At 42.4% G+C, this 72,089-nt stretch overlaps 1 long non-coding RNA gene and 1 pseudogene across 1 annotated transcript; one reads left to right on the forward strand and one right to left on the reverse strand.

Annotated features, from left to right (window-relative positions):
- The first annotated feature begins 24,558 nt into the window (after positions 1 to 24,558).
- On the forward strand, positions 24,559 to 24,626 carry LOC149122710 (U6 spliceosomal RNA; annotated as a pseudogene).
- A 5,240-nt stretch (positions 24,627 to 29,866) lies between these two features.
- On the reverse strand, positions 29,867 to 50,930 carry LOC149122711 (uncharacterized). The gene is made up of 3 exons (XR_016219367.1): positions 49,925 to 50,930; positions 49,308 to 49,440; positions 29,867 to 30,037 (listed from the first exon to the last, which is right to left on the reverse strand). It is a non-coding gene; the product is annotated as an uncharacterized LOC149122711 (long non-coding RNA).
- Positions 50,931 to 72,089: the final 21,159 nt, after the last annotated feature.

Below are 72,089 nucleotides of genomic sequence, written 5' to 3' on the forward strand. Positions count from 1 at the left end.
GCAAAACCGACTCAGACCCAGAAAACATTTAGGAAATTGCTACTCAAGAAACAACAAATCGGCTGAGGCACCCAAAACAATGACAGCAAGCCAGAATTGGAGCAAGCCAACAGCTGTGCCCTGATTGAAAAAGAACCATCCTCTTGTGCCCTGAACTCAATATGCCAGCCTCAAAACCAAAGCTCACATCAGAAAATTCATTACAAACCATGATAAATAAGGGAAATGTGAAAAAGCCAAAGAAATGCAAGAGTCCTTTGTGATATTTGAAAGGATTTAGACACAAAGAAACTTGCTGTTTCCAGATTCATCCCCCCCTTCCACAGACTGACTTTGGAATTCTGATTGAATTCACATCAAAATCGCTCTCACACTCCATTTGAAGGGAATTAGAATCTGTCACCTCAGCAGAAGCGTTCCATGTCATTTTCCAAAACACAGAATCTCATCTTTGTTGTGTTGCCTATGGATTTCTAATCCTGAAAGGGCAATGAGCTGTGTTTTCTTTTTTTCTATCATAATGGCTACTCTGTCCAAAATCTTGCTTGTATTGCATCAGAATACAAAATTTGGGAAGGAAGAAGGCAAAACCAACTCAGACCCAGAAATCCTTTAGGAAATTGCCACACAAGAAACCACAAATCAGCTGAGGCACCCAAAACAATGACAGCAAGCCAGAATTGGAGCAAGCCAACAGCTGTGCCCTGATTGAAAAAGAAACTTCCTCTTGTGCCCTGAACTCCATATTGCAGCCTCAAAACCAAAGCTGACATCAGAAAATTCATTACAAACCATGATAAATAAGAAAAAAGAGAAAAAAGCCAAAAAAATGCAAGAATCCATAATGATATAGGGCTTGATTTAGTCGCTAGGAAACCGGCTGTTCCCGGATTCATCCACCCCTCCAGCTGACTGCCTGTGGAATTCTGACTGAATTAACCTGAAAATCGCAGTGAAACTCAGTTTGGAGGCAATTAATATCTGTCACCTCAGCCAAAGTGTTCCATTTTATTTTCATAAACACAAAAACTCACCTAGGTCATGTTACCTGTAGATTTCTAAGCTTCAAACGCCTATTTGTTGTGTTTTTTATTTCATAATGGCTATTCTGTACAAACTCTTCTTTGCATTGCATCAGAATACAAAATTTGGGAAAGAAGAAGGCAAAGCCAACTCAGACCCTGAAAACATTTGGGAAATTGCCACACAAGAAACCACAAATCGGCTGAGGCACTCAAAACAATGACAGCAAGCCAGAAGTGAAGCAAGCCAACAGCTGTGCCCTGATTGAAAAAGAACCATCCTCTTGTGCCCTGAACTCAATATGCCAGCCTCAAAACCAAAGCTCACATCAGAAAATTCATTACAAACCATGATAAATAAGGGAAATGTGAAAAAGCCAAAGAAATGCAAGAGTCCTTTGTGATATTTGAAAGGATTTAGACACAAAGAAACTGGCTGTTTCCAGATTCATCCCCCCCTTCCACAGACTGACTTTGGAAGTCTGATTGAATTCACCTCAAAATCGCTCTCACACTCCATTTGGAGGGAATTAGAATCTGTCACCTCAGCAGAAGCGTTCCATGTCATTTTCCAAATCACAGAATCTCATCTTGGTTGTGTTGCCTATGGATTTCTAATCCTGAAAGGGCAATTTGCTGTGTTTTCTTTTTTTCTTTCATAATGGCTACTCTGTCCAAAATCTTGCTTGTATTGCATCAGAATACAAAATTTGGGAAGGAAGAAGGCAAAACCAACTCAGACCCAGAAAACATTTAGGAAATTGCCACACAAGAAACCACAAATCAGCTGAGGCACCCAAAACCATGACAGCAAGCCAGAATTGGAGCAAGACAACAGCTGTGCCCTGATTGAAAAAGAACCTTCCTCTTGTGCCCTGAACTCCATATTGCAGCCTCAAAACCAAAGCTGACATCAGAAAATTCATTACAAACCATGATAAATAAGAAAAAAGAGAAAAAAGCCAAAAAAATGCAAGAATCCATAATGATATAGGGCTTGATTTAGTCGCTAGGAAACCGGCTGTTCCCGGATTCATCCACCCCTCCAGCTGACTGCCTGTGGAATTCTGACTGAATTAACCTGAAAATCGCAGTGAAACTCAGTTTGGAGGCAATTAATATCTGTCACCTCAGCCAAAGTGTTCCATTTTATTTTCATAAACACAAAAACTCACCTAGGTCATGTTACCTGTAGATTTCTAAGCTTCAAACGCCTATTTGTTGTGTTTTTTATTTCATAATGGCTATTCTGTACAAACTCTTCTTTGCATTGCATCAGAATACAAAATTTGGGAAGGAAGAAGGCAAAGCCAACTCAGACCCTGAAAACATTTGGGAAATTGCCACACAAGAAACCACAAATCGGCTGAGGCACTCAAAACAATGACAGCAAGCCAGAAGTGGAGCAAGCCAACAGCTGTGCCCTGATTGAAAAAGAACCATCCTCTTGTGCCCTGAACTCAATATGCCAGCCTCAAAACCAAAGCTCACATCAGAAAATTCATTACAAACCATGATAAATAAGGGAAATGTGAAAAAGCCAAAGAAATGCAAGAGTCCTTTGTGATATTTGAAAGGATTTAGACACAAAGAAACTGGCTGTTTCCAGATTCATCCCCCCCTTCCACAGACTGACTTTGGAATTCTGATTGAATTCACCTCAAAATCGCTCTCACACTCCATTTGGAGGGAATTAGAATCTGTCACCTCAGCAGAAGCGTTCCATGTCATTTTCCAAATCACAGAATCTCATCTTGGTCGTGTTGCCTATGGATTTCTAATCCTGAAAGGGCAATTTGCTGTGTTTTCTTTTTTTCTTTCATAATGGCTACTCTGTCCAAAATCTTGCTTGTATTGCATCAGAATACAAAATTTGGGAAGGAAGAAGGCAAAACCAACTCAGACCCAGAAAACATTTAGGAAATTGCCACACAAGAAACCACAAATCAGCTGAGGCACCCAAAACAATGACAGCAAGCCAGAATTGGAGCAAGCCAACAGCTGTGCCCTGATTGAAAAAGAACCATCCTCTTGTGCCCTGAACTCCATATTGCAGCCTCAAAACCAAAGCTGACATCAGAAAATTCATTACAAACCATGATAAATAAGAAAAAAGAGAAAAAAGCCAAAGAAATGCAAGAATCCATAATGATATTGGGTTTGATTTAGCTGCAAGGAAACCGGCTGTTCCCAGATTCATCCAGCACTAAAGCTGACTGCCTGTGGAATTCTGACTGAATTAACCTGACAATCGCAGTGAAACTCAAGAAACCAAATTTCAGCTGAGGCACCCAAAACAAAGACAATAGCCAGAATTGGAGCAAGCCAACAGCTGTGCCCTGTTTGAAAAAGACCATTCCTCCGGTGCCCTGAACTCTATATTGCAGCCTCAAAACCAAAGCTCACATCAGAAAATTCATTACAAACCCTGATAAATAAGGGAAATGTGAAAAAGCCAAAGAAATGCAAGAGTCCTTTGTGATATTTGGCTGGATTTAGACACAAAGAAACTGGCTGTTTCCAGATTCATCCCCCCCTTCCACAGACTGACTTTGGAAGTCTGATTGAATTCACCTCAAAATCGCACTCACACTCATTTTGGAGGGAATTAGAATCTGTCCCCTCAGAAGAAGCGTTCTATGTCATTTTCCAAAACACAGAAACTCATCTTGGTCGTGTTGCCTGTAGATTTCTAATCCTGAAAGGGCAATGCGCTGTGTTTTTTTTTTTTTTTCTTTCATAATGGCTACTCTCCAAAATCTTGCTTGTATTGCATCAGAATACAAAATTTGGGAATAAGAAGGCAAAACCGACTCAGACCCAGAAAACATTTAGGAAATTGCTACTCAAGAAACCACAAATCGGCTGAGGCACCCAAAACAATGACAGCAAGCGAGAATTGGAGCAAGCCAACAGCTGTGCCCTGATTGAAAAAGAAACTTCCTCTTGTGCCCTGAACTCAATATGCCAGCCTCAAAACCAAAGCTCACATCAGAAAATTCATTACAAACCATGATAAATAAGAAAAAAGAGAAAAAAGCCAAAAAAATGCAAGAATCCATAATGATATAGGGCTTGATTTAGTCGCTAGGAAACCGGCTGTTCCCGGATTCATCCACCCCTCCAGCTGACTGCCTGTGGAATTCTGACTGAATTAACCTGAAAATCGCAGTGAAACTCAGTTTGGAGGCAATTAATATCTGTCACCTCAGCCAAAGGGTTCCATTTTATTTTCATAAACACAAAAACTCACCTTGGTCATGTTACCTGTAGATTTCTAAGCTTCAAACGCCTATTTGTTGTGTTTTTTATTTCATAATGGCTATTCTGTACAAACTCTTCTTTGCATTGCATCAGAATACAAAATTTGGGAAGGAAGAAGGCAAAGCCAACTCAGACCCTGAAAACATTTGGGAAATTGCCACACAAGAAACCACAAATCGGCTGAGGCACTCAAAACAATGACAGCAAGCCAGAAGTGGAGCAAGCCAACAGCTGTGCCCTGATTGAAAAAGAACCATCCTCTTGTGCCCTGAACTCAATATGCCAGCCTCAAAACCAAAGCTCACATCAGAAAATTCATTACAAACCATGATAAATAAGAAAAAAGAGAAAAAAGCCAAAGAAATGCAAGAATCCATAATGATATTGGGTTTGATTTAGCTGCAAGGAAACCGGCTGTTCCCAGATTCATCCAGCACTAAAGCTGACTGCCTGTGGAATTCTGACTGAATTAACCTGACAATCGCAGTGAAACTCAAGAAACCAAATTTCAGCTGAGGCACCCAAAACAAAGACAATAGCCAGAATTGGAGCAAGCCAACAGCTGTGCCCTGTTTGAAAAAGACCATTCCTCCGGTGCCCTGAACTCTATATTGCAGCCTCAAAACCAAAGCTCACATCAGAAAATTCATTACAAACCCTGATAAATAAGGGAAATGTGAAAAAGCCAAAGAAATGCAAGAGTCCTTTGTGATATTTGGCTGGATTTAGACACAAAGAAACTGGCTGTTTCCAGATTCATCCCCCCCTTCCACAGACTGACTTTGGAAGTCTGATTGAATTCACCTCAAAATCGCACTCACACTCATTTTGGAGGGAATTAGAATCTGTCCCCTCAGAAGAAGCGTTCTATGTCATTTTCCAAAACACAGAAACTCATCTTGGTCGTGTTGCCTGTAGATTTCTAATCCTGAAAGGGCAATGCGCTGTGTTTTTTTTTTTTTTTCTTTCATAATGGCTACTCTCCAAAATCTTGCTTGTATTGCATCAGAATACAAAATTTGGGAATAAGAAGGCAAAACCGACTCAGACCCAGAAAACATTTAGGAAATTGCTACTCAAGAAACCACAAATCGGCTGAGGCACCCAAAACAATGACAGCAAGCGAGAATTGGAGCAAGCCAACAGCTGTGCCCTGATTGAAAAAGAAACTTCCTCTTGTGCCCTGAACTCAATATGCCAGCCTCAAAACCAAAGCTCACATCAGAAAATTCATTACAAACCATGATAAATAAGAAAAAAGAGAAAAAAGCCAAAAAATGCAAGAATCCATAATGATATAGGGCTTGATTTAGTCGCTAGGAAACCGGCTGTTCCCGGATTCATCCACCCCTCCAGCTGACTGCCTGTGGAATTCTGACTGAATTAACCTGAAAATCGCAGTGAAACTCAGTTTGGAGGCAATTAATATCTGTCACCTCAGCCAAAGGGTTCCATTTTATTTTCATAAACACAAAAACTCACCTTGGTCATGTTACCTGTAGATTTCTAAGCTTCAAACGCCTATTTGTTGTGTTTTTTATTTCATAATGGCTACTCTGCCCAAAGTCTTGTTTGTGGTGCATCAGAATACAAAATTTGGGAAGGAAGAAGGCAAAGCCAACTCAGACCCTGAAAACATTTGGGAAATTGCCACACAAGAAACCACAAATCGGCTGAGGCACTCAAAACAATGACAGCAAGCCAGAAGTGGAGCAAGCCAACAGCTGTGCCCTGATTGAAAAAGAACCATCCTCTTGTGCCCTGAACTCAATATGCCAGCCTCAAAACCAAAGCTCACATCAGAAAATTCATTACAAACCATGATAAATAAGAAAAAAGAGAAAAAAGCCAAAGAAATGCAAGAATCCATAATGATATTGGGTTTGATTTAGCTGCAAGGAAACCGGCTGTTCCCAGATTCATCCAGCACTAAAGCTGACTGCCTGTGGAATTCTGACTGAATTAACCTGACAATCGCAGTGAAACTCAAGAAACCAAATTTCAGCTGAGGCACCCAAAACAAAGACAATAGCCAGAATTGGAGCAAGCCAACAGCTGTGCCCTGTTTGAAAAAGACCATTCCTCCGGTGCCCTGAACTCTATATTGCAGCCTCAAAACCAAAGCTCACATCAGAAAATTCATTACAAACCCTGATAAATAAGGGAAATGTGAAAAAGCCAAAGAAATGCAAGAGTCCTTTGTGATATTTGGCTGGATTTAGACACAAAGAAACTGGCTGTTTCCAGATTCATCCCCCCCTTCCACAGACTGACTTTGGAAGTCTGATTGAATTCACCTCAAAATCGCACTCACACTCATTTTGGAGGGAATTAGAATCTGTCCCCTCAGAAGAAGCGTTCTATGTCATTTTCCAAAACACAGAAACTCATCTTGGTCGTGTTGCCTGTAGATTTCTAATCCTGAAAGGGCAATGCGCTGTGTTTTTTTTTTTTTTTCTTTCATAATGGCTACTCTCCAAAATCTTGCTTGTATTGCATCAGAATACAAAATTTGGGAATAAGAAGGCAAAACCGACTCAGACCCAGAAAACATTTAGGAAATTGCTACTCAAGAAACCACAAATCGGCTGAGGCACCCAAAACAATGACAGCAAGCGAGAATTGGAGCAAGCCAACAGCTGTGCCCTGATTGAAAAAGAAACTTCCTCTTGTGCCCTGAACTCAATATGCCAGCCTCAAAACCAAAGCTCACATCAGAAAATTCATTACAAACCATGATAAATAAGAAAAAAGAGAAAAAAGCCAAAAAATGCAAGAATCCATAATGATATAGGGCTTGATTTAGTCGCTAGGAAACCGGCTGTTCCCGGATTCATCCACCCCTCCAGCTGACTGCCTGTGGAATTCTGACTGAATTAACCTGAAAATCGCAGTGAAACTCAGTTTGGAGGCAATTAATATCTGTCACCTCAGCCAAAGTGTTCCATTTTATTTTCATAAACACAAAAACTCACCTTGGTCATGTTACCTGTAGATTTCTAAGCTTCAAACGCCTATTTGTTGTGTTTTTTATTTCATAATGGCTACTCTGCCCAAAGTCTTGTTTGTGGTGCATCAGAATACAAAATTTGGGAAGGAAGAAGGCAAAGCCAACTCAGACCCTGAAAACATTTGGGAAATTGCCACACAAGAAACCACAAATCGGCTGAGGCACTCAAAACAATGACAGCAAGCCAGAAGTGGAGCAAGCCAACAGCTGTGCCCTGATTGAAAAAGAACCATCCTCTTGTGCCCTGAACTCAATATGCCAGCCTCAAAACCAAAGCTCACATCAGAAAATTCATTACAAACCATGATAAATAAGAAAAAAGAGAAAAAAGCCAAAGAAATGCAAGAATCCATAATGATATTGGGTTTGATTTAGCTGCAAGGAAACCGGCTGTTCCCAGATTCATCCAGCACTAAAGCTGACTGCCTGTGGAATTCTGACTGAATTAACCTGACAATCGCAGTGAAACTCAAGAAACCAAATTTCAGCTGAGGCACCCAAAACAAAGACAATAGCCAGAATTGGAGCAAGCCAACAGCTGTGCCCTGTTTGAAAAAGACCATTCCTCCGGTGCCCTGAACTCTATATTGCAGCCTCAAAACCAAAGCTCACATCAGAAAATTCATTACAAACCCTGATAAATAAGGGAAATGTGAAAAAGCCAAAGAAATGCAAGAGTCCTTTGTGATATTTGGCTGGATTTAGACACAAAGAAACTGGCTGTTTCCAGATTCATCCCCCCCTTCCACAGACTGACTTTGGAAGTCTGATTGAATTCACCTCAAAATCGCACTCACACTCATTTTGGAGGGAATTAGAATCTGTCCCCTCAGAAGAAGCGTTCTATGTCATTTTCCAAAACACAGAAACTCATCTTGGTCGTGTTGCCTGTAGATTTCTAATCCTGAAAGGGCAATGCGCTGTGTTTTTTTTTTTTTTTTTTCTTTCATAATGGCTACTCTCCAAAATCTTGCTTGTATTGCATCAGAATACAAAATTTGGGAATAAGAAGGCAAAACCGACTCAGACCCAGAAAACATTTAGGAAATTGCTACTCAAGAAACCACAAATCGGCTGAGGCACCCAAAACAATGACAGCAAGCCAGAATTGGAGCAAGCCAACAGCTGTGCCCTGATTGAAAAAGAAACTTCCTCTTGTGCCCTGAACTCCATATTGCAGCCTCAAAACCAAAGCTGACATCAGAAAATTCATTACAAACCATGATAAATAAGAAAAAAGAGAAAAAAGCCAAAAAAATGCAAGAATCCATAATGATATAGGGCTTGATTTAGTCGCTAGGAAACCGGCTGTTCCCGGATTCATCCACCCCTCCAGCTGACTGCCTGTGGAATTCTGACTGAATTAACCTGAAAATCGCAGTGAAACTCAGTTTGGAGGCAATTAATATCTGTCACCTCAGCCAAAGTGTTCCATTTTATTTTCATAAACACAAAAACTCACCTAGGTCATGTTACCTGTAGATTTCTAAGCTTCAAACGCCTATTTGTTGTGTTTTTTATTTCATAATGGCTATTCTGTACAAACTCTTCTTTGCATTGCATCAGAATACAAAATTTGGGAAGGAAGAAGGCAAAGCCAACTCAGACCCTGAAAACATTTGGGAAATTGCCACACAAGAAACCACAAATCGGCTGAGGCACTCAAAACAATGACAGCAAGCCAGAAGTGGAGCAAGCCAACAGCTGTGCCCTGATTGAAAAAGAACCATCCTCTTGTGCCCTGAACTCAATATGCCAGCCTCAAAACCAAAGCTCACATCAGAAAATTCATTACAAACCATGATAAATAAGAAAAAAGAGAAAAAAGCCAAAGAAATGCAAGAATCCATAATGATATTGGGTTTGATTTAGCTGCAAGGAAACCGGCTGTTCCCAGATTCATCCAGCACTAAAGCTGACTGCCTGTGGAATTCTGACTGAATTAACCTGACAATCGCAGTGAAACTCAAGAAACCAAATTTCAGCTGAGGCACCCAAAACAAAGACAATAGCCAGAATTGGAGCAAGCCAACAGCTGTGCCCTGTTTGAAAAAGACCATTCCTCCGGTGCCCTGAACTCTATATTGCAGCCTCAAAACCAAAGCTCACATCAGAAAATTCATTACAAACCCTGATAAATAAGGGAAATGTGAAAAAGCCAAAGAAATGCAAGAGTCCTTTGTGATATTTGGCTGGATTTAGACACAAAGAAACTGGCTGTTTCCAGATTCATCCCCCCCTTCCACAGACTGACTTTGGAAGTCTGATTGAATTCACCTCAAAATCGCACTCACACTCATTTTGGAGGGAATTAGAATCTGTCCCCTCAGAAGAAGCGTTCTATGTCATTTTCCAAAACACAGAAACTCATCTTGGTCGTGTTGCCTGTAGATTTCTAATCCTGAAAGGGCAATGCGCTGTGTTTTTTTTTTTTTTTTCTTTCATAATGGCTACTCTCCAAAATCTTGCTTGTATTGCATCAGAATACAAAATTTGGGAATAAGAAGGCAAAACCGACTCAGACCCAGAAAACATTTAGGAAATTGCTACTCAAGAAACCACAAATCGGCTGAGGCACCCAAAACAATGACAGCAAGCCAGAATTGGAGCAAGCCAACAGCTGTGCCCTGATTGAAAAAGAAACTTCCTCTTGTGCCCTGAACTCAATATGCCAGCCTCAAAACCAAAGCTCACATCAGAAAATTCATTACAAACCATGATAAATAAGAAAAAAGAGAAAAAAGCCAAAAAATGCAAGAATCCATAATGATATAGGGCTTGATTTAGTCGCTAGGAAACCGGCTGTTCCCGGATTCATCCACCCCTCCAGCTGACTGCCTGTGGAATTCTGACTGAATTAACCTGAAAATCGCAGTGAAACTCAGTTTGGAGGCAATTAATATCTGTCACCTCAGCCAAAGGGTTCCATTTTATTTTCATAAACACAAAAACTCACCTTGGTCATGTTACCTGTAGATTTCTAAGCTTCAAACGCCTATTTGTTGTGTTTTTTATTTCATAATGGCTATTCTGTACAAACTCTTCTTTGCATTGCATCAGAATACAAAATTTGGGAAGGAAGAAGGCAAAGCCAACTCAGACCCTGAAAACATTTGGGAAATTGCCACACAAGAAACCACAAATCGGCTGAGGCACTCAAAACAATGACAGCAAGCCAGAAGTGGAGCAAGCCAACAGCTGTGCCCTGATTGAAAAAGAACCATCCTCTTGTGCCCTGAACTCAATATGCCAGCCTCAAAACCAAAGCTCACATCAGAAAATTCATTACAAACCATGATAAATAAGAAAAAAGAGAAAAAAGCCAAAGAAATGCAAGAATCCATAATGATATTGGGTTTGATTTAGCTGCAAGGAAACCGGCTGTTCCCAGATTCATCCACCACTAAAGCTGACTGCCTGTGGAATTCTGACTGAATTAACCTGACAATCGCAGTGAAACTCAAGAAACCAAATTTCAGCTGAGGCACCCAAAACAAAGACAATAGCCAGAATTGGAGCAAGCCAACAGCTGTGCCCTGTTTGAAAAAGACCATTCCTCCGGTGCCCTGAACTCTATATTGCAGCCTCAAAACCAAAGCTCACATCAGAAAATTCATTACAAACCCTGATAAATAAGGGAAATGTGAAAAAGCCAAAGAAATGCAAGAGTCCTTTGTGATATTTGGCTGGATTTAGACACAAAGAAACTGGCTGTTTCCAGATTCATCCCCCCCTTCCACAGACTGACTTTGGAAGTCTGATTGAATTCACCTCAAAATCGCACTCACACTCATTTTGGAGGGAATTAGAATCTGTCCCCTCAGAAGAAGCGTTCTATGTCATTTTCCAAAACACAGAAACTCATCTTGGTCGTGTTGCCTGTAGATTTCTAATCCTGAAAGGGCAATGCGCTGTGTTTTTTTTTTTTTTTTCTTTCATAATGGCTACTCTCCAAAATCTTGCTTGTATTGCATCAGAATACAAAATTTGGGAATAAGAAGGCAAAACCGACTCAGACCCAGAAAACATTTAGGAAATTGCTACTCAAGAAACCACAAATCGGCTGAGGCACCCAAAACAATGACAGCAAGCCAGAATTGGAGCAAGCCAACAGCTGTGCCCTGATTGAAAAAGAAACTTCCTCTTGTGCCCTGAACGCAATATGCCAGCCTCAAAACCAAAGCTCACATCAGAAAATTCATTACAAACCATGATAAATAAGAAAAAAGAGAAAAAAGCCAAAAAATGCAAGAATCCATAATGATATAGGGCTTGATTTAGTCGCTAGGAAACCGGCTGTTCCCGGATTCATCCACCCCTCCAACTGACTGCCTGTGGAATTCTGACTGAATTAACCTGAAAATCGCAGTGAAACTCAGTTTGGAGGCAATTAATATCTGTCACCTCAGCCAAAGGGTTCCATTTTATTTTCATAAACACAAAAACTCACCTTGGTCATGTTACCTGTAGATTTCTAAGCTTCAAACGCCTATTTGTTGTGTTTTTTATTTCATAATGGCTACTCTGCCCAAAGTCTTGTTTGCGGTGCATCAGAATACAAAATTTGGGAAGGAAGAAGGCAAAGCCAACTCAGACCCTGAAAACATTTGGGAAATTGCCACACAAGAAACCACAAATCGGCTGAGGCACTCAAAACAATGACAGCAAGCCAGAAGTGGAGCAAGCCAACAGCTGTGCCCTGATTGAAAAAGAACCATCCTCTTGTGCCCTGAACTCAATATGCCAGCCTCAAAACCAAAGCTCACATCAGAAAATTCATTACAAACCATGATAAATAAGAAAAAAGAGAAAAAAGCCAAAAAATGCAAGAATCCATAATGATATTGGGTTTGATTTAGTCGCTAGGAAACCGGCTGTTCCCGGATTCATCCACCCCTCCAGCTGACTGCCTGTGGAATTCTGACTGAATTAACCTGAAAATCGCAGTGAAACTCAGTTTGGAGGCAATTAATATCTGTCACCTCAGCCAAAGGGTTCCATTTTATTTTCATAAACACAAAAACTCACCTTGGTCATGTTACCTGTAGATTTCTAAGCTTCAAACGCCTATTTGTTGTGTTTTTTATTTCATAATGGCTACTCTGCCCAAAGTCTTGTTTGCGGTGCATCAGAATACAAAATTTGGGAAGGAAGAAGGCAAAGCCAACTCAGACCCTGAAAACATTTGGGAAATTGCCACACAAGAAACCACAAATCGGCTGAGGCACTCAAAACAATGACAGCAAGCCAGAAGTGGAGCAAGCCAACAGCTGTGCCCTGATTGAAAAAGAACCATCCTCTTGTGCCCTGAACTCAATATGCCAGCCTCAAAACCAAAGCTCACATCAGAAAATTCATTACAAACCATGATAAATAAGAAAAAAGAGAAAAAAGCCAAAGAAATGCAAGAATCCATAATGATATTGGGTTTGATTTAGCTGCAAGGAAACCGGCTGTTCCCAGATTCATCCAGCACTAAAGCTGACTGCCTGTGGAATTCTGACTGAATTAACCTGACAATCGCAGTGAAACTCAAGAAACCAAATTTCAGCTGAGGCACCCAAAACAAAGACAATAGCCAGAATTGGAGCAAGCCAACAGCTGTGCCCTGTTTGAAAAAGACCATTCCTCCGGTGCCCTGAACTCTATATTGCAGCCTCAAAACCAAAGCTCACATCAGAAAATTCATTACAAACCCTGATAAATAAGGGAAATGTGAAAAAGCCAAAGAAATGCAAGAGTCCTTTGTGATATTTGGCTGGATTTAGACACAAAGAAACTGGCTGTTTCCAGATTCATCCCCCCCTTCCACAGACTGACTTTGGAAGTCTGATTGAATTCACCTCAAAATCGCACTCACACTCATTTTGGAGGGAATTAGAATCTGTCCCCTCAGAAGAAGCGTTCTATGTCATTTTCCAAAACACAGAAACTCATCTTGGTCGTGTTGCCTGTAGATTTCTAATCCTGAAAGGGCAATGCGCTGTGTTTTTTTTTTTTTCTTTCATAATGGCTACTCTCCAAAATCTTGCTTGTATTGCATCAGAATACAAAATTTGGGAATAAGAAGGCAAAACCGACTCAGACCCAGAAAACATTTAGGAAATTGCTACTCAAGAAACCACAAATCGGCTGAGGCACCCAAAACAATGACAGCAAGCCAGAATTGGAGCAAGCCAACAGCTGTGCCCTGATTGAAAAAGAACCTTCCTCTTGTGCCCTGAACGCAATATGCCAGCCTCAAAACCAAAGCTCACATCAGAAAATTCATTACAAACCATGATAAATAAGAAAAAAGAGAAAAAAGCCAAAAAATGCAAGAATCCATAATGATATAGGGCTTGATTTAGTCGCTAGGAAACCGGCTGTTCCCGGATTCATCCACCCCTCCAGCTGACTGCCTGTGGAATTCTGACTGAATTAACCTGAAAATCGCAGTGAAACTCAGTTTGGAGGCAATTAATATCTGTCACCTCAGCCAAAGGGTTCCATTTTATTTTCATAAACACAAAAACTCACCTTGGTCATGTTACCTGTAGATTTCTAAGCTTCAAACGCCTATTTGTTGTGTTTTTTATTTCATAATGGCTACTCTGCCCAAAGTCTTGTTTGTGGTGCATCAGAATACAAAATTTGGGAAGGTAGAAGGCAAAGCCAACTCAGACCCTGAAAACATTTGGGAAATTGCCACACAAGAAACCACAAATCGGCTGAGGCACTCAAAACAATGACAGGAAGCCAGAAGTGGAGCAAGCCAACAGCTCTGCCCTGATTGAAAAAGAACCATCCTCTTGTGCCCTGAACTCAATATGCCAGCCTCAAAACCAAAGCTCACATCAGAAAATTCATAACAAACCATGAAAAAAAGAAAAATGGGAAAAAAGCCAAGAAATGCAGGAGTTCTTAGTGATATTGGGCTTGATTTAGTGGCAAGGAAACAGGCTGTTCTGAGATTCATCCACCCCTCCATCTGACTGCCTGTGGAATTCTGACTGAATTAACCTGAAAATCGCAGTGAAACTCAGTTTGGAGGCAATTAATATCTGTCACCTCAGCCAAATTGTTCCATTTTATTTTCCAAAACACAAGAAATCACCTTGGTCATGTTACCTGTAGATTTCTAAGCTTCAAACGCCTATTTGTTGTGTTTTTTATTTCATAATGGCTATTCTGTACAAACTCTTGTTTGTATTGCGTCAGAATACAAAATTTGGGAAGGAAGAAGGCAACGCCAACACAGACTCAGAAAACATTTAGGAAATTGCCACACAAGAAACCACAAATCAGCTGAGGCACCCAAAACAATGACAGCAAGCCAGAATTGGAGCAAGCCAACAGCTGTACCCTGTTTGAAAAAGACCATTCCTCCAGTGCCCTGAACTCCATATTGCAGCCTCAAAACCAAAGCTCACATCAGAAAATTCATTACAAACCATGATAAATAAGGGAAATGTGAAAAAGCCAAGGAAATGCAAGACTCCTTTGTGATATTTGGCAGGATTTAGACACAAGGAAACTGGCTCTTTCCAGATTCATCCCCCCCTTCCACAGACTGACTTTGGAATTCTGATTGAATTCACCTCAAAATCGCACTCGCACTCAATATGGAGAGAATTAGAATCTGTCACCTCAGCAGAAGCGTTCCATGTTTTTTTAAAAACACAGAAAATCATCTTGGTTATGTTGCCTATAGATTTCTAATCCTGAAACGGCAATTTGCTGTGTTTTTTTTTTTCTTTCATAATGGCTACTCTGTCCAAAGTCTTGCTTGTATTGCATCAGAATACAAAATTTGGGAATAAGGAGCAAAACCAACTCAGACCCAGAAATCATTTTAGAAATTGCTGCTCAAGAAACCAAAAGTCAGCTGAAGCACCCAAAACAATGAGAGCAAGCCAGAATTGGAGCATGCCAACAGCTGTGCCCTGATTGAAAAAGAAGCTTCCTCTTGTGCCCTGAACTCAATATGCCAGCCTCAAAACCAAAGCTCACATCAGAAAATTCATTACAAACCATGATAAATAAGAAAAAAGAGAAAAAAGCCAAAAAAAATACAAGAATCCATAATGATATTGGGCTTGATTTACTTGCAAGGAAACCAGCTGTTCCCGGATTCATCCACCCCTCCAGCTGACTGCCTGTGGAATTCTGACTGAATTAACCTGACAATCGCAGTGAAACTCAGTTTGGAGGCAATTAATATCTGTCACCTCTGCCAAAGTGTTCCACTGTATTTTCCAAAACACAAAAACTCACCTTGGTCATGTTACCTATAGATTTCTAAGCTTCAAACGCCTATTTGTTGTGTTTTTTATTTCATAATGGCTACTCTGTCCAAACTCTTCTTTGCATTGCATCAGAATACAAAATTGGGAAGGAAGAAGGCAAAGCCAACTCAGACCTAGAAAACATTTAGGAAATTGCCACACAAGAAACCACAAATCAGCTGAGGCACCCAAAAAAATGACAGCAAGCCAGAATTGGAGCATGCCAACAGCTGTGCCCTGATTGAAAAAGAACCTTCCTCTTGTGCCCTGAACTCAATATGCCAGCCTCAAAACCAAAGCTCACATCAGAAAATTCATTACAAACCATGATGAATAAGAAAAAAAGAGAAAAAAGCCAAAAAAATACAAGAATCCATAATGATACTGGGCTTGATTTACTTGCAAGGAAACCAGCTGTTCCCGGATTCATCCACCCCTCCAGCTGACTGCCTGTGGAAATCTGACTGAATTAACCTGAAAATCGCAGTGAAACTCAAGAAACCAAATTTCAGCTGAGGCACCCAAAACAATGACAGCAAGCCAGATTTGGAGCAAGCCAACAGCTGTGCCCTGTTTGAAAAAGACCATTCCTCCGGTGCCCTGAACTCTATATTGCAGCCTCAAAACCAAAGCTCACATCAGAAAATTCATTGCAAACCATGATAAATAAGGGAAATGTGAAAAAGCCAAAGAAATGCAAGAGTCCTTTTTGATATTTGGCTGGATTTAGACACAAGGAAACTGGCTGTTTCCAGATTCATCCCCCCCCCTTCCACAGACTGACTTTGGAATTCTGATTGAATTCACCTCAAATTCGCTCTCACACTCAATTTGGAGGGAATTAGAATCTGTCCCCTCAGCAGAAGCTTTCCATGCCATTTTCCAAAACACAGAAACTCATCTTGGTCGTGTTGCCTATAGATTTCTAATCCTGAAAGGGCAATTTGCTGTGTTTTTTTTTTTTCTTTCATAATGGCTACTCTGTCCAAAATCTTGCTTGTATTGCATCAGAATACAAAATTTGGGAATAAGAAGGCAAAACCGACTCAGACCCAGAAAACATTTAGGAAATTGCCGCTCAAGAAACCACAAATCGGCTGAGGCACCCAAAACAATGACAGCAAGCGAGAATTGGAGCAAGCCAACAGCTGTGCCCTGATTGAAAAAGAAGCTTTCTCTTGTGCCCTGAACTCAATATGCCAGCCTCAAAACCAAAGCTCACATCAGAAAATTCATTACAAACCATGATAAATAAGAAAAAAGAGAAAAAAGCCAAAAAAAATACAAGAATCCATAATGATATAGGGCTTGATTTAGTCGCTAGGAAACCGGCTGTTCCCAGATTCATCCACCCCTCCAGCTGACTGCCTGTGGAATTCTGACGGAATTAACCTGAAAATCGCAGTGAAACTCAGTTTGGAGGCAATTAATATCTGTCACCTCTGCCAAAGTGTTCCACTGTATTTTCCAAAACACAAAAACTCACCTCAGTCATGTTACCGATAGATTTATAAGCTTCAAATGCCTATTTGCTCTGTTTTTTATTTCATAATGGCTACTCTGTCCAAACTCTTCTTTGCATTGCATCAGAATACAAAATTGGGAAGTAAGAAGGAAAAACCAACTCAGACCCAGAAAACATTTAGGAAATTGCCACACAAGAAACCACAAATCAGCTGAGGCACCCAAAACCATGACAGCAAGCCAGAATTTGAGCAAGCCAACAGCTGTGCCCTGATTGAAAAAGTACCTTCCTCTTGTGCCCTGAACTCAATATGCCAGCCTCAAAACCAAAGCTCACATCAGAAAATTCATTACAAACCATGATAAATAAGAAAAAAAGAGAAAAAAGCCAAAGAAATGCAAGAATCCATAATGATATTGGGCTTGATTTAGTTGCAAGGAAACTGGCTGTTCCGAGATTCATCCACCCCTCCAGCTGACTGCCTGTGGAAATCTGACTGAATTAACCTGAAAATCGCAGTGAAACTCAAGAAACCAAATTTCAGCTGAGGCACCCAAAACAATGACAGCAAGCCAGAATTGGAGCAAGCCAACAGCTGTGCCCTGTTTGAAAAAGACCATTCCTCCGGTGCCCTGAACTGCATATTGCAGCCACAAAACCAAAGCTCAAATCAGAAAATTCATTACAAACCATGATAAATAAGGGAAATGTGAAAAAGCCAAAGAAATGCAAGAGTCCTTTTTGATATTTGGCTGGATTTAGACACAAGGAAACTGGCTGGTACCAGATTCATCCCCCCCCCTTCCACAGACTGACTTTGGAATTCTGATTGAATTCACCTCAAAATCGCTCTCACACTCAATTTGGAGGGAATTAGAATCTGTCCCCTCAGCAGAAGCTTTCCATGCCATTTTCCAAAACACAGAAACTCATCTTGGTCGTGTTGCGTATAGATTTCTAATCCTGAAAGGGCAATTTGCTGCGTTTTTTTTTTTTTCTTTCATAATGGCTACTCTGTCCAAAATCTTGCTTGTATTGCATCAGAATACAAAATTTGGGAATAAGAAGGCAAAACCGACTGAGACCCAGAAATCATTTAGGAAATTGCCACTCAAGAAACCAAAAGTTACTGAGGCACCCAAAACAATGACCAAAGCCAGAATTGGAGCACGCCAACAGCTGTGCCATGTTTCAAAAAGACCATTCCTCCGGTGCCCTGAACTCTATATTGCAGCCTCTAAACCAAAGCTCACATCAGAAAATTCATTACAAACCATGAAAAAAAGAAAAATGAGAAAAAAGCCAAAGAAATGCAAGAGTCCTTTGTGATATTTGGCTGGATTTAGACACAAGGAAACCAGCTGTTTCCGGATTCATCCACCCCTGCTAGCTGACTGGCTGTGGAATTCTGATTGAATTCACCTGAAAATCGCACTCACTCTCGATTTGGAGGAAATTAATATCTGCCCCTCAGTGGAAGGGTTCTATGTCATTTTCCAAAACCCAAAAACTCATCTTGGTCATGTTGCCTATGATTTCTAATCATCAAAACCCAGTATGTTCTGTTTTTCAATTTCATAATGGATCCTCGTTCTAAACCCTTGTTTGTATTGCATCAGAATACACAATTTGAAAAGGAAAAAGGCAAAACCAACTCAGACCAACAAAACATTTAGGAAAAAGTTGCTCAAAACGAAAAATTGGCTGAGGCACCCAAAGCAATGATAGAAAGCCAGAATTGGAGAGAGCCAACAGCTGTGCCCTAATTGAAAAAGACCATTCCTCTGGTTCGCTGAACTCCTTAAGCCAGCCTGAAAACCACAACCCACATCAGAAAATTTATTACAAACCATGATAAATAAGAAAATGTGAAAAATGCAAAAAAGAAAAAGAAATGTAAGAGTCCTTTGTGATATGGCGCTTGTTTTAGTACAAGGAAACCAACTGTTTCTGGATTCATCCACCCCTCCTAGCTGACTGACTGTGGAATTCTGATTGTATTCACCTGAAAAGAGAGAACATTTATAAGTATATTGGGACTGTGGAAACTGTCATTTACCAATCACATGTTAGACTGAATCATAGACCAAATATAGGGAAGAAATCCTATGCATGTAAACTTTGTGGGAAGTCATTCAGTATTAAATTCTGCCATACCCTCCATCACAGCACTCATATTGTGGAAAACCCTCATGTGTGTAATTATTGTGTGGAAACCACTCACCAGAAGTCAGATCTCATTAGACATCAGAGAATTCACACAGGGTTGAAATCTTACAAATGTAATGACTGTGGGAAGTTCTTTGGCCAGAAGAAACACCTCATAAATCATCAGAGAATTCACACAGGTGAGAAACCTTATGAATGCAATGACTGTGGAAAATCCTTTGGCCAGAAGGCAAACCTCATAAATCATCAGAGAATTCACAGAGGGGAGAAACCTTATGAATGCAATCATTGTGGAAAAGCCTTTGCTGAGAAATCAAAGCTCACAAAGCATCAGACAATTTGTACTGGGGGAAACCTTATGAGTGCAATGACTGTGGAAAAACCTTTGCTGAGAAGTCAAACCTCAGAAAGTATCAGAGCCTTCACACCATGGAGAAAGCTTATAAATGAAATGACTGTGGAAAAGCCTTTGGTCCCATCCTTGCATACCAAGGATAAATCCCACTTGGTCTGGGTGGATGATCTTTCTGATGCATTGTTGGATTCAATTGGCCAGAATTCTGTTGCAGATCTTTGCATGTATGTTCATCAGGGAAGTTGGTCTATAATTACTTTCTTTGTTGCACTTTTTTCAGGTTTAGGAATGAAGGTGATGTTGGCTTCATAGAAAGAATTTGGGAGAATCGCCTCTCTCTCAATTGTTTTGAATAACTTGAGAAGAATTGCAGTTAGTGCTTTAAATGTCTGTTAGAATTCAGCAGTGAAGCCTTCCAGTTTTGGGGTTTTCTTGCTAGTGATGGTCTTTATTACTGGTATCATTTCCATCTGGTTATGTGTGTGTTTACGTTTTCTATATCTTTGTTGCTCAATTTAGGTAGGTTTTATGGATGGAAGGATGGTGGAAAGCCTCTTTGCTGTACTTCATAACTCATAAGATATCAGAGTATCCACACAGGGAATTTTCTACTTGACCTTTTTGTGCAAGTTATATCTCATGAAATATTAGAGAATTCACCAAGGGGAGAAATGCATGAATGTAATACATGTGAATAGCCTTTGTGGTGCAAATCAGACCTCATCAAACATAAAAGAATTCTCATGGGGAGCAATTTTATGAATGTAATGACTCAGAGCCTTTTACCATAATTCAGCCCTCATTGTACATCATCAAATTCATATAGGGAAAAACTCCTTTGAAAGTAAAATCCCTTTAATTAGAAGCCATACCTCATACGACAACAGGGAATTCACGTGGGAGAGAAACCTTATGGGTGTAATGAGTGTTGGAAAGCTCTGCCCAAATCTCTCCTTATATCAGAATGCACAACATATATATCTAATGAATGAAATAAATGTGAGAAAGTCATTTCACATAGGTAATGCCTCATAATCCATCATGGAATTTGAACAAGGGAGAGACCTTAACAATATAATGAATGTGGAAGAGCTTTTCTCCAAAATTCATGTAAGTATTGTGACAAAACCTTTTGCTGGAAATCACATCCTATCCAACAGAGACTCATGTAAAGGAGAAAGCTTATAAATATTATTAGAGTCAGAAGTCAATGGTACATCAGAGAATTGACACAGGTGGTTTCTTAGGCATATACTGATTGTGCAAAAACATTTTCTTTATTTCAGGCTTGTATAGATACAGAATTCACAAAAGGTGGTACTCTTTGCATGCTGTAAATACGATAAAACCTTTAGCCAGAAATTAGACGTCAACAGACTTCAGAGAATTCATAAGGAACAAAAGTCTATGCAATGAATTTGGAAAATGTATTTCTGCTATAAATCAGTCTTCAATTCCCATGAATAGACTCACAAATGAGAAAACATGCATGCACAGAAAAGTTTTGTACCATAAATTATCTCTAGATGGTAAACTAATATATCACACAAAAGAAAAATCATGAGTGTAATGGAATTGGGAAACCCTTTGCTATAAGGCAGATTTCCAGAAAGCTTAGCAAGATTACAGAAAAGTCTCTGAAAATGTAACATGTCTGAAAGATTTGTTGGCATCACAAACTGGAGGATAGCTCAAGTGCATGTGTTTTTGTGCCTGGCATCCAAATTGATATCTCTTTTTCTTTGATGAATTCCATGTTTATTTACTTAGCAGATTTAGAGACAAAGGATTCCTGTCCATTGATTTACTACTATATGCCCACAATTGCCATGGTAAGGTCTATGGCAAAAACTGAGTGCTGGGGGCTGTGAATCTGATTCATCACTGATAACATTGAAGACATTGGTTCCTGGTTCTTATGCTGCTATGCATGGAAATGTTTCTCTAATTTCATTTTCAAATAGTTCATTGTTAATATAAAGAAATGCTTCTAATTTTTAAAATTTCATTGAAATAATTTGTGCTTAATGTGTCCTAGTCATGCATTATTACAGGGTGTAGTGCAATATTTGCACACATTTATGCAGTAAAAAGTGATCAAGCTAAGCAACTACAGTTTTATTAAGTTTTTAAAGAGTTATTTATTTGAAAGACAGAGTTACAGAGAGAAGTAGCAGCAGAGAGAGAGAGAGGTCTTCCTCTGCTGGTTCACTCCCCAGATGGCCACAATGGCTGGAGCTCTGCCAATCTGATTCCAGGAACCAGGAGCTTCTTCCAGATCTCCCACTTGGGTGCAGGGACCCAAGGACTTGGGCCATCTTCTACTGCTTTCCCAGGCCATAGCAGAGAGTTGGATCAGAAGAGGAGCAGCCAGGACTAGAACTGGTACCCACATGGGATGCTGGTGCTTCAGGCCAGGGTGTTAGCCCACTGTGCCACAATGCTGGCCCCCAAGCAACTACAGTTTCTAATTCTTCTCCATGATTTGAGACTACCAGCTCCTCTCCTTCAGTTCTTTACACAGAACCTAATATGGTTGAATGTAGTCATCTCATTATATTATGGAACACCAGAAGTTCTTTCTGCCTCTTTGATTTTTGATACCTATTATCCAATCCCCCTCTATCCCTAGCTGCTTCCCTTCTCAGCCTCTAGTAATCACAGTTCTGTGTTCAGATCCATTATTTTCTTTCACTTCCACATGTTACAAGGACCAGGTGACATTTGTGTTCCTGCTTCTGGCTTATTTCAATTAATTTAATAGTTGCCCTGTCCATTGTTTTTCACTGATGGACAGCTAGATTGGTTTCAAATCCTGGCTGCAGTGAACTGTGTTATAGTGGCTGTGTTATGGGAAAATTGCTGTATCTTTGATATGCTCTCCTCCTTTCCTTCTAATAAAATTTCCTTATTCTATATAGCCAAGAGCAAGATAACTCTCACATGGTAGGTCAATTTTTATCTTAGTTTAATTTTTGTTATTTATTTGAAAGAGTTACAATAGAGGTAGAGACACAGAGAGGTCCTCCATTAGCTGGTTCACTCTACAGATGACTACAAAGGCCAGAGTTATGCCATTCTGAAACCTGGAGACAGGAGCTTCCTCTGGGTCTCCCACATGGGTGCATGGGCCCAAGGACTTGGGCCATCTTCTACTGCTATCTCAGGAGATAGCAGAGAGCTGTATTGGAAGAAGAGCAGCTGGAACTAGAACTGGCACCCAAATGGGATGCTGGCCCTTCAGGCCAGGGTTTTAACTCACTGCACAATAGTGCCGGCCCCAATTTTTATCCTTTTTAAGGAATGACCATACTGTTCTGCATAACATCTGTACTAACTTGTGTTTTCACCCACCGTATATGACGCTTTTCTTTTCCCATGTGCTCTCTAGCATTTGTTATTTTTTATCAGTTTGGCATAAAAATGATATAGTATTGTTCATGTTTTTGTGTATTTTGAAATCAGTTAATTTGTTTATTAAATCTTTATTATTTGAAAGGTGGATTTAGAGAGAGAGGGAAAGACATAGATAGCTTTCATCTGCTGGCTCACACCCCAGAGAGTTTCAACAGTTGAGCCTGGGGCATGCTGGAGTCAGGAGCTTCATCCAAGTCTCCCACATGAGTGACAAGGACCCAAGTCCTTCGTCCATCTTCTGCTGGTTTCCCAGGTGTTTAGCAGTGAGCTAAATTGGAAGTGGAGATTCCTAAACTCAAAGTGGAACTCAGATGTTATGCTGGCCTCACAGATTGCAGCTTTCCCCACTTGGCCACAATGCCAGCCCCTCTATCAATTTAATTCCTCAAAAATAGCTCAGTAATGTTGGCATCTATCTCATTTTGTTTTTCTCTGTTATTATTCAACTTATTGATGTCTTATTTTTGTTCACATTATTCCTCTCAATTGCTCTACCTGAGGTGAGTAGGGCTGCTGTGTTGCTTAAATGAAGTGTATGCTTTAGATTACTCATTTAATGAGTGCATGTCATTCACATAGCACTTCACTGAAGTTCTACTATGTCCCAAATCCTCTTCTAGGCACAGAATTTAGACCATTTTTCTCTTAGGCCCAGATCTTGCCTTTAACATACTACTTGGAATTTAGTAGCTCATGAAATCTGCAGACTGCATAAATGAATGAATATCTTAAGGGCTGTGCTTTTGTGGAGGAACTTCATAGGAGACTGAAGGAATAAAATAAATCAAAAGTATCCACAGTATATAGAATGTATACTATTTTACAAGTCACAGAGAAGAGGAAGAAGAAGGAAAGTAGTAAGACTAGAAAGTTTGTAGCAAGACTAACAGGCGCTGGTCAAGAACTTAATAAGCACATTAGGAAAGCAGTAAGGTTTCTTTTTTTTTTTGAGGAAAAGTTTTTATTTCTAGTGATGAAATTGGCTACAGAACATTATGAAAGTTTAAAATTACAAAGAGAAATTGTCTATAATTAATAGATTCAAAATTTGACAATCAGTGAATATCATTATTAGTCATTACCAACAACAGTTATTGATTTGAAAGGCAGAGTGACAGGAAGAGGGAACCACTGTTTCACTCCCCAGACACTTGCAATAGCCAAAGCTTGACCAAGCCAAAACCAGGAACTGGGAATTCATTCTGGATGTCCCATTTGGGTGCAGGGGCCCAAGCACTTCTGCCATCCTCTGTCTCCTCCCAGGGTGCACACTAGCAGAAACTTGCCTCAAAGCAGAGAAGCTACCACTCAAGCCAGGCATTTGTATATGGGATGTGGGTGTGTGGTGGTGATAGCAAGCCCTCATAGATAAAAAAAAAAAGAAGACAAAGTTATTTCTATGCCAAGGAAATTACTCTGTAGTCTTTCTCTTATAAACTACGTATTGCTGAACCTAGATAATTTTTCCTTTATTTAACAATGACATGAAAATGTCAGTTGAGTTGGCTTTCCTGAAGACCTTGTTTCTTGAATATTAGTGGCTAGCTGAGATAAATTCTTTTCATCTCTTTCTCGCTTCGGCAGCACATGTGCTCGCTTCGGCAGCACATATACTAAAATTGGAACGATACAGAGAAGATTAGCATGCCCCTGCGCAGTAAGGTTTCTTTACCTCCCTGTAGACTCTGCTCTCCAGAGGTGAACAGGGTCCTCTAAACCCACTTGCTGCACACACAAACACCTGAGTGTTGTATTCTCCCACAGGTGTTGGAGACTGATATGGTGTTCTGATTTATATTTACATAATGGCTAGTGACATCGGGCATATTCACATGTTTTGACCATTTACATTTCTTCTGAGAAATGTCTATTCAGATGTTTCTTCACTGTATTTTTTGGAGTTTTTCCAATTCATGTAAATGTTCTGGAAATCTGTAAACATTCAGAGTTTTAATTTTTCCTGCCATCTGTTCATTGTATCTACACTCTGATGTTTACTTTGTTGTGAAGAAGTATCTTAGTTGGATATACTCAAATGTCTCTGTTTTTATTTTTGTGACTATTGCTATTGGAATCTTACCGAAAAGCTATTGTGTGTTGACAATATTTAGAGTTCCCCTATGTTTACTTGGGTTTGGGTCTTATGATTACATTTTAATTCACTGTGAGTTCACTTTCACATAGTGTAAGAGATGTTGGAGTCTCTTTTCAGGCTTCTACATATGGATAATCAAGTTCCTCTGCACCACTTGTGAAAGAGATTCTTCTTTCTCCAGTTCATTTTAGTTCCTTTGTTAAATATGAGTTGCTGGTAGAAATTTGAGTTTATTTCTATGCTACCAAGTCTTTTCCATTGAACTATGTGTCTGTTATTATATCAGTGCTAACACTTCTTCTTTTTTTTTTTTTTTGCAGTTTATTTATTTGAAAGGCAGAGTTACAGAGAGGTAGAGGCAGAGAGAGAGAGAGGTCTTCCATCCACTGGTTTACTCCCCAAATGGCCACAATGGCCGGAGCTCTGTTGATCTGAATCCAAGTGTCAGGAGCTTCTTCCAGGTCTCTATGCAGGTGCAGGGGCCCAAAGACTTTGGCCATTTTCTACTTTTTTCTCAGGCTATACCAGAGAGGGGTATAAGAAGTGGAGCAGCTGGGAAACATACTGGCACCCATATGAGATGCCGGCACTGCAGACGGTGACTTTACCTGCTTTGTCATAGTGCTGACCCCTGTAATATGTCTTAAAATATGGTGTGATGTCTCCAGCTTTTTTTTGCTTTATAATATTGCTTTAGATGTTAAGCATCTCTCATGTTTCTATGTGAATTTTAGCATCATTTTTTCTAGCTCTGAGAACATCGTTGGTATGTTGATTGGGATTGCATTGAATTTGCAAATTGCTTTTGGTAATATGGATATTTTGGTATTATTCTTCCCATTCACAAACATAAGTTTTCTGTGAGACTGTCAAAAAGCCTTGACAAAAATTGGAATTTATTACACAAAAATTCATCACTTTTTGGGATCATTTAAATCCATAATTTTGCACTAATATTTGATAAATAATTAAAGACTTTGAGCATTTTAGTAGGAGAAATTAAAATATTTATCAATTTATTCAAATATTGTTTAGATGTGATATTCAAATATTGTTTAGAGCCATTGTCTGTATTCCCTCTAAATTAGGATCTTTTTGCTTTTTGCCTGTTAAACTTGTCCCTTGACTCAACAACACTTTTTAATGTAATGTAAACTGAAAATGTCATTTCATAAGCTAAAAAAAATGACAAAGAAGGAAAAAGAAGGGAGGGAGGTTGAGTATATAATTATGTTCTCCGAATTTTTTCTATAAAACATATTGAATCATTTAAAAGCTAATTAAAATTAAACTCAAAATTGGACCATTATGACCAATATTTAAAACAAGTGATTAAAAACTGTAGATGTCTTCAATTTTGATTATCATTCTTCTTTAGAATATCTGAAAGAAATCCGGTGTCTCACTTTAAAATATACCAGTGTGTTAGAATTCAGTATTAAATGACTTTGTTTAAAAGTGTTATTTAATCTATTGCTTTAAGTAGTAATACTATGGCCATTGTAAAACAAAATCCTTATCATTTTTCATAAAACAGAAAGGGCCTTTAAAACATCATCACTAAAAATATTAAGAGACCTAAAATATAACATTCTTAAAACCCAAGTGATACCATTCAAAATTTTCAAATATGCAGGGATAGTTCGTGTCAAGTAACTAAATAATTGTGAAGTGTATATATGGAATAGCTTCTATAAATTCTTTTGGCAAGGGCTGGCACTGTGCCATAGTGGGTGAGGCTGCCACCTGCAGTGCTGGTATTCCATAGGGGCATCAGTTCAAGACCTGGCTGCTCCACTTCCTATCCAGCTCTCTGCTATGGCCTGGGAAAGCATTATAAAATGGTCCAAGTCCTTGGGCCCCTGCACCTGCATAGGAGACCAGGAAGAGGCTCCTGGCTCCTGCCTTCCAGTCAGCACAGCTCCAGCCATGGAGGCCAACTGTGGAGTGAACCAGTGAATGGAAGACCACTCTCTCTGCCTCTCCTTCTCTCTCTGTGTAATTCTGACTTTCAAATAATATAAATAAATCTTCAAAAAATTCTTTTGGCAAATAGATGAAGCTACTTGTTATACATTTCAAATAAATAGCAAACATACTAGAAAAATATATTGAATAAAATTTAAGCAACTCATAGCTATACACAGAAATTTCTCACCATAACAACATAGCAACCACTAAATTTCCAAATTCAATTTTCCACAACTTAGAATCTTTAACTCCAGAAGGAGTACAAAATTGACAGAACAGTGGCCTATGTATCAGGATACCTAATGCTAATACAGAATTATCCCTGCCACAACTTACCTATGTGACCTTGAACAGTTCACTTAACTTCTCTGGGCTTGGCATTTAGCATCCTCATGTGATAAAGGAGGCTTGGATAAGATCAGTTGTACTCTATCTTGAGACTTCAATGATCTCTCAGTTTCCAAACAGGCACCTTAAGGGAAAGTAAACCTTTAGATCAAAGCTTACATTTTTAAATCTAAATATATTTTAAACTGTTTCTACAACTAGTACAAAACAACACATTCAAATGTGTACCATGCCACTTTTCAATATTTGGGAATAATTAATGCATCATTTTAGAGCATTGTCTTGAGGCCAGTGCTGTGGTGTACCTAGTAAAGCCACTGCATGCAGTGGGGGCATCCCATATGGAGGCCGGTTCAAGTCCAGGCTGCTCCACTTTCCATTCAGCTGTCTGCTATAGCCTGGGAGAGCAGTAGGAAGTTGGCCCAAGTCCTTGGGCCCCTGAATCTGCATGGGAGACCCTGAAGAGGTCCTGGCTCCTGGTTTCAGATTGGCATATCTCTGACCTTTTAGGCCATCTGGGGAGTGAACCAGCAGATGGAGGACCTCTCTCTCTCTCTCTCTTCCTCTTGTTCAATATCTGTGTAACTCTGACTTCCAAATAAATAAATAAATAAATCTTTTAAAAAATCAAAAGAATATTGTCTGGCACACAGTGAACCACTAAGTACAAGATATTATTAGTAATATTAGATTGAAATATTGAAATAAACTAGGCAATAAGCCTTAAGATGCAAATTAATACCAAGAAATATAATCTCAAATTTCTGTGTTCAACAAGGTAGTCTCTTTTCACTACTAACTTTATACTAAATAAGATATTTTGATATTTTGTTAAGAGTAAATTTATCGGGGGCCAGCGCCATGGCTCACTTGGTTAATTCTCCACCTGTGGTGCTGGTATCCCTTATGGGCAAAGTGTTCTAGTCCTGGTTGCTCCTCTTTCAGTCCAGCTTTCTGCTATGGCCCGGGAAGGCAGTGGAGGATGGCCCAAGTGCTTGGGCCCTGCACCCGGATGGGAGACCAGGAGAAAGCACCTGACTCCTGGCTTCGGATGGGCACAGCTCCAACTGTGGCAGCCATTTGGGGACTGAACCAATGGAAGGAAGACCTTTTTGATTTCTCACTGTATATAACTCTACCTGTCAAATAAAAAAATTATTAGTTTTTCATAAAAACTGCAGTATTGAAAAAGTTCTAAAATCCCTCTAATTCTAAATGTCTGTGACTGCTAACTCATTAGCACATATTGCATTCTTTACATCTGGGTAATCATGACAATTCACTTTTAAATGATTAACAGATCTGCTGTTATATATAAATACATGCTTTTCCGAAAATCATACAATAAGCAGGCTACATACTTTACTTCAAGTAAAACTGCCATATCCAGTCCTACAATTGTAAATAAGACAGTTTCAATTGTTCAGCATTATCAATTATAAATTCCAATCGTGTAGCAATACTCATAAAAATTTAGGGGGCCGATGCTGTGGAGTAGCAAGTAGAGCTGTGGCTTGCAGTGCTGACATTCCAATTGGGTGCCAGTTCAAGTCCTGGCTACTCAAATTACTATCCATCTTTTTAGGCAAGTAAGACTTACTATCCAGCAGTAGAGGATGACCCAGGCCCTTGGGCTCCTGCACCTGCATAGGAGACCCAAAAGAAGCTGCTGGCTCCTGGCTTTGGATTGGCAGAGCTCCAGCCATTGTGGCCAAATGGGGAGTGAACCAGTGGTTGGAAGACTGCTCTCCCTCTCTCTCTCTCCTTCTCTGTGTAACTCTGACTTTCAAGTAAAATAAATGAATCTTTTTTTTAAAAAGGATGAAATAAAAAGGAAGATGAAGACTACAAAATTGTTTAATTTTTTTAATAAATATAAATTTCCAAAGTACAGCTTTTGGATTACAGTGGCTTCCCCTCCCCAAAACATCCCTCCCACCCATAACCCTCCTATTTCCTGCTTCCTCTCCCATCCCAGAAGATTACAAAATTGTATGAAGGACATTTGTACAGTAAACAAATATACTGATTTCCAATGCAATATTTGAATACTTGAAGCAGGAAGGCTAAGTACTTCTTTGCCAAAATAACATGTTTTGTCCAGTGTAAAACCCATTTGCCATCCCAATACACAAAGGGATTTGGGGCAAGAAGGAAAAAAGAAGTCCACACATGCAGAAATTTTAAGCAAAACAAAATAGAGAATGTATTTAGTTTCATGAAAATCACACAAGAATTAATAGTATTCTACCAATTTGCAACAAATATTTTTACTTTAATGAATGAATGAATTTTCAGTTACATAGCAGAAAACTTCTACCCTCTCCCATAAAACTGAAAAAGAAATTTTTTAAAAGTAAAAACTGATGAAAGAATTCTGCAATATATGTTAATGTTAAGTAGCCCAGCAGAGTTTATTTAGAAATACAAACACACACACAGAAAATAAATACATTAAAATCTTACTGAATAATCCAGTAATAGTTCAGGATCCAATATGTGTGCAAAAGATTCTGGATTTCCCAGTCACTTTGTATAGGAAATGATGTGCTTTGCTATGTAGCATGTACCTGTAGATTCCTGAACACCTCCACTTTGCTTCTTACCCTGAGTCCCAGCAAATACAGGAACACAGCTGTTGAGTCATTCATTTTCTGGATTTGGGAATATCAAAGAATTAATGAGTATAGAAAGTTGTACAGCAAAGACCAAGAATATCCAAGGGAGTTCAGGAAAATCAATTGAACAAGTCAAAATACTATGAATGGATACTGAATGCTCTGTTTTTAATATGTCTTACTTAACTAAAAAGACATGAGGGCTATTGCTCTCTCTCTTAATACAACTAAGGAGAAGATATCACCAATGCTCAAGAAAAATGAATACACAGCAGAGCTAATACAAAATCCCAAAATTCCAAAATAGAAAAACTGGATATGCACTCCTTACACACACCCTGAAGTGACAATGAAGGAGAACAAATCTAAAATTAGAAAAAATTCTTTTTTTAAAGATTTATTTATTTATTTGAAAGTCAGAATTACACAGAGAGAGGCAGAGAAGAGAGAGGGGTCTTCCATCCACTGGTTCACTCCCCAGTTGGCTGCAATGGCCAGAGTTGTGCCAATCCAAAGCCAGGAGCAAGGAGCTTCTTCCAGGTCTCCTACATGGGTGCAGGGGCCAAGGACTTGGGCCATCTTCTACTGCTTTCCCAGGCTTTAGCAGAGATCTGGATCCATATGAGCTGCCAGCACTGCAAGTGGTGGCTCTACCCACTATGCCACACCACTGGCCCTGAAAATTCTTGTCAAATTAAGAACATTTAACCTTTGTTTTAGAGTGCATTATTAAAATATCTAAACTGGGGGAATACATAATTTCTTTCTTTAGAAATCAGAAGAGAAAAAGAACACTTCAAGCCTACTGTGACATCACACAGAAGGAATGGAGAATCATGACCTCAATTAGCCTAGGGACAGAATAAAAGGGAGGGAAATAGGAACAACAGAATTAAGATGAATAAGCTTTGAGAGCTGAGGGAATCTGAATGTAAAGAAAAGGCATGCAGTTAACTGAAACAATAGAGATAAGTCTGAGAGGAAAAAACATTGTTAAGTCATATTAATGGGGCCAGAGCTGTGACTTAGTAAAGTAAAAAAAAAATCTAAAATTTGTTTTTAAATTATATAATTAAAAAGATTAAAAAAAGATGTTCAATCTTAAGTCTCTACAGCATAAGATATACATCAATTTTCCCAGGTTCTATTTGCATTTATTAACAAAGTTTCATGGGTATAATCACTGAAGTGGTTCCAATAAGTCTTTTTATAAAAATTATTTTTTATTTTGACAGGCAGAGTGGACAGTGAGAGAGACAGAGAGAAAGGTCTTCCTTTTTCTGTTGGTTTACCCCCTAGTGACCGCTGCCGCCAGTGTGCTGCGGCTGGCACATGGTGCTGATCCAAAGCCAGGAGCCAAGTACTTCCTCCGGGTCTCCCATGCAGGTACAGGGCTCAAGCACTTTGGCCATCCTCCATTGCACTCCTGGGCCATAGCAGAGAGCTGGACTGGAAGAGGAGCAACTGGGACAGAATCTGGCTCTCCCAGCAGGACTAGAACTTGGTGTGCCTGCACCGCAGGTGGAGGATTAGCTTATTGAGCCATGGCGCCTGCCTCCAATAAGTCTTAACCTGGGATGCAACTAAATTTAACAAGGATACTCAATAGGAATTTTAGAAGAATTCCAAAATATGTATCAGAATAAAAATACTTTACTTGGTAGATCTCTTTTTAACTATACTATTGTCTAAATTTCCAAATGTCAGATGTACTAAAAAAATCCCCAAAGCAGCAGAGTTGGTCCGACATGATGAGGAATAAAATAAAGAAAATGAGAATTCGCAGATCCCAGATTAAAATAACCAAGAAGGCCCAATAACAGAAAACTCAATGTCTTCATACACTAACATTTATTACCTCAGATTTATTTAACAAAAAGGTGATTATTCCAGCTACATCCCATTAGGTAGCCCAATTTTACCTGCTAAATCCATTTAAAAAAAGCACCTCATGATATATTACTAAAATCATATTGTTATATGCCATCCACCATGTCCACTGTACCTTATACCTAATGTTAACAGATTTGATGAAAATCAGTAGATAAATGATGTGTTTTAACCAAGTGTGGGAAATGTCTTTTGTTCAACGTTTTTCCAAAAACCCCTCAGTCTCAGTTAGCCTTCACATTGAAAAGACACTTCTGAGGTTTACTAATCAGTCCAGCTTCTTCGGGCCTCCCTCCAATGAAAGGGGCTAAAATCCATCAAAATAAACTCTAGGCACTGTCCTTGTGCTCCCAGTGACTTTTTCACTCTAGGGGCTCACAAACCTTCTAAATTCTTTAGATCACCTGTGATGTCCATTAGTTCTCAAAGACTATGATGCAAGTAATTTCCCCTCTTGGAACCTTGTTATTAACTGTGCTGTATGAGAAATGAAGTCTCCTACACACCTTGTGCTTACGATTCTCCAAACCATGTTGCCTGCTAGGACTTTGGCCATGAATATAGGACAGCAATACCTGAACATGATTACTGAGATCTCCTTAATAAAGGATAGACTGGGGCCAGCACTGTGGTGCAGTGGTGTAATCCTTTACCTGCAGTGCTGGCACCCCATATGAGCACCAGTTCTAGTCCCCATTTCTCCTTTTCCCATCCAGCTCTCTGCAATAGCCTGGGAAAGCAGTAGAAGCTGTTCCAAGTGCTTTGGTCCCTGCCAAAATGTGGGAGACCTGGAAGCTCCTAGCTCAGATTGGCCCAGCTGCAGACATTGCAGTCATTAGGGGAGTAAATGAGCATATGGAAGACCTTTCTCTCTGTCTCTTCCTCTCACTGTCTGTAAGTACACCTGTCAAATACGTAAATAAATTCTATATATATATATATTTACAATTATTTATATATATATTTATGTATATAAATATATTCATATATAAAATATATTATGCTTTATCATATAATATATTATATAATACAGAATAATTATAAACAGATAATATTATATAATTTACTATAACTATTATATATATTATATATATATATATATATATTATTGAGATGACTTCAATAGCCAGAGTGTGGCCAGGTTGAAGCCAGGAGCTCCTCCTCCAATGTGTGTGGCAGCAACCCAGGCACTTGGACCATCTTTCACTGCTTTTTCAATCCATGGGAAGGAGCTGGATCAGAAATAATTATATATTTATATATAAATAAATTCATATATAATATTTATATATAATTACATATTATATATTTATGATAATTATATGTAATTCTATATTATGTATAGAAATATATAATATATATTATAATATATAAATATATATATGATGGATCAAAATGCGGCATTCTCCATTTGGCAGAAGAGACAGGCTCCAATATCTACTGTCTATGTCAGTATGTCAGTATAATGCAGGAGGTAACCCCTCTACCAAATAAGAAAAGCTATTTCAGTTCAGCTGGACATCATTCTGCTGACTGTTGACCTTATTACTGTTAGTCTGGATGCTTTCATTGGTTGCAATCCAGAGACCCAATTTTCCCATAGATATAAACATCAGCAAACATGAAAATTTGGTAAGAAAAGCTTAAGCTCAGAGTTATGATTAATAACTATTTTAACAAAATTTCTCAGAACCCATCTAATCCAAACCTTGGACAATTGGGAGCTGTTGTACTTAGCCCACCCATAATCAAAATGGATTCTAAATCCTTCAACTGCAAGGAGAGTATCATAGACATTAATGCTCCAAACGGATCCAGTTCCCTGCTAATGTGTCTGGAAAAGCAGCACAGGGTGACTCAAATATTGGGGCTCCTGCACCCATGTGAGAGACCTGGAAGAAGCCCCCGGCTCCTGATATCAGTCTGTCCTAGCCACAGTCATTGCAGCCATTTGAGGAGTGAACAAACCAGGAGGAAGATCCATCTCTCCCACTCTCTCTTTCTAGTGCTGCCTTTCAAATTCATAAATAGACCTTTAAGAAAGTCGATCACTTCAATAAATTTGCCATTGCTCAGTCATGATGACTTTTACTACCTTAAATTCTTTTTCAAAAGATTTATTTATTGGAAAGCCAGAAAGAGGAGCTGGTGGTTGTGGTGCAGTGGACAAAGTTGCTATCTGTTACATTGGCATCCTGTATGTGCACCAGTTCAAGTACCAGCTATTCCATTTCTGATCCAGCTCCTTACCAATGGACTGAAAAAGCAGGGAAAGATGGCCCAAGTGCTGGGATGCTGCCACGCACATCGGAGGAAAAGCTCCTGGCTTCAACCTGGCCACACTCTGGCTATTAAAGTCATCTCAAAAATGAATTAGGTGGTGGAAGATTTCTGTCTCTCCCTCTCTCTGTAACTCTTTCAAATAAGTAATTAAATATTTTAATATGACAAAAAAAAGGCAGAGAGACACAGAGACAAAGAGAGAAGGAAAGAGAAGCAGAGAGATATCCCATCTGCTGGTTCACTTTCTATATGGCTACAACTGTGCAAGACCAGGTTTCAAGTCCCCATTGAGGTTACAGTTCTCCAAATTAGATGACAAGAAGGAAAGAATTTGAGCTATTATCCATTTCTTCCCAGGGATATTAACATGAAACTGATTTGGAAGTGGAGTACCCAAAACTCAGATTAGCACTGCAATATATGATGCGGGCATCTGTTGTGATGGTTAACAAATTGGAAATCCTAGAGGAAAAATCAACAGATTCCTGGACATACACAATATACCAAAATTGAGTCATGAAGACACATAGAAAAGCTAAACAAATCAAAAACCAAGACAGAGAGTGGATGAGTAATAAAGACCCTAACAAGAAAGAAAAGTCCAGGATCAGACAGCCTCACTATTGAATTCTACAAGTCTTTTAAAGAACTAATGCTTCTCAAACTATTCAACACAATTGAAAGAGAGACAATCCTCTCAAACTCCTTCTATTAATCTGACAATGACTCATTCTATCATTTATTTATACATAATGTTGAGAAAATCAGAAGTATTTATTAGGACTTCTGCTAAAATGCACTAGATTTATAATTTTTAAATACATCTTTCCTAGATGTAATGTAGTCCTGTGCTACTTTAGAGTATCAGAAATTTAAAATGTTGGACTGGTGCTGTGGTGGAGCAGGTTAACACCCTGGACTGAAGTGCCAGCATCCCATATGGGGGCTGGTTCAATACTCAGCTGCTCCACTTCTGATCCTGCTCTCTGCTATTGCCTGGCAAAGTAGTAGAAGATGGCCCAAGTCCTTGGGCCCCTGTACCGATCTGGGAGATCTGGAACTAGCTCCTGGCTCCTGGCTTCGGATCAGCAGAGCTCTGGCAGTTGCAATCAATTAGGGAGTGAACATCAGATGGAAGACCTCCCTCTTTCTCTCTGGCTCTCCTCTCTGTCTGTAACTCGACTTGTAAATAAATAAATAAATAAATCTTTAAAACAATTAAGAAATTTAAAAAGGGAAAGATTTTTAAAAGATGTGTTTATTGTGAGGCAGAGTGACAGATATAGAGAGGAAGAGAAAGAGAGGTCTGCTATCCACTGGTTCACCCCTAAATGGCCATAATGACTGGAGCTGGGCCGATCTGAAGCCAGGTGCCAGAAGCCAGGAGTCAGCAGCTTCCTCCAGGTCTCTCACATGGGTGCAGGGGCCCAAGCACTCAGGGCATGTTCCACTGCATTCCTAGGCCATTAGCAAAGAGCTGGATTGGAAGTGCAGGAGCAGGGACTCAAACTGGTGCCCATGTGGGATGCTGGTGCTGCAGGTGGATGCTTAATCTACTATGCCACAGAGTGGGCCCAGGGAAAGGTTTTAGGAAGACATCTTTCATGTAGACTAGGCTGCAATATTGCAAGGTAAGGTTTAGCTTTTATTTCCACACATCAGTATTCATCTTTTAGCAACTATAAATACTGAATATCATACATATAGACATAAATATAGGTAACTGCAGATTTTGTTGTCATTCTTTCTAATTCTCTTTTAATGTCTGCTAATAGGCCATCTTATGGATTATTATATTGATGTTACCTGTACACAACCATCAGGCATTTCCACTGTTGAATGTGTTTATGTGTACAGGTAGTTTTGTTTGTGTGTACATGAATGCACATTTGATGGAGATAGCACTGACAGTAATACTGTGAGAACTCCTAATGCTGATTTCAAACTTTCTATCCTCCGCAGAGATGGCTGTCATTGAAGTAGACCACAGGGCCCCTATGCTGTTGTGGACTGAAATCTGCCTCCCTAAAACTCAAACACTGAAGTGCTAACCACCAACATAACTCTACCTGAAGAAAGTGCTTTTAAGCAGATCAAATGATAGATGTTTCTGTCACATCAGAGAAGGGCTTCTGGAAAAATTGAGCCTATTAGCACCTTGATCTGATATTTTCAAGCTCTACAACTCTGAGAAGTAAAATTCCATGATTTAAATCATATTCTCTGTGGTATTTTCTTAGCAAATTAATATATCCTCATTTCTGCTAGCATTTTCTGCTGTCATCTAGAAGGTCCTTGTGATTAGCAGAGAAATATAGAAAGTAAAAACTATGATTTTAGATTACCAAGTATCTACTAACATAAAAAAGATATCCCAGAAGCAACCTACTACCATCCTCCAGGACCCAGAAAAAAAAAAAAAAAAACAGGAATGAGTCAAGTTGTGGGGCAGTAGAAAAGTGAATAATGAAAGATCACAGCAGAAGTAAATAAGGAAAGGTTTGATGCTGTGGTGTAGTAGGTTAATGCCTTGTCCTGCTGTGCATGCATCCCATATGTTGTTGCTAGAAGACCAGGTTCTCCACTTCCAATCCAGCTCCCTACTAATGCACCTGGGAAATTGGTGGAAGATGGACCATGTTCTTGGGTGCTGGCACCCACATGAGAGACTTGGAAGAAGCATCTGGCCTTTCAAATAAAGAAATCTTAAAAAAATAGAAGCAGTGTTAGCACTGTTGGAAAAACAGACACATAGTTCAATGGAAAAAATAGGCAGCTGAAATAAACTGACTTTTCTACAGCCAACCCCTATTTAATAAAGGAAATAAAACAAACAGGAGAAAGAAGAATCCCTTTAGCAAATGGTTTAAAGGAAAGTGATTATCCATATGTAGAAGCCTGAAAAGATACCCCAACACCTCATACACTATGTAAAAGCAACTCAAGGTAAATTAAAAGTCTAAATATAAAACCAAAACCTTGAGAGCTTGTTTTGAGGTTCTAGCAGGGGAGCGCAGCTACTCATATACCCTTGACCGAAGACCGGTCCTCCTCTAGCGGGGAAGGTCGTCCTCTTCGACCGAGCATGCAGCTTCGGGAGGGACGCACGTGGATTGGTGAGGGAGGAAGGGGACACCCGCCTAGCCAGCCAGATCAGCCGAAGCAACCCTGGCGATCAATGGGGTGACAGATGTCGCAGCCAGATCGCCCTCACATCCTGAGTTCACGCCGGAACTGAGGGAAGGAAGCAATGCCGTCGGATCTGGCCGCTCTGCGGGAGTCTGAGGAACAACTCGCACCAGGTGGCCGCCGTTCTGTTGTCATGGGTAAAGGAGACCCCAACAAGCCGAGGGGCAAAATGTCCTCCTATGCCTTCTTTGTGCAGACGTGCCGGGAAGAGCACAAGAAGAAACACCCTGACTCTTCGATCAATTTCGCAGAATTCTCTAAGAAATGCTCGGAGAGATGGAAGACCATGTCTGCAAAGGAAAAGTCCAAGTTTGTAGATATGGCAAAAAGTGATAAAGCTCTTTATGTCAGGGAGATGAAAAATTACGTTCCTCCCAAGGGTGCTAAGAAGGGAAAGAAAAAGGATCCTAATGCTCCTAAAAGACCACCATCTGCCTTCTTTCTCTTTTGCTCTGAACATTGCCCAGAGATCAAAAGTGAACACCCTGGCCTGTCCATTGGGGACACTGCAAAAAAATTGGGTGAGATGTGGTCTGAACAGTCAGCCAAAGATAAACAACCATATGAACAGAAAGCAGCTAAGCTAAAGGAGAAATATGAAAAGGATATTGCTGCATACCGTGCCAAGGGCAAAAGTGAAGCGGGAAAGAAGGGCCCTGGTAGGCCCACAGGCTCAAAGAAGAAGAATGAACCTGAAGATGAGGAGGAAGAAGAGGAAGAGTAAGAAGATGAAGATGATGAGGAAGAGGATGAAGATGAAGAATAAATGGCTATCCTGTAATGATGAGTGTGGAGTGTGCGTGTGTGCTCAGGCAGTTGTTTTGCTAAGAATGTGAATTCAAGTGCAGCTCAATATTAGCTTCAGTATAAAGAAACTGTACAGATTTTTGTATAGCTGATAAGATTCTTTGTAGAGAAAATACTTTTTTTTAAAAAATGCAGGTTGTAGCTTTTTGAGGGGCTACTACATACAGTTAGATTTTAAAGCTTCTGATGTTGAATGTTCCTAAATATTTAATGGTTTCTTTAATTTCTTGACTTGTGTATGGTAGCACAGCAAAGTTGTAGGAATTAGTATCATTTGTAAATTTGGATTTTTTGTTAGGATGTTGCATTCTGCGTTGTTTTTTTAAAAAAATTTGTAATAAAATTATGTATGTTAAAAAAACCCAAAACCTAAGTAAACATATGAGAAACTGTAAAACATTAGCATAGACAACAGTTTTGGGTCAGATTCCAAAAGCACAAGTAACAAAATAAAATATACAAATTTGAGCATATCAAATTAAGATACATCTTCACAACAAAGTAATCAACAGAGTGAAGATATAATGGACGGAATGGCAGGAAACATTGAAAACTCTGACTATGACAAAAGATTGATAGCCAAAACATACTTATATAGAACTGGAAAAACTCCAAACAAGAAGCAAAATGTACAGTTCAGAAATGGAGAATGATCTGAATAGATGTTTCTCAGAAGAGGAAATCTCAATGGTCAAGACATAGATGAACATGCCCAATATCACTAGCCATTAGGGAAATGTAAATCAAAACCAATAGCAGACTCCATCTGTGGGAGAAGACAATGCTTGGGTTTTCATTTGTGCAACAAGTGGGTTTAGAGGACCCTGTTCACCATTAGAGGGCAGAGTCTACATGGAAGTAAAGAATCCTTAATACTTTCCTAATGGGCTTGTTGAATTCTTGACTAGTGCCTATTACCTTTGCCACACCCTTTCCAGTCTCACTACTTTCCTTCTTCTTCCTCTTCTCTATAGCTTGCAAAAACAGTATATCTTCTATATACGGAGGATACTTTTGTTTTGTTTTATTCCTTCTGTCTCATGATGTTCCTCTAAGAAATCACAACCCTCCAAATATTCATTCATTTATGCAGTCTGCAGTTTTCATGGGCTACTACATGGCAAAGTACTAGGTTAAAGGAAAGGTATAGGTCAGGAACTGAGCAAAGTTCACAATGATGTAGCCATTGGGGAAATGAACCTGATGGAAGACATCTCTCTCTCTCTCTCTCTCTCTCTCTCTCTCTCTGTCTCTCCTTCTCTCTCTGTGTAGCTCTGATTTTCAAATAAATAAATAAATCTTTAAAAACTAACTAAATAAATATACTAATAACCTGGTGGCAACACCTTTCTATCAGAACATGTGAAGCACTCAAACACAGTTTGTCCCAGAAAGTCAGCCATAGTTTTCAAGGGCACATCTTCTACTCCATTTGTGGACATCTCTGTGTGGCGTAAGGGGTACTTATTTCTTCCATTCTTCTTTCTTACCACTCTCACAGTTATAACTTCTATTGATGCTTCCACAGAGCAGTCTTTATGAAATTGTAGAACTAATATCCTCCCATTTCAAAAATGTCATGGGTTTAACCACAGAACCCAAAATAAGACAAGTAACTGGCCTTCTTAATTACACAGTGTGGAATGTAAGATTCTCAGTGGAGCACTGGGTAACTGTAAAGTACTGGGCAGAGAAAAAGATGTTACTTATCTGTATTTATGATGTTGTAATTCTCCACTTTATGCAAACTCAGATTAAAAGGGCTCCAGTTAGTGGGCAACACTGTTGCATAGTGGGTAAAGCTACTGCCTGCAGTGTCAGCATCCTATATGGGTGCCGGTTGGGATCCTGGCTGCTGCACTTCCCATCCAGCTCTCTGCTGTGGCCTGGGAAAACAGTAGAAGATGGCCCAAATCCCTCATCTCCTGCACCCACCTATGAGACCTGGACAAAGCTCCTGGCTTCTGGTTTTGGATCCAAACAGCTCCAGCCATCCATCTCTGCTTCTACCACTCTGTAACTCTGCCTTTCAAATAAATAAATAATTATTTTAAAAACCAGCTTCATCCCAGAAGAAGCTCCTGGCTTCAGACTGGCACAGCTCCAGCTGCTGCTGCCAATTGGGGAGTGAACCATCGGACAGAAGACGTCTCTCTCTCTTTCTCTCTCTCTCCTCTCTCTGTGTAACTCTTTCAAATGAATAAATAAATCTTTAAAAAAGTAGCTCCAGTTATTGACAACACAGTAGACTTGCATTAATTTTAGTTCTCTTCTTATTTTGCAAAGGGATCAGTGGCAGGTAAAAAGAGTTGACAGCCTTGCTAACAGGAGAAGAAATAGCTGAAGACAGAATATGAAAAGCAGCCAAATACATCATCAAAGAAAGAGAAGTGGACCCCATCCAACACAAACCTTTAAAAGTGGATGCTCACAATTAATGAGTGAAACAGCTGCCCACTGAAATCTTATCTAGGGAGGGAAGATGTCCTAAGTTCTGCTTCTGTAAACTCCAGTCATAAAGCTATCCTAATAAATCTGTCCCTGGCATCTCTTTTACAAACATACTGGACCCCCTGACCATTGGAAATGTGGACCTAAGTCATGAAGGCTGCCATTTAAACCCACCAATGCTGTAACAGCTAAGAAACTTGAATTTGATGCTCAGTTCTCAGGAAATCATTCCAGCTGAGCCTAGGGCCATTAATAGAAACTCCTTGGATCCTCCACTGTCTCTGTGCCTGTTTGAAAGAAGGGAGTTTTCCCACCCCAGGTTTCTGGAACAGCTTCAAATTCCACATTGGAAAAATCTGATAATTAATATGAGAGGGATCAATGCACACTTCACACTGCTCCCCACCAGGAAGATGAGGTGCAAGATGAGAGCAGTGGGGCAGATCCTAGTCAAATCCTCCTTCCCACCCCTCTGCTGCCCCAGGCTCCCTGCTGAAGGCCACCCAGCCCCACCCTGCAGGAACCAGCCCAGGAAACATCAAGAGACCTGGCCAGACTGCATTCTGAGACCACCCACAGTGGGAACCCAGCTTATTTAACTGTGGAGAGCCGGAGTCTTTCTGCCTTCCTTCCCTGCGTGTGCATGTTCCCAGAATGCTGCCCCCTCTCTCCTGTAACCACTAAATAAAGCACATTAGGGACAGTTTGGGTGAGGTCCTGCAGGAGAGATTCCAGGCACTGGGAGCCTGGGAAGTGGAGGTGGGAGACAGAACAGCCCGGGTCCCAGTCCTGACCTCGGGGGAAGCTGCCATGATCGATGGCACCCTGGCACCCACCCTTCTCCCACACATGTCCCCGCCCCTTCCTGCATGCCAAACCTGCAGCAGAAAGTCCCTGGAGCAGGTACCCTTTCTTCCGGACATGCGGGGAGCAATTCGGGAGTGGCGGGAAGAGACTCCCTGGTAAGTGGGACCCACAGGTGGAGGATGAAGAGGGAAGACGCAGCAGGAGGCAGGCTTAGGGTGAGCACTTGGAAACTGCCTGGGATCGCACGTGCAGAGCAGGAAATGGAGTAAATGCCAGAGAAGGAGAAGCACAGCCCCCAGGGCTGACCCTGATCAGGGAATGAACTCCCTCTGTTCCAACTCAGGCCCCAGGGAATGGCAGCAGCACACGCATGTGCACAAGCATTCAGAAGGCATAATACATCCAAGCTCCTGGGAACTCTGGGAAATGGAGTACAGGCCGCAGCATCAGTAGAGACACCAGCTGACCCTCCCAAAGGCTGTAGTCAGGGCTGGGTGCCCACAACCAGAGGGCCTTTGCTTTTATTCAGTCCCTCCTTCCTTTCCTTCCCCCCACCAAAATCTCAGGGATCAGTTGCTTTCTTCCTTTCCTGAATCAAATCTGAAAGAGTGACACTCACTGCTGCTAACTGACCCCAAATCCTGGCTCCCTCATAACCTCTGTCTCTTCCAGAAAAATCTTATTTACTACTTTGGCCCTAGAAATCATAAATGACTATGATAGAATGTAGCTTTTAACAGAGGTGTAGAAGGCATGGTTTAATATCCAGTTTTGAGAATACAATTTTCATTTGTGTTTTATTGATGTTTATAGTTCTTTTAAGATTTATTGATTTATTTGGAAGTCAGAGTTACAGAGAAGGAGAGGCAGAGACAGAGAGAGAGAGAGAGGTTTACCATCTGCTGGTTCACTCCCCAATTGGCAGCAGCAGCACAGCACCGGCCCCTTATAGTTCTTTTCAAATCATTTTAAACTGTCTTTTTATTCATCTAGTACAGAGACAGAAGAATGGACACAGAGCTAACATAGCTGCGTATTCAAAGAGACAGGTTAAGGGGTTAAATGCCTTATATCATAGCATTTATACCTTAGATTAATTCTGGGGACAGTATTATCTGGAGTTTACAAAATAGAAACTGAATGGAAAGAGCTTAGAAAAGCATGGTGTTTTTTAATATCATAAAAAAGTCTAAGTTAAAGGCCAATCAAGGGGCCAGCACTGTGGCATAGCATGTAAAGCATTGACATTCCATATGGGTGGAGGTTGAGTCCCGGCTACTCTGCTCTCGATCCAACTCTCTGCTATGGCCAGGGAAAGCGGTGGAAGATGGCCCAAGTCCTTGGGCAGCTGCATCAGTGTGGGAGACCCAGAAGAAGCTCCTGGCTGCTGGCATCAGATCAGTACAGCTCGAGCCATTGTGACCAATTGGTGGGTGAACCAAAAGATGGAAGATGTCTCTCTGTCTCTCTCTCCCCTTCTACTCTGTGTAACTCTGACTTTCAAATAAATAAATAAATCATTTTTAGAGAGCCAATCAACATATAACACTAGCTTAAAAATCTTTCTTTTCTCTTGGGTCTCAGTTTTTAAAATTTGATTTATCAAAAGGAAAAAATGTGAGTGAGATGAAGAGTACCTACAAAAATAATTTACTGTAATTATTTACTGTAATAATTTACTGTAATGATGTACTGTAATTTACTGTAATATTTTACTATAAAGAACCACATAGGATTATAACTTGTCTAGAAAACAAAGGAGATTCAAAGTTGCTATTATTTCATGGTTATTTGTTCTTATTTTTAATATCAAGATAGTATATAAATATTATGCACTCCTAGGTATTTGTGTGTTGTTTGATATGTTTTATTTTTTAATCAGAAATTCAAAGAGATAACTGGGTAACATGGAGTTCTGTGTTTCTGATTACTTCTCTCAATTAGAGATCATGGGATTAGAGTTGGTGCTAGATTAAGAATGCTTCAATCTTTATCCACTGACTTCACACCAGCATTTACTATGTTAAACAATATTCTTTGGGTAGATGGCTCTTTCTTGCCAGACTGTAACCTTCATGGGGTCTAGAAACATATTTGCTTTGACACTAAAACTCAGCATCTTGACAGTCAGTCTTTTAGTTGAATAAATACATGATATACAAAATAAATATTTCTGCCCCTCAAGAACTGCCTAAGAGAGAAGAAAATAGAAATCAATTTGATGACTCTCAGTATTAGGTGAATATATAATTTGTCGTTCTGACATAAGCCTTGTCATAAAAAGGGCATATGAATAATCACACAGAGTTGAAGTGTATGAACACCTAGGGCCAAGTGGATTAAAAGTTCAGCCTAGCTATGTAAGGCATTCCATGTAAATAGGAGAGGAAGGAGGAAGAGGGGAGGGAGTGTAGGTGGGAAGGTGGTTACGGAGGGAAGAATCACCATGCTCATTACTTAGCAGCAAAGAGAGAATCTGTGATCATTTGTTGCTTACGAAAGGGTGATAGGCATTATTTAATTAAAATGCAGGCATCACTGTTCTCCTGTCTCTGAAATAGGAAGTCTATAACTCAGAATTCCTTGCTGTTTCATCAAAAACAATTCAAAACAAAAACCTAATTAAGCATAAGTGGAAGTTGTGCATTAGAAGTCTATTCTAATCTCTAGGAGGTTCAGGGGTTGGAAAATTCATCTAAAATCTTGCTGCCAAATGTCCCACACATTTTCCATGAACACTACCCTTAAGCATAAGCTTTTTTTAAAAAAAGATTTATTTATTTGAAAGTCAGAATTACAGAGAGAGGAGAGGCAGAGAGAGAGAGAGAGAGAGAGAGAGAGAGAGAATCTTCCATCTGCTGGTTTACTCCCCAATTGGATGCAATGGCCAGAGCTGAGCTGATCCAAAGCCAGGAGCTAGGAGCTTCTTCCAGGTCTCCCATGTGGGTTCAGGGGTCCAAGGACATGGGCCATTTTCTACTGCTTTCTCAGGCCACAGCACACCTGGATTGGAAGTGGAGCAGGCTGGACTCCAACCGGTGACCATATGGGATGCTGGCACTGCAGGAGGCAGCCTTACCTGCTATATCACAGCACCAGCCCCCATAAGCCCTATCTTCTGCAGAACCAGCACCCCAGACACCAGCCACCACATAGCATCCCATGGCACATTCAACCCTGGCAATGTTCTGCTGCTCTTGCTCCTCTCCACTTTCACTGGAAGAATCTGCAACTCCTTGTTTTCATGCAAGTAATTCTGATTCAGATGATGCCCCTGACACAATTGGCTGGCAAGTTCCATGGCAGGTGTCCACGGCCTAGCTAAATGCAAAGCTGGAACATTTTAAACTTTTCACTGCCATGGTGAGACACGGACTCCATCTAATGAAGTAGGGGATTTTTCAGGGAGTCTAGAGAATCAAATATGACAAAATGATAAATCTTAACCAAAGAGTGCCATGGTACAGATGAAGAGAACCCAAAATGTATTTTTCTATCTTTTCTTTTCTGAGTTAAGTGCCTAAAAACAAAGCCAATGAGGGTTAAACAGACCCATTCTGAAAATTCCTTAACATCTTCATTTTCATCCAAATTAATATATTACTTGAAGGAAATAAATTTTACATAAATGAAAATGCAGTACCACAGACAAGTGTACAGAACATAGCCCTTCAGTTAGCTTCACACCATCTGGGTCCATTAATGTGTTCTTCCAGAACCCAAGCTGCAGTACAATAGAACCACAGCCTCTGACATTCCTCCTCCACCCTGATGGATCTTGGGTTTTCCTCCCACCTCCCCTCTCCTGTGAATACATCAGTAGCAGGATAAATGGAATCCAAAGATACGATGATGTTATTTAACATGGAATAAACATAGTGTTTTAGTCAGTACAATCCTCAATACTACAATAATAATTCCGAGTTCACTGATTATGAAAGTAAGTATAAGAAATCTATTCCTAAGTAATCATAACATCGAGAGCTGAATGTAGACTTTCAGAGGGAAAGAAACAGAGAATTGTGTAGACATGTGTATCTCTATAATAGAGATTTACCGCTGTACTTTATAGAGAGTACACTATGTTTGTATTTTCTTGTTTTTTTTTTTTTTTTGCAGTCTGGAATAGTTTATTACATCCAGCTTGTCACTTTGGAAATTTTATGATTAGACACTAATATACAACAAATTTTGAATCCTTACAGACAATATAGAGCACCCTAGGCCCTCCCAAGGGCAGAAAACAGACCAAGAGCTCATAGACTAGCTGCAACTGCAAGAAGCAGATGAAGATATCGTCAGAAAGATACATATTCCTGCAGTGTGGCTGCTGAGCAGTTCTGCCCTTATGGATCTCATCTCTGTTTCAGATGGTTAAAGAAAGTTACATGCTTTCTGACATTTCTAAAGATTTCAATAATGAGAATCTAATATATGTTCACTATGCTAAGAGCTTCAGAACAGCCCAAAGATGTGGGCCATCTATTGCTTTCCCAGGCCATAGCAGAGAGCTGGATCAGAAGAGGAGCAGCTGGGACTAGAACCGGAGCCCATATGGGATGCTGGCACTTCAGGCCAGTGCTTTAACCTGCTGTGCCACAGCACTGGCCACAACGTAGTATTTCTAATAGAAGAGATGGTTAAGTCATTAACTCCTCTAAAATACAAGTTAAGTATTAGTTTTGAAACTCTGATTCATTCATGAGAAAAACAAAAGGTTAATTTTCACTCTTTGCTTCTGGGTATGTAAATTTTCTTCTAAGAAATTAATCATGACTTTTACATCTCAGACCCTATTATGAGTAAGTAGAAAATATTGTGGGGTCATACGCTCATTCTATCAAAGGAACATTTCTCCAATTAAAGAAAACATTATGGGCATCCCATATGGGCACTGGTTTGAGTCCTTGCTGCTCCACTTCTGATCTAGCTCCTGGCTATGGCCTGGGAAAGCAGTAGAAAATGGCCCAAGTGCTTGGGCCCATGCACATGCATGGGAGAACTTGAAGCTCTTAGCTCCTGGCTTCAGATCAGCGCAGCTCCAGCCATTGCAACCAGCTGGGGAGTAAACCATCAGATGGAAGACCTCTCTCTCTCTCTCTCTCTGTGTGTGTGTGGGTGGGTGTTTGTAACTCTTTCAAATAAATAAACAAATCTTTAAAAAAAAAAAGCCAGGGGTCAGGGAAATTTCATCCAGGTCTCTCGCTTGGGTGCAAGACTCAAGGATTTCTACCATATTCTACTGCTTTCCCAGTATGTTTTCAGAGACCTGCATCAGAAGTAGAACATGCAATGGTGTCAATAGAGGATGCTAGTGCTGCAGGTGTGGCTATAACCCATTTTGCCACAGTGCTTGCCCCGTAACAATTTTTAATTCCTAGGAATTAACAGGGAAGAAAGAAGTATGGCAGGATACCTTTTTTAAAAAAAATATTTTATTCATTTGAAAAAGATATATGGAGAGGTAGAGAGTGAGCTGATCAGAAGCCAGGAGCCAGGAGCTTGTTCTGGGTCACCAACATGAGCAAAAGGGCCCAAGGACTTGGGCCATCCTCTACTGTTTTCCCAGGTGCATTAGCAGGAGGCTGGACTGGAAGTGGAGCAGCTGGGACTCTACCAGCACTCATATGGGATGCCTGTATTTCAGGCCAGGGCTTTAACCTGATGTGCCACAGTGCTGGCTCCAACAGGTGACCTTTTACTCTCAATAATCTCTTCTTGGTATTGGCAGCAGTTTGTAATTTTTTGTTTATTTGCCTTCTTCTTAATCTATATTTTTAAAAAAATTACAAAAAGTTCCAGCACCCTGAGAACCTCCATCACAAGGGCATACAATCAGATGTTTGTCCAGAAAAGGGTGGTGTAGATGCAAGGTGGAAAATGCAAGGTGAGTTGATTCATCTTTCTCAGGCTGTGGTTTCCATGGGCAACTTTTACAACCAACTGCCTTATTTGTTCCTCTTCCACAGAGTGGAAAACATGTTAAGTCATCCTATTTAGCCAAAAGCCGGTTGCAGCACTTCAATATGTCATCAATCCAGGGCCAGCATTGTGGCACAAAGGAGTAAGTTACCAACTGCAACAGCAGCATGCCTTATGGCACTGCTTTGAGACTCACCTCCTTCACTTCTCGTCCAGCTCTTTGCTTGGGAAAGCAGCAAAGATTGCCCAAGAGTTTGGGTTCCTACACCCACATGGGGGACTGGGACAGAGTTCCAGGGTCCTGGCTTCAGCCTGGCTCAACCCAGCTATTGTGGCCATCTGGAAATGAGCCAGCAGATGAAAGATAGATCTCTCTCTCTCTCTCTCTCTCTTCCTTTTACCTAAATATACATTACATACATAAATGAAGATGCATCAATGTAGCAACTTTTTGAGGAAAAGTCTTCTGATTATTGCAGGTACTGTCTCAATGCATAAAAATATTCAGACACAAAAATTATAAACTGATTTATATTTATATTTCTCAACCACATACTTTTCAGAAAAAATTGTCTGCCACTCAGCATCAGGTATCAGTCTGAAAGCATTCATTAAAAATCAAGTAATTTTACTAAACACAAAAACCTCTAGTATAGGCTGCATATAAACCAGTGGCTTCCATGGGTATACACAGATTGATTTTTGTTAATTTACAGGGATCACTGCACTTCCCTGGCACGGAGCTGTCTGAAGAGTTTAAACACTGATGGGTGTGGCATTATTTCTGATATTTGCTTATTATCCAGAGTGCATTTATTCAATATCTATCATGAACTCCACACTCTATATATAAATCTATTTTAAATATGTTGATATTTAATGGTACTTACACACTTAAAAACTGAGCTAATCCTCCTAACTTCTCTCTGGAATAGCTGTGCCTTTGACATTGCCTTTTTTCACACATATGGAAATGCATAATATGCTTCTGTATGGTACTTCAGAATTTATAAAAGGCTTTTCAGGTAAAATTTACATAACATCATGTGAAGGTGGCCAAAGGACACAGTCTTCTCATTACAGAGGGGAGAGGTATGAAGTGACTCTCCGAACAGTTACTCAGATTCTGTCAATCAGGTTCAGAACCTTCTTAGGTATCAGATACACATCTAGATTTTTTCCCTACTGTCTCTTTGTCAGAATTCCCAGCTTATGAGTGAACTTCAGTCTGAATGAATGCTAATATTCAAGGTTCAAAGTGAAAAAGTTACTGAGGTTTGTATTGGTGAGGAAAGCATGTATCTAAATGTTACTTGTATTTAATAATAAGTATTGAATCATGAAACTGAATATAAGATTATGCAAATTTTTAAGATGAAGAGCATATATTTAAAACCACATTCTTACATTTTGCAAACGTGTTGAAACACCTTACTGGAGCATGTGTTTGGCATAGTGGTAAAGCCTTCCACATCCCAGTCAGAATGCTCAGGGCTCAAGCCCTAGCCCTGCTTCTGCTTCTGGCTTCCTGCTAACAGAACCCTGGGAGGCAGCAGCTGATGGCTCAAGTACTTGAGTCTCTGCCACCTGTGTGGGAGACCCACACTGAGTTCCTGGCTTCAGCCTGACCCAGCTCTGGTTGGTGCAGACATTTGAGGAATGAGCAGTAAATGGAAGGGCTCTCTCTGCCTTGCAAATAAACAAAAATAACTATACAGACCTTTTCTTAAGGTGTCTTGTTCACATCTAAATGATTTCCCTTTTCACAGTAAAATGCCTAACTGTCCTCTTTAGTAACAATGCATGTTTTGCTCTCCATGTCCACTCCTGAGCTCCAAGTACTGGCAGCTCACCCTAGCATGCTGACTGGTTCCAATGTTCAAGTACTCATCTCCCATTCTCTTTTGGTGGGTCTACCGGAAAGAAAGGAGAGTATCTACAGTAGTTAATATCTTACTGTTGCTCTTGCTGTCCACCTGCAGGCCTGAAGGATGACCACCTGAATACACACTGTGAAGTTCTGGACGTAGTTTCCAAACTTCAGTCACTTTGCAGTGGAGGGACTCTGTCCTCGTCAATCACCTGAAAGCCTGCAGGAGTAGGGAGAAGCTGTGTTTGAAGAATTCACAAATACAGTGCATTGAAGCCAACCACTACCACCCCCACCACACCCCTACTTCAGGGTTCTGGCAAATCCCAAACCAGGAGTTTGGGACCAGCAGTGGTTCAGGAGGTGACCTCGACTCCTTACTCTGAACAGCTCCAAAGTGCCTGGTGCACCCAGCGGGAGCTCAGTGCCTCGACCTCCCGCCCTCCTGCCCTTGCCACCAGGACGCCAGGCTTCCAGAGCCTCCAGGAGGCCTGCAGCAGACCCGCAGGTCCAGGCGCACTGGGTTTTGCATCCAGAGCAAACCCAAAATACAGGCCCAGCTCAAGTGTCACCTCCCCACAAAGTCTCTGTATCCTACTCCCTCCCGGAAGGCTGCGGGCCAGCACTCAGAACTGGGAGTCGCGGCATTTGGGGTTCACCCATGCTCCCATGAAGGAAGATGCCCCATGGGAACCCCACTCCACCTGTGGGCAGGGCTAGGGAAGGAGGGCCGAGTCAGCCTCCACCCTAGGACTGCAGCCTGGGAAAGTCCAGGGCCCCAGCGCCCTTGCCGGGCATGGGGTCTCACTAAGTGTGCTCTGAGCCAGGGCCTCAGCCATCAGCAGCTCTCTTGGTTCCAGAATCTGCTGCAGGACAGCTCAGGCTCCGCCCAGCGGGGGAACCTCGGGCCAATCCTTCCTGCCCTGGGGCAGGACCAGTGCTGCCAGACCCGCCCCATGTAGGCTGGCTATAAAGGCGGTGGTCATTGGTGAGCAGCTGGTAGTTGCGGTGTAGGCTGGTGATGTGGGTCGTTTAGCTTCTTGGCTGTTTTGTACCTTGGGGCTAGAATGCAGGTGGAGGCCCCAGAGTCAGGAGGGTCAGGAGAAGAAGAGACAGACCTGGTGAGTGCGACTGCCCACCTCTCCCACCGGCCCTGCTGGCTGAGGCTTGCAGCACGTGCTGAACTTGGGGAAGTAATGAAGGCCAAGTCTCATCAGGAAAACCAAGTGTGCGGTGCTGATTTACTCACTGACACAGCATCTGTGTGGTCTGCATGGGCAGACAGGGGGAAAGGTTTCGTAGGAGGGTGCTGTTGGCACACTGGGCCGCATGCAGCTGCCTGCTATAGGCATCCAGGGCAGCAGAGTCCTGCAGGGTCCCTAGAGTCCTGGCCATGCTGTGCCTTCCATCATCCACCCTCCTGCACTGATGCTGGGGGAAGTGCTTCTGTGGTTGATATCTCATTTGAATCCATGGTCATTTTCTCATGATGGGATGATCTCACACAGTGACAATCATGGGACAAATCACTGTTCTGCAGCATTTTCCTACCAGGAGCATTGCAGGTAGAGAGGGGGCAACGGGTGACCAATGGCACCTCCTGTGCATGGTCTCTGGCCCATCCAGGACCGAAGGTGGAAAGGAAAGGAGAGGAGCCGGCTCAAGGCAGTTCTGCTGTGGGTTCCATCAGGTGCAAAATGTCTCCTGATTGCAGTTAACCTTGCAGGGAAATTGTCTCCTTTTGTGGGCCAGAGACAGCATCTGCTTTATTAGCTGTGCAGTGTATTGATAATTAAAATTTGGGCAGTCCTATCTTTAGTGCTCAGAGCGTAGTTACATTCTGAGGAATTGATGAAACTGCTCAGTACTTCGGGGCTGAGTGTAATATTAGATGGGCAAGCCTGTTGTTGGCTTTTGGTTTATAGCTATTGGGCAACTTTATTTGGTAAAAATGCATTCAGGCTCAGTAGTGTATTCAAGGATAACCACTTAGTGAATTGTCTTTTTTTTTAAGAATAAGAGTATTGAAGACCAGGTTGAGCTACCTATGGCAAAACTCCACCATTCCTGGGAAGGCCACAATTGGCAAGAAAAGCAGGTAGCAAGCTTTCATCAAGTAAGTTGAGATTCCTGTGTTTGCAATCTGAAGAGCTCACTGCTGAGCTGGGAGGGGAACTGCTCTGAGCACAACTCATTAGAGAACTGCTCTTGCAGACCTTCCCCGAAGGAAGCACTGTTGTGGTCAGAAGCATTCCAGGAGCTGCTGGCCAGCAACTGTGAATTAGGCTTGAATTGAATCCATTGCAAGTATCACAAGAGTGCAGAAAGGCTGTGTCCTCAAATCAGCAGCTCACCAGGGAGAATTTGACTTAACCTAGAAGGTCTGTTTATCTCCGCTTATTTCGCAGCATATTCATACCAGGTGGGGAAGATAAATCAGCCTTCAGCTCTGCAATGGCAGTGCTCTTGGTTGAGGCTGAGGATGCTTTTCATTGCATGCAGTGTTTGCAAGAGACTTAGTCCCTGAGGATTTATGCCTCTCCTGTAAATACATTTTTGGCACTAAAACAAACTGAAGTATTTCTGTTTTAGTAGTATGGAACCAACTTAAGTATTTTGCCTACAGGCATCTTTGTCTTTAAAGAGCAAAATCCGCAGGATTACAGGGTTGAGTAAAAACTAGAGAATAGCTAATCCTCGTACTAGAAAAGTACAAGGGATTATTTGATCATTAGCTTCCTCATATTCCTCATGTTTCTTTTTATTTTTCTACCTTCTCTTCCCTACATACAGATGGTCTGGCTGTATTGGAGGCTTTTCTAAAAACTGAATTCTGTGAAGAAAATATAGGCTACTGGCTGGCTTGTGAAAACTTCCAAAAAAGATCCACCCACCCCAGAAGCCATCCTTATATGCAAGAAAAATATATACACTCTTCTTAGAAAAAGGCCCAAAAGAGGTAAGACACAATTCCTCATTTCATCATAAAGAGTACACTCTTGACATCAAGAAGCAACAAAAGAAGTAAAGACATAAGACTAAAGCAAGGGCCAGGGAATCTGAAAAGCTTCCTCTCCTGGTGTCCTGTCTTTCAAATAAGTCTCCCCAGACCTGGCAGGTGGAGCTCATCACACATTACAGCTTCTGATTTTCACTTTCAAAGAGCAGAGCCCCCTTCTCTAACAAAGGATAATGAGTGATCTTTGTCTCAGATGAACATGCTTTCAAACCAAAACTCTTATTATCCAAAATATAAGAGAAGCTATGACTCCCAGCTTTACAACTGCCTCGAAAAGTGTTTATTGCTTGATGGAGAATAACTTTCTGAAGTTGTATTTTTTTGCAAGGCAGAGTTACAGAGAGAAAAAGAGAGGGAAAGACAGAGGTCCATCTGCTGACTCACTCCCTAAATGGCCACAATGGCCAGGGCTGGGCCAGGCTGAAGCCAGCAGCTTCCTCCAGGTCTCCCATGTGGGGGCAGAGGACCAAGTGCTTGGGCCATTCTCTGTTGCTTTACCCAGCAAGGAATAAGGGAAGAAGAAGAGCAGCTGGGAGTCAAACTGGCATCCATGTGGGATGTTAGTGCTGCAGGCAGCAGTGTAACTTGCTATGCCACAACACCAGCCCCCAGAAAGAACTCTTATCCCTGGTCTTTCTTTTGAGTCAGAATGCTCCCAGGACTTGTGTTGAAAACCAGAGATCACCACAGAACCCCATGAGAAGAAAAAGGAGCCCCAGAGTAGAGGACATGTTCTGTTTCCTAAGGCAGAAGTTTTTGACTGCCAGAGACAAACATTCAGTTCAGCCTGGGTGTTTGGGAAACATCCCTCACAACTGTTGATTCCAGTTCAGGTAGTAAATCAGGAAGCTGGTGACTGTCCAGGAGATGCCTGTATCAGAACAGCTTCCACCACCGTGAAGACATAGGCAGGAAATACGTGGTCTGAGTGGGGTGGGTCTCACTGGAAAAGCAGGACTCTGAGATGGAAGATAATGCAATGGAATGCTGTTGTTCTAGACTCACTTAAAATCAATAGGTCTGGGATTCTGTGGCCTTAGCTACATAGCTCTACATCTTTCCTTAAATCCATCCATATTACCACATGGTTTTAATTCTAGGTTTTAAGTCCATACTAATGTAACATGTTTATTATGTAGAATCATCCATTCTATTGTTGTGTATTGCTGAAGCTGAAGTGATGTTTGAATTGTTAAATGGTATATAAAATAGTGAGTGCTCATGTGTAGAAAACCACAGTGGCTGTTCCAGTGCCAAAAACTCTTGAAGGCAGTTAAGCTTTGAAGTGGTCTTTGAATATTTGAATACATTTATTTTGATAACTAATGTCATTGAATACTCAGAGTCCAGGTGTGAGTTGATTTGATTTTGGTAACTGGAAATATGACCAACATAAGATCTTTGTAGTAGAGAAGAAGCATGCATTACTGAATCTGTTCAGGGATCACAAAGTGACCTGAATTGACCAGTTTGGGGTGGAAATCCCTAAGGCGCGACTGGGCCTGGGCCGGGCTGCTGTCGGTGGGGCAGAAGGAGAGGGGAGATGCCTGGGACCTGCGGGCCAAGGCTGCAGGTGTTCCTATTGGCCCCTGGTCACCCGTGGGGCCTCAGCCCCTCTCACAATGGAACCGCACATGCACCTCAGATCGTTTTTACCCCTAATTCCACTTTAAAGAAAAGTTTATCAAGGCTGGCACCATGGTTTGGGGGTGCAACCAGAACTGCAGGGCCTGCATCACAGTTGCTGATTGAAGTCCTTGCCACCCAAATTCCTGTCCCACTCCAGCCAACAGGTGCAGTGGTGATGGACAGGTGCTTGGACCCCACACCACATGGGAGAACTGGAAGGGGGCTCATCGGCCTTCAACCTCACCCAAACATTGGGGAATCAAACCAGCAGATCGAAGACCCCTGTCTCTATGCCTTTCAAATAAATCTCTTAAAATAAATAAAAAAGAAATGCAAAAATAAAAAGAACCAGCTAAATAGAAGTGAACTGTATGGAGACAAACACCAATATTACATTACTCAACTCTCCACTGCTCCAATGAACAAAGAAGACAAATAAGAGGGATATAGGCCTCCCCTTTTTTGTTATGCTTCCCTTGGTTCTAACTAGCATGGGCTTGCAGAAAATGCACAAGGAATCCATTCTCTTCTGTGGTCAATACATGATCTCAGAATTTCCCTTATTCATTTGCCTAACAGATTTTGATTATGTTACTCTAAGGAAAGGGAAGGCAACAAAACTGCCCTTTTCCCCCATTTTAAAAATCTATTATTTATTTGAAAGGCAGAGTTACAGAGAAGTGGTAGAGACAGATCTTCCATCTGCTGGTTCACTTCCCAAATTGGCCTCAGCTGAGCCAATCTAAAGCCAGGTGCTTCTGCCAGGCCTCCCACATGAATGCAGTAGTTCAAGCACTTGGGCCACCTTCTGATGCTTTCCCAGGCACATTAGCAGGGAGCTAGATTGGAAGTGGAGCAGCTGGGAGTTGAATCAGCACCCATATGGGATGCTGGCACAGCAGGCCATGGCTTTACCCACTGTGTTGGTACTGTGTGTGTGTGTGTGTGTGTGTGTATGTATTTTTATTTCAAAGACTCATTTATTTATTTGAAAGTCAAGGTTAGAGAGGGAGAGACATAAGAAAAGAGATCTTTCAACCTCTGGTTCACTCCCCAAATGTCCACAACAGCAGAGGCTCGGCCAAGCCAAAGCCTGGAGGCTGAACAGCAGATAATCTTTAGTTATTAATTTAAAATGAATAGGCTGTAGCTGGTGCTGTGGCATATAAGGTGAAGCCACCACCTGCAGTGCTGGCATCCCCTATGGGCACTGGTTCATATCCCAGCTGCTCTGCTTCTAATCTAGCTCCCTGCTAATGTGCCGGGGAAAGCAGCAGGAGATGGCTCAAATACTTGGGCCCCTGAATCCATGTGGGAGACCTGGAAGAAGCACCTGGCTTTGGATTAGCCCAGCTCCAGCTGCTTGCAGCCATGTGGGGAGTAAAACAGCATACAGAACATCTCTGTCTATTTCTGTGTCTCTCTCTATAATTCTGTCTTTCAAATTAATAAATAAATCTTTAAAAAGGGTTTATTAACATATACTATAATCCAATCCAGGAACAGTAAGAGAAGCATTAAATATTGCTACCTATATTTTTATTTATTTTTTATTTTTTAATTTTTTAAACTTTTATTTAGTAAATATAATTTTCCAAAGTACAGTTTATGGATTACAAAGGCTTCCCCCCCATAACTTCCCTCCCACCAGCACCCCTCCCATTTCCCACTCCCTCTCCCATTCCATTCATATCAAGATTAATTTTCAATTATCTTTATACACAGAAGATCGATTTAGTTTATATTAAGTTAAGATTTCATCAGTTTGCAGCACACAGAACATAAAGTGTAAAATACTGTTTGAGTACTTGTTATAGCATTACTTCACATTGGACAACACATTAAGGACAGAGATCCCACATAAGGAGTAAGCACACAGTTATTCCTGTTGTTGACTTAACAATCTGACACTCTTGTTTATGGCATCAGAAATCTCCCTGGGCTCTAGTCATGAGTTGCCAAGGCTATGGAAGCCTCTTGAGTTCACTGAGTTCGATCTTACTTAGACAAGGTCATAGTCAAAGTGGAAGTTCTCTCCTCCCTTCAGAGAAAGGTACCTCCTTCTTTGATGGCCTGTTCTTTCTACTGGGATCTCACTCACAGAGATCTTTTATTTAGGTCCTTTTTTTTTTCTTTTTTGCCAGAGTGGCTTTCTGCTGCTCCTCTGCACGCGGAGGAGCCACACCGGACCGGATGCTTGTTGTTCCCTTTTTTTACAAGTCCTTTCTATAGTAAAGTAAGAATAAGTAAACAGCAAACTCCCAAAGCAAGAATGAGTAGAGAGAAGTGAGAAAGAACGAAGTAACGAACTTCCCCGCGAACTCTCCAACGCACTCTCCAACCAACCCACACCACCATGCTGTCTCTCTCCTCCTATATAGTCCTCTCCACCAATCCGTGCTCCGCTACCCACATGCCGAGCGCGCCGCTCTCCTCCAATCAGGAGCAGCTCTTGCAGCTTATCAAGTTGGTAAGGGGCAGCTGGGTAGAAGCTGTACGCTCCTCTCCCAGCGCCACATTGTGGGAGAGCAGATGCATAGAATAAGTCTTAATTCCAGTAACAGTATAGTCCGAGTTGCTCCCCACAGATCCCCCTTTCTTTTTATTTTTTTGGCGTTGATACGCGCCTGTGTAAAGTTCAGCGTGATCTTCATGCTTCTGACTGTCTTGTTTGTCGTGCTACTTCAGAGTTCGTTGAAAAATGTCCCATATTCAAGATCCCAGGGATTGGTTATTCATTGTTTTTCTTCCTCAAATAGAGTTTTTTTCTTCTAGCTCTTCTGCTGGTAGGTTTACCAACCGAATTCTTCTCTCAGGGGTCCATATTATTTGTGCCGCACCCTGTGGAAAAAAACAAACGGCGCCTCGTATTCTTCTGAGTAAGGGGAATGGGCCTTTCCATTGGTTGTCCTGTAAATCCTTCCACATTACCCACTGTATTGATTCCTTATCAGCTGATTGAGCATGCATTTCTGCAGGTGTTTTACCGTTCTTTTTCTTGTTCAAAAAATTAATTGTATAAAGAGCTAGGGCCAAGGCATCCTTGTTGGATGTGGCCATTTCCCCTATTCCCCCTTTTTGTTTAATTATTAAATTTTTAAAATATAAGTGAGTGCGTTCTACCACAGCTTGCCCTTGTGGATTGTATGGAATACCGGTAATATGGGAGATTCCGAATTCTTTCAAAAATGCAGCAAAACGAGTTGATGTATACGCTGGGCCGTTATCCGTTTTGATCACATGAGGAACTCCCCAGGCTGCAAAAGCCTGCAAGCAGTGTTGGATTACTTGTTGTACTCCGTCTTTATTCATGGCTGTGGCCATAACTACACCTGAATATGTATCTACAGTGACGTGAACACAGCTTTGTCGCCCAAAAGAGGGGATATGTGTAACGTCCATCTGCCAGATATGTCCTGGTTTAAGGCCATGGGGATTGGCTCCCACAGGAATCTTTGGAACTATGGTAACAACGCACTTTTCACAGGATCTAATAATATCTTCTGCTTGCTTGCGGGGAATATTAAATTTAAAACTTAAAGTGTGGGTGTTAACATGCCATTTAGAGTGATATTCTTTAGCTTGTTCCAAAGCGGTGCATGCAAGCAAGAATCTTGAATAATGATCTGCCATCATGTTTCCTCGAGTAAGTGGGCCAGGTAAATTAGAATGAGCTCTTATGTGGCCTATGTAAATAGCATGCTCTCTTTGATTTAATAACCCCTGATTTTCACTTAAATAAGAATAGACTGAGGAGGATTTAAGAATAAGGCACTGTGTAGCAAGCATCTGAACTGCATTCACCACATATGCACTATCAGACAAAATATTCATGGGTGCACTCTCTCTGCGTAATACTGTTGCGATAATAGCTAATTCTGCATGTTGTGGAGAAGGGGATGCTGTTAAGACAAAATATCGTTGATTGTTAAATATAGCTGCTCCTGTTCCGCCTTTAGCTCCATCCGTAAATATGGTAACTGCCCCTTGAATTGGATCCCTTCGCACCTTCTGCACCCGTTTTATTGAAACCTGTGTGCAGAAGTTAACAAATGGATGGCGAGGGTAGTGATTGTCAATCTCTATTTGTAGAATGAGAACTATGTATGCCCATTGCCAGCATTCCCTTGTAAAGGCTTCTACTGCCTCTTGAGCAAAGGGAACTACACATCGCTTTGGAGTCTTCCCCGCCATTTCTGTCACCTTTTTTTATTGCTGTTAATATCAAATCAGCCACCGCTATGCCTTGGGTGTATAGTACACGCGGTGCATGTGAATGTGGGTATACAAACAACAAGGGTCCTCCTTGCCAAATGACTGCGAAGGGATACAGCTGTTCCATAAAAATTAATATTTCTAGGGCTTGTTGTGGATCACATCTTTCCATCTGCATTGCTTTAATTTGTTTTTCGATTTTCTGTAACGCCAAGTGGGCTTCTTTTGTCAATCTACGAGGGGAATCAAGCTGGGCATCTCCTTCTAAAATATTGAATAATGGCATCATATCTTCGGTGGTTAATTTACAATAGGGCCTCAACCAATTTAAATTGCCACATAATTTTTGGAAGTCATTAAGGGTCTGCAACCCATCTATTGCAATTTCAAATTCTAATGGGGTCACCTTTTCAGAAGTTACTTAAAGCCCTAAGTACTGTACTACTTCCCCTTTTTGTATCTTCTCTGGCGCTACTTGTAACCCAACTTTTTCCAAATATAATAGCAGCAGCTTATATGCTTCCATAAGGTGACTTTCACTTTCAGCCGTTATTAACAAATCATCCATGTAGTGTAAAATTTGTACTTTTGGGCACTGTTGTCGAACCGGCTCTACTGCCTGGTCAACATATAGCTGGCATATGGCAGGACTGTTAGTCATTCCTTGGGGAAGTACCTTCCATTCATATCTTTTGTCGGGACCTTGATGATTAATGGAAGGTACGGTGAAAGCAAACCTCTGAATGTCTTGTTCATGTAGAGGTATGCTAAAAAAGCAGTCCTTCAGATCGAGTACTATTAATGGCCAATGCTTTGGGATCATAGTAGGAACCGGGAGTCCGGGTTGTAATGCCCCCATGGGTTGCATCTGCTGATTAACAGCCCGTAAATCATGCAACAACCGGTATTTCCCCGATTTTTTCTTTATCACGAATATTGGCGTATTCCATGGGGAGGTTGATGGTTGCAAATGGCCTGCCTCTAATTGTTGTAACACTATATCATTTACCGCAGCCAGCTTTTCCTGGGTAAGGGGCCACTGTGGTATCCACTTTGGCTTGTTGTCCAGCCATGACAATGGCAGCGGCTGCATCTCAGTGGCCCCCACGAAAAACCTGTGTCCTGTCTTTTAAAATCGCCTTTGGGCTGGGCTAGGTCCCTTCTGCCTTCTCTGGAGCCTAATCCTCTCTCCTGATATCCCTTTTTATACATAATACGCCGTCCTGTAGAACTCTCCAATTGGTCCTCATTTGTTAATGTCAGTCCCAATTGTTCTAAAATGTCTCTTCCCCATAATGTGATAGGGAGTGCACTAACATAAGGTTGCACATTTCCCTTGTTCCCTTCTTGATCCTGCCAATGAAGCACCTGAGCACTTCTTGATGGTGTCATGGCCGCACCTAGGCCTACTAAAGTATTATCTCCTGGCTGAAGGGGCCATGACTTCGGCCAATCATTTTCTGAAATTATACTTACATCTGCACCTGTATCTAGCAGGCCCTGAATCGACTTTCCTCTAATGGTTAAGGTCCACAGAGGTCGATCTGCTAAAGATAGGGACAAGGCTGCAAATTTCTCCCCTTGGGGTCCGTGAACATCCTGTGCTCCAATCATGATCAGCATTTGAGCCACAGGTTCTTCTGGCTTGATTTGAATAATACCCTTTGTAGATTGTATTAGCACTTTTAACTTATCAAAAGGTAATTGAATGACTCCGGTAATGACCATTAGGCCTCTTAAAGCATTTGTTTCTTTTCCTATGATTATTCCAAGTCCCTTATGCTCCACTGAAATTGTTTCTGCCCTCACCTCTATGGCTTGTGGCCCCATTTGAGGTGTTAGTACCGAATATTCGGTGTCTCGTAACTCTGCGCAGTAAATATTTGGTTTTTGTATTGTTGGGACCGTGGCACCCACCGATTGTTTTGGCCCCAGGGTGCAGGGGCCCACATTCCGTTTTTTTGCTGTTGTCCATATACACCTGATCTTCTTATGGGGCCCGGCTCATTTGGCATCCTCAGGGGATTGCCTGCGCTTTTCATTTTAAAGTAACATTCACTGACCCAATGATTCCCTCTTCTACAGCGTGGGCAAAGGCCTGGTCTTCTTGAGTTCTCTATGCCCTGCCGATCTCGGGCTGGAAATTTCGCCCTACATTCCCTCATTAGATGCCCTTCTCGACCACATCTAAAGCATTTTCGTCCCCTCATTTTCTGTCTAAATTGTCGGGTTACAGCTACTGCAGCATGTGATCCAGAAGCTACATCATCCATGACATCCCTACAGATTTTCAAAAAGGTAGGGATGTCTTTATGCTGCCATTTTCTAAGAGCTTCACGACATGTTTTATTGGCCTGTTCATACGCCAATCTTCTGACTAAGGGCATTGCTTCTTCCACAGTTTCAAAAATGTTTCCTGCTGCTTCCATTAATCTGTTCACGAAGTCAGCGTAAGGTTCAGTAGGGCCCTGTACTATCTTAGTTAGGCTGTGTCTTATTTCTCCTTTTCTGGGTATCACCTTCCAGGCTCTTCTTGCTATCTCTCTCACTTGTAAGAGGACAGCTGTTGGTAATCGGGCCTGCTCATCGGGATTGGCAAATCGCCCTTCTCCATTTAACATTTCCTCATCCCATGCTTGATTCCCTGCTTGATAGTTCTGCTTTGAATATTCTCGCGTGAATTCTTTATAAGCAGCTAACCATAAGAGGAAGTCACCCCCGCCCAACACCGCCTTTACTAAGTTTCTCCAATCCTCGGGTATTAGGCCTTGCTGCCCAATGTTATCAAGGATTGCCTGAGTGTAACTTGCATGGGGCCCATACAATTGTACTGATTGTTGCAACTCTTTAAGTAATTTATGGTCAAGAGGCGTCCAACCCCTGTTTCCCTGTTGATCCTGAATTACAGGAAACACCTGGCCTGGTTCCTGGTACTGCTCCCAAGCAGGTTTTCTATAAACAGCTCCCCTTTGCTTGCTTTCGGTTCTCGGCCTTTCTATCTCCTCCTGCATACCTACTCCCTCCATCACTCCTTTTTCCTCCTCCCACTCTTCTTCAATCTCATGTGGAAAAAAGGGGCTTTTCTTTACAGGAGGAAACTTTGGTAGTACTAATGGGCGATACCGGGGTGGTGATTCATCCTTTATGGTTGAATTTGCCAGCCTTGTAGGGCCAGGATATATTCTTGGCATCTCTCTCGGGGGCAAGGTTCCCTCTTCAGCTTCCTTCTCCCCCACGTAAGCTTCCTGGCTCTCTAAATCCTTCTTTGATTTTCTTCTCACCTGTTTGTTACAATAGCTACTCGCCTGGCTGCCCTGCCATAATTCTTCCTGCAATTCACTCCCCTCATTAAGCAACAACTCGATCCCTTCCGTGGGGTCCTGAAGCACCTGATCAACGAGTTGCCACAGCTTCAGCACTTCTATCGATTCCCCAGCCTCACGTAATTTCCGTCCCACCTGCCTCCACTGCTGTAGAAACCAGGGGGACGTCTCCACGACTGCTCTTACGAATGCATGAATTTTCCTGCCCCCTCGTTTCCCTCGCTTAGAAGAAAAGCTGCGAGGAGGTGGGGAGTAGGAAGAGAGAGAAACCACATTCAGCCCACAATGGATGATCTTTAGGGAGAAATAGAGAATGGTGCCTAGCAGGAGGAAGAGGTAGCCAGTGGGCAAAGAGTAGCCAAAGAACTCCATTGTCTGTACCGTCTGTGACATGTTGGAGCGGTGGGCGTAATGGAAGACTGAGTCTCCCAGACGTTCCCAGTTAATACCTCTTTCCTAGCTTCTAATTTTCTTCCCCCACGGCTTTTTTCCTGGGTTCTAACTAGCTTTTCACCGGCACTCTTTCCGTCCGGCCTTCCCCTAGGCTCTTTGCTAGTCTCTCTCTCCGGTAATTTCCCACTTCTTCCCATTTTTTGCCTCCTAGGTTTCCTATCTGAGTCACGGCACCATTTGCTGCTCCTCCGCACACGGAGGAGCCACACCGGACTGGACGCTTGTTGTTCCCTTTTTTTACAAGTCCTTTCTATAGTAAAGTAAGAATAAGTAAACAGCAAACTCCCAAAGCAAGAATGAGTAGAGAGAAGTGAGAAAGAATGAAGTAACGAACTTCCCTGCGAACTCTCCAACGCACTCTCCAACCAACCCACACCACCATGCCGTCTCTCTCCTCCTATATAGTCCTCTCCACCAATCTGTGCTCTGCTACCCACACGCCGAGCGCGCCGCTCTCCTCCAATCAGGAGTGGCTCTTGCAGCTTATCAAGTTGGTAAGGGGAAGCTGGGTAGAAGCTGTACGCTTCTCTCCCAGCGCCACATTGTGGGAGAGCAGATGCATAGAATAAGTCTTAATTCCAGTAACAGTATAGTCCGAGTTGCTCCCCACAGCTTTCCATACCTAAAATACTCTCATGGGCTCTTCAGCCAGATCTGAGTGCCTTAAGGGCTGATTCTGAGGCCAGAGTGCTGTTTAGGACATCTGCCATTCTACAAGACTGCTGTGTATCGCACTTCCCATGCTACCTATATTTTATATAGTCTAAGTATTGTATAAACTAAAATATACAACACTAGGAGTATGCTATCAGTAATTACACTACGAATCTCAGTGATTATAAATAAGAATTTTAGCAACTATACTGATTCTGAACAGTGATTCAATGTTTCTGTTTTTAAATTTAAAAATGCCCATGAACTTGAATGTTTCTGTGTAGCTCCTCATAGAACTACAAGCCTTAGAAGTTCTATGCTGTTTAACATTTCATCTTCGGTGCCAACTTGATTTTTACACTGCCAGTTTATAAAACACTTCACAGTCATGTGAACCTTACCATAAGATAGGACTGTGTAGAATAAATCCTTTAACTACAAAGACAATCTTATTTCACAAGGGAGGAAGATCCAGAGGGGTCAAATGACTTGCTAATGTCACTTAGCTCTGTTGGCACAGAAACAAGGAAAGCTCTCACCTTCCTGCCACCTCCCCTTACACCACCTGCCTCAACTAGATGAGCCTGTAATTTTAAGGATGCTCAGGTCCCATGAGTTTAAATGAATTTTTCAAGGTTACATGACAAGTACCAAAGCCAGAAGTAAAAATTATTGCTTCCATCTTTCTCTTCCTTGTCCACAATGGAAGTTTGATGTACACTTATGCATTATTCAAATATCATTTACAACCAAGAAGCATTATTTTTCCCCAAAAATAACAATGACACTACTTTTTCCATTGAGGAAGTTATTTTAATGGATCATGCAAACATACTTGTTTTGTTTTTTACTTTGAGATGCAAAGAAATGAACAAGTAGACAGAGAAGTGGTATTCACCCTCTAGTTAACTGCTGAAATGTCCACAGCAGTCAGGGCTGGCCCAGGAGCAGGGAACCTAATCATCTGAACCATCACTTGCTAGCTACCAGGGTCTACATTATCTGAAAGTTGGAGTCAGGGGCTGGAACCGGGAATCAAACCCAAAAACTCCAATGTGGGACACAGACATCTGAACCATAAGGCTGCACCCTGGCTTCCAGACTTGTTTTTTCACCAGTCCTCTGAAAATTAAAGTTAATTACAACCTGAAATCCAAGACTAAGTAGTCCTCAAGTGTGTGTGTCTATGCAAGTTTATGCATGAGAGTTACTTAGGTTGCCCAAGAGTCTGCAGTTTAGAGAGAACAGAAGAGTGAAACATGTGTCAGAGGATGTCAGCATTGGAGAGGTGGCTGTGCTCTAGTCAGAGGCTGAGGAGGACAAGTCCACAGAGAGCAGCAGCACCAAGGGAGAATGCTATACTAGCAAGTAAGGAGAAAAAATGTTGAAAAACAAATATGTGAAAAGGATTTATTTATCTGGAAGATGGAGTTATAAAGAAGGAGAGACAGGGAGGGGGAGAGAGAGATCTTCCATCTGCAGGTCAACCCACCAAATACTCACAATGGCTGGGACTGGGTCAGATCAAAGCCAGGATCTGGAACTCCACCCAAGTCTCCCTCATGGGTGGCAGGGACTCAAGAACTTGGGTTGTCTGCTGCTTTCTCAGATGCATTGGCAGAGAGCTGGATGGGAAGTACAGCAGCTGAGACACAAACAGTGGCCATATGGGATGCCAGCATCAGTGGCAACAGATTGTCCTAATGCATCACAACACTGGCTCCAACAAATGAACTTAGGTAAACAAGTCCAAATGCCAGGGAAACATCAGATAAAATGCCAAGGATGAGCATTGTGGTGCAGCAGGGTAAACCACTACTTAGGAGGCATACCTCATTCTTAAGTATGAGGATGTCTTTTAACCACTTTTGTACAAGGGAGTACAAGCCAGAACACCATAGCATCTTCCAGATTCGGCACTGCCTGTTCTCAGGGGGCCCCCCACAAACTCCTGTGGTTCCCCTGGGCAGTTTGTTTTGGCTGGAGCCTGCCAGAACCCTGGGGTCATTGGAGTAGGAAATGGGATTAAAGGATTTCATGCTGCAAAACTGCTCCAAGCCAGTTTTTTCACTGAGAGACAGAGACCCAGAATGACCTCCCCGGAGCTCACAAGACCATGCCTGGACACCTGGCAGGGAAAAAGTTGGAAAAAAAAAATCCAGATTCTGGAATCTTCTGGAGCATTCTAGAATATTCTAGAATTTTCCCAGAATGTCCTAGAGATTTTGTAGGATGTTCCAGAATGTTCCAAAATGCCACCTAGTGATCCTAGGGTTATTCTGGGATGCAGGTCTGAGTGGAAATTCCCCAGCCAGGTGCGGCGGGTGTCCTGGTGCTGTGCCCAGCCCGGCTGACATTTACACAGCGCACATAGCCTAAGCACCTGCACACATGGGAGGAGAGTCAAGGGGGTGTGGCCACTCCAGGACATCCTGTGCTGATCTCTAGGGGCTGTAGTAATTTCCAGCCCATCAGAAGAGGTCCTCGGCCCCCCAAGATGGTCACCGGGCAATCTGGAATGTTCTAGGACATTCTACAAAAATCTAGAAATACTGAGAACATTCTAAAAAATTCCAGGACCCCCAAAGACTTTCACTGCATGTTCTGGGAACATTCTAGAAAATTCTGAGAATATTCACCATTGTTTCTAGAACATTTCTAAAACCCCAATGATGCCTACCTGGTGTTCAGGAAAAATTCCAAGAACATTCTGGAAACATTCTGGAAAAATTTCTGAGAGCATTCTTGAAAATTCTGAGTGTATTCTAGAACGTTTTAGTAAATTCTATGATCCCCGAAGACACTCAGCAGGTATTCTAGAAAAAGTTCTAAGAACATTCTAGAAAGTTCTAAAAAAAACTCCATAAAATTCTAGAATATTCTAAGACCTGAGAAACACTCGCCTAGTGTCCTTGAAACATTCTAGAAAATTCTGGAAAATCCCTAGCCCCAGAGAATCCATAATGGAAGCTCCTGGAAGCTCCTGGAACATTCTGGAATGCCCCGGGACCTCATCCCATCCCAGTGCCAACCTGGATGTTTGCACAACCTCAGCCCTGCCCACTTCTCCCAAGCCCTGGCTATAAAGAGATGCCTGGTAGCAGCCGGTTCCAGACGACGAAAAGACGATGATGAAGGCTCTCATTCTTGCCCTTGTGGTGGGCGTGGCCTGTGCCCAGGTATCAATCACTCGCATCATTTGTGCAATGTTCCATAATGTCCTAGAATGTTCCAGAATGTTCCAGATGATTGCAATAGACTCTCTAGCAGGCCCTACGGGAGCAACTGGAATGTTCCAGAATATTCCAGGATGTTCTAGAACACATCCAGACAATTCCACAATGTTCTAGAATGTTCCAGAATCTATCCAATTTTGTTTCTAACAATTCTAGGATGTTCTGGAATGTTCTAGAATCTCTCCCCCAGAATATAACAGAACATTCCGGAATGTTACAGACAGTCCCAGTAGACTCTAGCAGGCCCTAGGGAAGCATCCAGAGTGTTCCAGAAAAATTCCATAATGTTCTAGAATGTTCCAGAATGTTCTAGAAAATGCTTCTGGAACGTCCCAGCATGCCCCAGGATGTCCCAGCATGCTCCACAATGCCCTGAAACATTCCACCATGTTCCAGCATGCCCTGGCACACCCTGAATGCCCACCTCTCCCCCTGAAGTTGAAGGCCAGAACTACTTCAAGTTCCTGGTGCAGGAGAATGGCCACATCTTCTTTCTCAATCAGAATGTGGGCACCGATGGCACTGCCACCTGCGTCACCCTTACTGCTGGTGAGCCCCCTGCACACACATGTGGATACAGCCAGCACCTGCTAGAAAGAGAGTCTGACCCTGACTGTATACACAGACCCTGAGTGTATGCAGCCAGTCCAGAGCTTGACCCTGACTGTATACATGGATCCTGAGTGTATACAGTCGGCTCCTACTAGAGACACACATTGCAACCTGAAAGCCTGACCCTGCTGTATACAGTTAGCACCCACTAGAGGGAGATACATTCTGACTGTGACCGTATACAGTCAGTGCCTACTATGCAGAATAACTTTGACCCTGGTGCATCCTAGAGGGGCTTGGCCAGCTGTATACTGGTGGCACACACTAGAGAGAGAGCCTGACCCTGGCTGTGTTCAGGCAGCACCTACTAAATACAAGATCCTCAACCCCAGCACACCCTAGAGGGGGGCTCGGCCAGCTGTATACAGTCAGTGCATACTAAGTAGATCCCATCCTGTCCAGGGTGGGCTTGGCTGACTGTATACAGTCAGCACCCACTAGATGGGGCAAGCACATACAGTCAGCACCTACTAGATATCTGGGGCAGGTTTTGCTGAATGTATACAGTCAGTGCTTACTGAACAGAACCATCCCAGCCCCATCCTATCCTGGGTGATTTTGGTTGACTGTATACAGTCAGCACACACTAGAAGGAGCCATCCTGACTGTGACTGTATACAGTTGGTGCAGACCCAGTGGTAGTTAGTGGGCACCCTCTAGACAGAGGCACCCTCGGTGTACACAGCACGGAGCCCATGCTGCCTGAGGTGCGTCTGGCTGGCTGTATACCGTCAGCGCCCACTAGACAGGGCAAGTGTATACAGCTGGCGCCACCCACAGCCCAGGACCAGGAGCTGAGCGATGAGCACCTGGCACAGTTCTTGGTGTTAATGAAGGAGAACGGGATCCCCGGGAGAACATGGAGTGTGTGGCCAGCATGGGTGAGCTGGGGGTGTGGCCAGTGTGGAGGGTTCATGGCCAGGATGGGCATGGCTGTCATGAGTGAGCCAGGGGTGTGGTCAGGGTGGAGGCATGGCTGTGAGCTGAGGGCATGGCTGACATGGATGAGAATCAGGTGTGGTCTGGGTGGATGGGAATGAACTGGTGGGTGTGGCCTGGGTGGAACATTCCAGGGGGTTCCAGAAAAATCTAGAAAACTCTAGAACGTTCCAGGGAGCCACCAGGCCATCCTGTGCTGACTCAGCCAATTTCTCCTCCCTGACAGACACCTGTCCCCAGTGATGATGCTGACGCCCAGGTGAGCAGTGTGGTGCCAGCCAGTCCTCACACCTTCCCAGGGGAACATTCTAGAGTGTTTCCGAAATATCCCAGAATGTTCTAGATGTTCAGGCAACAGGAATATTCTGGAACATTCCAGAGCATTCTGCGACATTTCCAGAATGCTCCACATTTTTTTCTCATCCCCAACAGGTAAAAAGCCAACGTCTCCCTGCCCCTCACTTGCAATCTCTGCTGGAAGCTTCTGGAATGTTCTGGGATGTTTTCAGAATGTTCCAGAATGTTCTGGAATGTCCCATAAGCCTCTGTCCCCAGCTCGCTCTCAGTTTCTCTTTCTCATTGATGTCATAAACTGATTGCACACGACTGTGGATTCTGTGGTCTCTCTGGAATGCTCCCACATCTGGCTCCCAGAGGCCCTTGGGGCCCCCATGTCTGGCTCAGAATCCCCTGGGAGAAGCCACGCCCTCACTTCTGGCTCCCAGAAACCCCTAGGTCCCCTACTCCAGAGCCATCTTCCCCACCACCCACACCTTGTGGGAACATGGGGTTGGGGATCAGGACTATCAATCACCATAGCCCTGCCCATTTCCAGGCCCCAAGCCTGCACCAGGGGCTGCATTGGTGTCTCTAAAGCTCCATACGGGTCTCCATCTGGGTCTCAAAGGCTCCATATGGGTCCCCAGGGGCTCCATACGGGTCTCTAGGGCTTCATCCGGGTCTCCAGAGCTCTATCCAAGTCCCCATGGCTCCATCCATATCTCCAGGGGCTCCATCCAGATCTCTAAGGCTCCATCCAGGTCTCTAGCAGGTGCATGGGCCCACCAGGAGCTCCATCCAGGTCTCTAGGGCTCCATCTGGGTCTCGGGGGCTACGACCAGTTCTCTAACAGGTGCACAGGGCTCCATCCGGGTCCCCATGGCTCCATCCATATCTCTAGAGGCTCCATCTGAGTCTCTAGCAGGTGCCTGGGGCTCCCAGGAGCCCCATCTGGGTCTTTAGGGCTCCATCTGGGTCTCCAGGGGCTGCATCTGGGTCTCCAGGGATCCATCCAGGTCTCTAAGGCTCCATCTGGGTCCCCAAGGCTCTACCCATATCTCTAGGGGCTTGATCTGGGTCTCTAGGGGCTCCATCCAGATCTCTAACAGGTGCATTGGGCCCCAAGGAGCTCCATCCAGGTCTCTAGGGCTCCATCTGGGTCTCTAGCAAGTGCCTGGGGCTCCCAGGAGCTCCATCCAGGTCTTTAAGGCTCCATCCGAGTCTGCAGGAGCTCCATCTGGGTCTCCAGGGATTCATCCAGGTCTCTAAGGCTCCATCTGGGTCCCCAAGGCTCTACCCATATCTCTAGGGGCTCCATCTGGGTCTCTAGAGGCTCCATCTGGGTCTCTAGCAGGTGCCGGGGCCTCCCAGGAGCTCCTTCCAGGTCTTTAGGGCTCCATCCAGGTCTCCAGGAGCTCCATCTGGGTATCTAGGGGCTCCATACAGGTCTCCAGGGCTCCATTGGGTCTCCAGGGGTTGCATCCAGGTCTCTAGCAAGTGCACCGGGCCTCCATCTGGGTCCCCAGGGCTTCATCCAGGTCCCCAGCAGGTGCCCAGGGCCCCCAGGAGCTCCATTTCCAGTCCAGCTGGAACCCTCCCCCCAAAGCTGGGGACCCCCAAGGCCCCTGGGCCAGAACCGTGGAAAATGCAGAGACTGTGGGAACATGGCTAGGCAACTCCATGAAGGCATCCTCCACGCCTCTGGCTTTCTCTCGTTGCTAGGCAACCCCGTGCAGGCTTGCCCGGGGCTGTGGGGCTTAACCCAGTTGCTAGGCAATCCCTCAAAGGTGCGTTCAGGGCCTCTGGCTTAAGCAAGTTGCTAGGCAATCCCACTCATGCACACTAATTATTTAATTATTTTTTAAATTAATTTTAAAAGAATTTTAATGAATTTATTTTTTATTTTTTGACAGGCAGAGTGGGCAGTGAGAGAGCGAGACAGAGAGAAAGGTCTTCCTTTGCCATTGGTTCACCCTCCAATGGCTGCTGCCGCCAGCGCGCTGCGGCCGGCGCACCACGCTGATCCGATGGCAGGCGCCAGGTACTTCTCCTGGTCTCCCATGGGGTGCAGGGCCCAAGCACTTGGGACATCCTCCACTGCACTCCTGGGCCACAGCAGAGAGATGGACTGGAAGAGGGGCAACTGGGACAGAATCCGGTGCCCCGACTGGGACTAGAACCCGGTGTGCTGGTGCTGAAAGGCGGAGGATCAGCCTAGTGTGCTGCGGCGCCGGCCAATTTTAATGAATTTTTAAATGGAATTTGAATGTCTTTTTACATTTTTAATTTTTACTTAATTTTTAATTTTTAATGAATTTTTAAATGAAATTTTTAAGAAATGTATTTTTAGATTTTCTGATGACAGCCATATTGGAATCTGGCAAATTCTCATTCTGACATCAGCAGCAGAATGTTGGATCCTGGCAAATTCTCATTATGACAGGAATGACAGGCATCTTGGAGGCTGGCAAATTTTTCTGACAGGAGTGGCAGCCATGTTGGAGTGTGGCAGTGTGTTTTCTGATGTCAGTGGTGGCCATCTTGGATTCTGGCAATTGTTTTGACAGGAGCTATAACCATATTGGATCCTGACAAATTTTCTCTGACAAAAACTCAAGGGAGTCCCTGTAAGAAAAGGTGTCTTTCAGACCCAGGACCAATTTGCTGACAGAAACTTGTATGAGAATTAAAATGTTTTTCCTGAGTGACAGGTCTATTCTGAGTCATGGACAGGTTTCTGAGTGATGGACAAGGGTGACTGGGTGATGGACAGGTGTCCCCGCCAAGAGCCCTGGGACCCCCAGAGACCCTCAGAGACCCCCAGAGATGCTGAAAGACCCTGAGAGAACCCCAGAGACAACTGGGACCCACAGAGACCCCCAGGGACCAACAGAGACCCTCTGGGAAGTGACTATAAGAACCTGGAAGTACACCAGAAGTACCCAAAAATGGGTATAAACAGAACCAAAGTGACTGAAAATGGGTATACAATGGCCGGAAGTGGACCGGAAGTGACTTAGGAACCCAGAAGTAGACTAAAGTGAGTCTGAGAACCCCGAAGTGACATAAATTAGCTGGAAGTTAGTGACTGTAGGAATCGGGAAGTTGACTGGAATTGACTCTGGGAATGCAGAAGTGGACTGGAAGTGGGTCTAGAATGACCAGAAGTGGGTTTAGAAAATTGAAAGTGGACCAGAAATGAATGCAAAGAGGGGAAGGAAGGAAGGAAGGGATGAGTCATGCTGAGACTCCTGCTGAGTCATCAGGAAATTCTGCTGAATCATCACTAGCACACACCTCGTGAGCCATCATTATACATACCCACTTAATCCTCATTATCCCAGACCTGGTGAGTCATTGAGAAACTTCTGCTGAGTCACCATTTTATACCTGCTGAGTCATCATTACCTACCAGGCATCCTTACCCACAAAGGTAGACAACTACACCTGCCAAGTCATACTCTTAGGCCAGTGAGTCGCACTTCTAAAATTGCCGAATCATGCTTCCAGACCTCCTGAGTTGTGCTTCTAAACTTGGTGAGTCATGCTTCAAACATGAACCCTAACCCGAATCCCATCCCCACCCTAACCTTGACATCAAACCTAACCTGCTGAGTCATGGCACCAGGCCAGCTGAGTCATGCTTCTACCCCTAAATCTAACCCAAGGTTGCAAGGAAGGAAGGAGGGGCCCCTTGCACCTGCTGGGACTGGATGGAGGTCCTGAGGACCCCATGCACCTGCTGGAAACCAGGATGGAGCCCCTGGGGACCCAAATTGAGCTCTGGAGACCCAGATGGAGCACTGAAGAACCAGATGGAGCCATGGAAACCCAGATGAGGCTCCTAGAGACTGTATGGATCCCTGTGCACCTGCTAGAGACCCAGATGGAGCCCTAGAGACCTGGATGGAGGCCCCGGCACTTGGATGGAGGACCTGGGGACCTGGCTGGTGGCCTGGAGACCCGGATGGAGACCAGGAGATCTGTATGAAGGCCCTAGAGACTGAATGGAGCCCTGGGGACCCAGATGGGGCAATGTATACCTGCTAGATACTAGGATGGAGCTGCTGGGGACCACCCTATCTCTCAGGACCCCTTGACAGGGCTCAGGTCTCTAAAGAGAACATGTGGGGACCAGGTAGGTGTTAATGATGAGTCAGCAGAAATTTCATGATGACTCAGAAGGTATGGTAATGATGACCCAGCAGAAATTTCATGATGACTCAGCATAAATGGATGGTGCTGACTCAGGAGTGAGGAAATGGATGCACAGGAGGAAGTGGTGGCCCTTTGTGAACTTCTGGCTGTGGGAGACCCTGAGGAAGTGTTCTCCCAGCACTGAAGGATGCAGGATCTCTGTACTTGCGAACTCCAGATAGCTGGGTCTGGGGAGAGTGCAGGGGTGACCTGCGCAGGCCCTGCTGCAGCCACCCTGGGACCTTGAGGCCAACCCATGGGTGCCACAGGGCCCCTCAGGGTCTCTCCTAGCCAGTGCTGTGCCAATCCTCCC

Source organism: Oryctolagus cuniculus, chromosome 13 (assembly GCF_051225735.1).
Source record: "Oryctolagus cuniculus isolate XC-2025 breed Fujian yellow rabbit chromosome 13, ASM5122573v1, whole genome shotgun sequence".
Lineage (NCBI taxonomy): Eukaryota > Metazoa > Chordata > Mammalia > Lagomorpha > Leporidae > Oryctolagus > Oryctolagus cuniculus.